This window comes from Musca vetustissima, unplaced genomic scaffold, assembly GCF_032173495.1.
Source record: "Musca vetustissima isolate MV318-11 ecotype Yass unplaced genomic scaffold, APGP_CSIRO_Mvet_v1 utg166809, whole genome shotgun sequence".
NCBI lineage: Eukaryota > Metazoa > Arthropoda > Insecta > Diptera > Muscidae > Musca > Musca vetustissima.
The window spans coordinates 1-63811 of NW_026885241.1; the positions used below are offsets into that span (position 1 = coordinate 1).

General features: G+C 34.3%; 1 protein-coding gene across 1 annotated transcript; it reads left to right on the top strand.

Moving 5' to 3' along the window:
- The first annotated feature begins 24601 nt into the window (after positions 1-24601).
- Positions 24602-57598, top strand: LOC133332381 (corticotropin-releasing factor-binding protein-like). The gene is made up of 8 exons (XM_061540781.1): positions 24602-24685; positions 42838-42916; positions 53714-53997; positions 54131-54237; positions 56784-56902; positions 56964-57124; positions 57197-57299; positions 57452-57598. Exons 1-8 carry the CDS (start codon positions 24602-24604, stop codon positions 57589-57591), a joined length of 1077 nt encoding a protein of 358 aa, XP_061396765.1. The 3' UTR covers positions 57592-57598.
- Positions 57599-63811: the final 6213 nt, after the last annotated feature.

The following is a 63811-nucleotide window of genomic DNA, read 5'->3' on the forward strand; positions in this document are numbered from 1 at the left end:
TTTTAATATAAAATAAGGACAATATATGATAATTTTCTTTTTTCTGAGGTGGATACGCTATTTCTCTTTTTATTTTCAATTATGAACAGGTTGAAACGTCGTTGAGTTCGGCTGGGCCGAATTTTCTACCACCGAAAGGTGGACATACAGAATACTTCTAATCCAATTTTAAACAATCATGCCAGCCAAGGTTGCATGGGACCTATATCAAAAATATACCGATATTGGTAATTTTTGGCAGGGACATTTAGCACTCACGGACAATATTTATAATTTTTGTTGCGAGATTTTCTTCCCAGTCAATTTAGTTGAGGTGCTAGTGGTAGTGAAGGTAATTTTGAGTAAGAACATTTGCTACCCAATAATCCTTACAATACCGATTATTGCAATAAATGCGCAATGTATCAAGGAAATGAAATAGACATCGAATTTTAAGAATATTTCGAGGCGTTGCAAATTAAATGATAAATTTTATATACATTTGTTTTAATTATTAATTTATTCTATAAAATGCTATTTGAAGCCATAAGACCGATGGAAATCTAAATTCTTATTTTCGGTATGAAATTTTTAAATATAACCAAAAATATTTTATTGCAAACCAAATTTAATTTCTGAGATTTAAATTGTTTCTGAGAAAAGTTTGCTTTGCCAATCCCCGCCCTGCGTTCTAATTCTGTTATTAAAATGAACTTCTCCAAAGTTTGGTGCAACTTTAGGTATCTTCAAAAGTGTCATAAACAAAGTTGCAACATTTTTTTACTGAAAGAGAATTTAAAAGGTTGTGGTTTCTTTTATTCAAGTAAAAAATATTTAAGTAAAGATTGATACATTGCAAGGTAAATTTTCTTTTCAAGAAAAATCGTTGGTGTCGATATAATCAAAGTAATGAAGTGATATTTTTCAAACAATTCTATAAAACATACAAAGATATGTGTGAATATGTTCATGATTTTTATAAAAAAAATCTACTAAACAAAAAAATTTCTGAGAAATGTAACATATGAAGCAATGGTTTTTACTATAGCAGTTTGCAGAGGCTACACTGTGTTTCGAATCAATATGCTGGTTTTGATAAATATCGATCAATATTTAGCGGATCAAATGAATGCAGACTTTTCAGTGAAAGAATAATTAAATTTGCAATCTATGACAATCTTTGAGGGACAGGACAGATCGGTGAAGTTGACAGTATATCCAAGAGGCGTGGTTGATTTTTAAATTGATACCAATTGTATTGATGTATGTACTGGGATGTAGGAGTTACAAGTAATATTTATAGGAGTCTTCCTATGCTGACATTGTTTAGTATTACCATTGCCACACTAGAGGGCGTAAATGTAGCGCTTATGGCTAGGACATTTTCCTGGAGGTTTCAGTTATGGTCAAGGACGACGCATGATGATTAGACGATTTTTAAGGAATGAAATGGTCGCTTTCTAGTCCGATCTTTTAATTACAATGAATTATCGGTTATTATTGAGCGGGTATAGGTTGGGTATTATATTGTCGGTTTTATCCGACTAAACTGGGTTTTCGTATGTGTGGCAGCCAATAAGAATCCTTTCTACAAAATTACTAAAGCCTTCAAAATACTGAAAATTGTTCTGTACCGATATATGGGAACTATATAGGAACGTAAACCGTTATTGAAAATTTAAGAAGATTTCAGACCTCATGAGAACTGAAAGAATAAAATTCGGTTTAAAACGTGCAAAACCCCAAAAAAGAACAGTAAGGAAAGACCAAAAGTCGGACGCGGCCGACTATATGATACCCTTCACCACTTTGGGTACACACAAGAGATGTTAATATCTACAATATTATGTAGATAGGGAAGACATAGAGTGTTTGGAGGACCATTGAGATGGAATCGGTCGAAATTAAATATGCTATCTAAATAGATATTGGAACCCCGTACACATACCATTCCGAAATCAATGAAAAATGGCATGTGAAACGGACAGACTTGGATTTTTTTTCGTGTACCATATATATCACTCTATACTCAATTTAATACCCTCTGACAACTTTCGTGTAAATCGAACAAACATAGGCCCTTCGGTGCACGATTTACATAAAATCGAACGAAAATATATATAAGACCTATATAAAAATCTGAACCGATTTCAACAAACCTTATAACACATCATTTTTTCTTCAATTGCATTCGCTACGCAAAATTTGGCAAAATATTGGGAGTTTGGTGTATCATTCACAAAAAATCGGACGAAACTATATATGGGAGCTATATCTAAATCTGAACCGATTTTAACAAAACTTTGCAGAATTCAGTCTGGACCTAATTCAGTACTCTGTGCAAAATTTTGTCCCAATCGGATAAATATTGGGAGTTTGGTGCACCATTCACCTAAAATCGGACGAAACTATATATGGGAGCTATATCTAAATCTGAACCGATTTTCAAGCAATTCTACGCACATCATTCTGCGCCTAATTCAGTACGCTATGCCAAATTTCGTGCCTATATCGGACAAAAATATATATGGGAGCTATATCTAAATCTGAACCGATTTTCACCAATTTCAATAGGGTTCGTCCCTGGGCCAAATAAGTGATGTGTGCCAAATTTCATCCAATTCGGATAATAAATGCGACCTGTACTTTGTTTACAATTTAACACCTACAGACGGACGGACATGCATAAATCGATTTAGAAAGTGATTCTATGCATATTCTCAAAAGGAACCATGTGTCTATCTCGTTTCCTTTTGCATGTTACAAACATATGCACAAAGACATAATACCCTGTACCACAGTGTGGTGAAGGGTATAAAAACGAATGAGGGTTAATTTGGAAGCTAAGCTAAAAGTGGACCATTACATTTCATGAAATGTAATGCAAAATGTCAAAGCGCTATCTTAAATATTATGAGATGTATCATGGTTTCAACATGATGTATCATGTTATTTTGATCAATAATATATATAGTTTAACAACATTCGATATTGTTTAAATTTCTTTTGTTATTGTAAAAACAATAAAACAAACAAATGAAATTGTTGTAAAATAGACAATATCGAATGTTGTTAAACAGTTACAGAATACAGGGGCTGGAAGAGTTGCAAACGACAAATTTTATATACTCTGAGAAACTAGAATCCAAAACTACAACCACGTCCATAAGGTTGGGGTCTTTATTGTCTATGATAACCGTAGATTACCCAAAATTCTAAATTAATAGTTAAACCCTATAAGGGGACTTTGCCAAAACATTGACCTACATTTAACATTTTCTGGCAGGATGTAAATCCCAAAAATTCCGAATACATAAATAGAGGAAATTGTAATTGATAATTGCATTATTTATTTTCTAATTTTTCATACACCTTTACAATTGTCTTTAATTTGTTAAACGACAAAATCGATTCAGCCATAATGAACTTAATTTTGTATGAACTAAATAAATATAGTCGTCTACGTACTTAATAAATTATTATTATACAAAATAAAACTAATTATTTTTTTATTTAGGTAAATTCAATTAAAACTAAATCAACAATTTTTATTATCAATTAAAGATAATAACAAAACAAACAAAAAAACATATACAATATGTATGTACTCGTACCTATATCTTCATTTATTTAATTAACTTGACAGGTTCTGAACACCTAAATCCTAAATAGTGACGATACAATCATCATTACCATTGTTCAAATATTGACAAGTAAGTATGTATTTAACGCACACAAGCACGCATATTTATTTTTATTTGACAGAATCATCTACATATGTTTCAACATGTGTGGATAGACAATTAATGTCAATGCAAAAATTGATTGCGTCTGTTCGGTAGTAAGCCGACAAAGATAATGTCATAGATAAAAACGAACTACAAAGCCATGTGCGTGTGGGTGTGTATACTTTGTAATATCAACTCCTTTTGCACCAAAGCGCAATTTTATAATCAAAGGATTTTGCATAACAACACAACGCACATACACACACCCACATATTCACTGATGTAAATGAATTGACTGTAACTGATGATGGCCTGCTTAAATACTTTAGATAAATATTTGACACTTAAACATTTTCCACATAAAATGACAATCATGAGAGTCCTTTGTTCATTGATTAAAGACGAGTTATTCACCCAAATGGTTTGATGTGTTTCGATTCGATTTGAAATGCTTAATAACGAATGTTGATGTCCCAATAGGAGTGTGATGTAGGCGTTAGACAGTTGAAAGGATTTTCTTTATTGACTTCTTGTTAATCTAATGATAATTTGTGGTTAAGGTAAATGCCATTTTATGTGTCTTCAGGGAAAATGTGTTTTTTAATTGAATTTATCAGAATAATAGATAAGAAGGCTATTATTGTTTCTGTTCATTGAAAATATAAGTGTTTTTTTTTCGGAAAATGTAACAATAACAATGGGAAAATTGATAAAAATAAATCTGATATTATTTATCAGTGAAAGGATTTAAATAGAGTTGTTGATTGACATTTGTATTTATTTAAAGTGATAATTAAAATTCATTCCTTACCGAGCTAGAGATAGTATTTACAGGATAAATACCCATGGGGATTGTAAATACATTTATTTGGGTATTTATTATATTGTATCGATAATAAAACATCTTATAACCTATTCCTGACTTTTTATTATCAAATATTTTCAAATGAATAACGACTTGAAACGGGCCGACAGTACAAGAGTTTGTATCCAATATTTGCGTAAATACTCGGATATTTACCCACGTGTTGAAAGTATTAAAAACCATCCACTTTGAATCGATTTGATAACAGAAACGCAGAAATAGGTTGTAGGATGTTATCAGGATAGTAGGAGTTTATGTGACTAGAATTTATACATGGATCCTAAGCCCATCCTTTATATATAGCCCATTATAATTAAATTTTTTTTATCAAAATCTAGTCGATCTAGCCATGTGTGTTTGTCCATCTGTCCATTATAATTTATATATATGGACCAATCGACAAGCAATTTTGTATGTAAATCCGGTTCTGGCCAAAGATGACACCTATTATTGTTAATAATCGATACATATTTAGGGGATCAAATTTACAAAAATTTTAATTATACCCTTCACCACACTGTGTTACAGGGTATTATGTCTTTGTGCATATGTTTGTAACAGGCAATAGGAATCGAGATAGACCCACGGTTCCTATTGAGAATATGCATAGGATCACTTTCTGAGCCGATTTACGCATGTCCGACTGTCCTTCCATGTATTTTTGTGAAATTTGGCACATGTCACATATTTGGCCCAAGGACGAATATTCGGAATATGTACAAGGAGAAGAGGATCTGAAAATCGGAAATTTTCAGAAAAAAATATTTTTCACTTTTCAAGAAATACCACATTAAAACCACTTCGGTGGGAAATCTGAATAATACCTTTAAAATAACGAAACTAAGGTCGAACCTATGTCCAAACACGTACCTATATTTAATGTATTCTTTAAATATGATTTGGAAAAATTCGGTTAAAATTTATAAAGGTTCCAGTCGCATTTTCTGCATCACAGCTACTTCGGTGAGAAAATATAGGTAAAACCTTAAAAATTCTCAAAATGAGACTGAAACTTTCAAATGGAAGCTATGTACCGAATGCAAAATTATAGCCACATCTTTGGGAAAATTTGGCGAAAATTTTTAAGATGCGGACGAGATATTTATATAAGGTTGAGGACTATATTTAACATGCCTCGGAATGTCCAATTTGGGCCATATTTGCACCGTTTTGTTGTATGATTTGTTGCCATTTTAAAGGTAGCATCATAATGCCTCTCTCATAGAAGTCTCGCTCTCTATTTGCAAAAAAACTCTAGTAGTCGATTTTTTTTTTTTTGATTTTTTGCAATGCAAGAAAAAGATGATAATCGCTTGGTGCCAAGTCCGGACTGTATGGGATATGCATTAAAACTTCCCAACCAAACTCCCGAAGTTTCTGGCGAGTTAGTAGATGTGTGTGGCCTAGCTAATTCTGGCCGTTTCTTGTCAATTGTAAATGATTTAAAATAGTTTTAGCTCCTGGGCGATGTTATGGCTGCACCGGCATGTTTGCAACTTCGATCATTTCTCCGAATTTATCGACATTTGCGACGACCGGCCTACCTGTGCGAGGTACATCTTTAACACCAAAAATTCCTAAACGGAATCTATGAAACCAAAATTGCACATAATTAGCTTTTACAGTATCGGAACCATAAACACCATTCACAATTTTAGCCGCTTGGCTTGTATTTTCGCTTTTGTCAAAGAAAAACTGTAAAATGCCCCCGATTTTCTCTTTTTTCACTTCTATTATTAACACCCTGACTGAATGCAACAAAGAAAAAACAACAAAAACATTTTTAGAATAGATGTAACATAGAGTTTTTTGGAGGTTCGAACTATGGATATACGAAAAGTAATAAAATGTACTAAATTTGTTACAATTTGTTAGCATGTGTGAATGGATAGAGGTAGTCAATTGAAATTTTGGAATGCGAATTAAGGTTCTACATAAGGAAGTGGTTTTGGAAGTGTGTACAAGAAAAGTACTAATCAGTACTAATTTTAGTACAATTTCAATCTGAATCAATGGATGGAATTGGAATCCTGAAATTTAAAATTAATATTATCGTCGGAGTTAAGGATAGCGGAATGTAGGAAGTTTTGGAAATTTGTACGTATGTGTACGATAAGTACTAAATGGTATTATATTTGATACAATTTGGAATTTAGGTGAACAGATAGAACGGGCATCCTGAAGTTAGGAGTTAGGATAATTATTGTGGATTGAGGTATGTAGTAAGTTTTGGAAATTCGTACTAATGTGTACTATATGGTACTAAATTTGGATTTGCGTGAATCGATAGAGTTAAAATCTTGACATTTGAAGTTAGGATCACTGTTGGGGGTTAGAATTGAGCTTTTTAGGAAGTTTTGGAAATTCCTACTAATGTGAACTAAATTTGGTACACTTTCAATTTTCGGTGAAGTTTTGGAAATTTGTACTAATGTGTTCTAAATGGTACCATATGTGGATTTGAGGTTATGGTCACAGTTGGGGTGTAGTATTGGGCTATATAGAAAATTTTGGAAATTCGTATTAAATTTGGTACTATTTAAATTTTGGGTGGACCAATAGAGCTGGAATCTTGAAATTTGGAGTTAGGGTTACTGTTGGGATGTACGATTTGGATATGTAGAAAGTTTTGGAAATTTGCAATAATGTGTAGAAATGGTACCAAATTTGGATTCGCGTGAACCGATAGAGCTGGAACACTGAAATTTGGAAATATGGTTATTCCTGGAGTGTAGGATTAGAATTTAGTTTAATGAAATTCATACTTATGGGTACTACATTTGGTACAATGAAAATTTGTATTTTTGTATTCTATATTTGGTACAATTTGAATTTTGGGTGAAACGATAGAGCTGGAATCCTGAAATTTGTAGTATGGGACACTGATGGGGTGTAGGATTGGGATATGTATAGAGTTTTGGAAAATTACACTAATGTGTTCTAAAATGAACCAAATGTGGATTTGGGTGAACCGATAGAGCTCGAATCATAGTACCAGAATTAGTATAAAGCTAGATTTATGTTGCGGTCAAAATTGATGTGTAGGGTTGGAAATACGTACTATAAGATAACAAATGATACAAAATGGTACTAAAATTTTAATTATGGCCAATATTGGTGTGTATGTTGATTAGCTCTTCTAACACATGTAGTGAAAAACAAAATATTTAGATATGTTTAAACAATTCTCACATCCGCTAACGAAGTAGCGGTCATAAATTTTACATTCAAATTGGCTTTATTACTTTATTAATAATATAAGAGGGCTGCAGGTACTCTTATTCCTGCAGAAGCGCTGCAGGTATTTTTCTTCCTGTGGAAGAGCTGCAGATATTCTCCTTCCTGTGAAAGAGCTGTTGGTATTCTTCTTGCTAAGAAAGACCTGAAGGTATTATTCTTCCTATACGAGAGCTACATGCAATTTTCTTCATAGAGGAAAACTGTAGGTATTCTTGAAAGAGCTACTGGTATTCCTCTTCCTGTGGAAGAGCTGCAGGTATTCTTCCTCCTGTGAAGGAGCTGCAGGTATTCCTCTTCCTGTGGAAGAGCTGCAGCATTTGCGCATGTAATTCTCTAATTCTCGATATGCCTGATGACTAGATATGTTATTTACCGGTTAAATACTCAAGGGGTAGGTTAATACCCATTTGCGGGTATTTATACCCAATTTTTGGGTAAATAATCAAAATAGGGGTACCTTTGTATGGGGGCTATCAGAAAACGTTCACCTATATCGATAAATTTGGCATGGATACCCATAGATAACTCTATGTGCCAAATTACAGCCAATTTGAATGTAAAATATGTTTAATAGACAAAAATATCTTGGACCCAGGGACCCCATTTTCCATACCATATTCGCTTTGACATTAAAAACATGTGAGCCAGATTTTGGCTTTCTATGTTAAGTGGTTCGCCAGTTAATGAGTTTATACCCGTGGGTAAATACTCGGGTATTAACTCATTTACCGGGTATTTAACGATTTTACCGGGAAACTATACTTTGGCTACTTACCCACTGTCCACCTCTACTAATAACAGTTACTTCAGTGAGAAAATGTTGCCAAAAGAAAAAAATCAAAACGTCGGTACCGTTAAATAGGAGCAATATAAACATTATATAGAGGCTACCTCTGATAACGTTCCAATACTTTTTACCCTAATATTTGCTATCCAATGATAACCCAATGTACCAAATATAGATTTTTGCCCAAAATACCTAACTTTTAGGGATATATATCGGGGCTACACAAAAAGTGAACCGAAATATCCAATTTTCCATACCAACATCCTAGCAGCAGTAACAATGAATGTTGAGAATATCAAATTTATATATTTAATATTGTGAGCTCTATCGTGATTTCAACACACGGACAGACATAGGACATGACTAACGACATAGAATTTGATTATAATCAAGACCATATTAAATTTATTGGGTCTCTGGTTAATATTTGTGGTGTTGCAAACGAAAGAACAAATTTAATATGCCCTCCGCCTTATGTTGTATACAAATACGATTGCGGCTGTTCCGAAGACGTTTATAAAATCGTCACAGATATATGTGTATAAAAATTCACCGTGTGGGTCTTCAAAAACGAACCAAATCCATGAAATACTTAGAAGCAAATAGTCGCATGCGTTTATACTGGCTGTGGCGACAATTTCACTTGGGCAACGTAACATCATGATTTCTGTGTGGTACACCAAACTTTTTTTGTCTGAAGTCTTCTGAGAAATTCGGAAAACGAACAATAGAATCATTTTGCACCCATAAACTAAAACTCGCGCCTTCTTAACTCCCATCATGTAGAATTGATAGGTCATTCACCTTACATACATAAATATAATGGGTTGTAGTAAAACGGAGACTGGTGTATATTTAACATGCTATGACGTATGTACAAGATTATAAAACGATATCTTAAATATTGTGTTACTACAAACTTACATAAATAGTATACGTAACCACCTACTTATTACGTTAATGCCTTATGAAGTTTCCTAGAATAATCTCGCTCATAAATTTTCATATTAAACTAAACTGTAATCACGACGTCACAACATTAAAGTGATTAACAATTTTGCAACTGAACAACACAACTTGTTTACACTTTGAATCACATCGGTTGGCGTCTTCGCATCGCCCATTTGTTGTTCTTTCGTAAGTAAGTTCAATGGGATCCTTGAAGCTAGTAAACGGTTATAATTAATTTAAAGGTTTCACGAAGTGCAGCGACTTTCCTCAAACCTACTCCCCACCTACCTATTTCTTAGTTACCTTCAAAGCATAGTGGTTGGTTTTCCTACACTGCATTTTAAAATTATTACCTAAAGTTTAACGAACCACAGAGTCAATGCTAAGTACTTCCATTAATTTATGACAAAACATTTCCGTACATTTAAGTAGGGAATGCGAATGTAGGTAGGTGAGTAGCTTTTGTAGAAGTTTATGCTGTTCGCTTGCAAACTTACAAAAAGTCATTCGTTGAACGTAAAGTGGCAATTGATAAATGACATGCAAAAAAGCACAAGTAGGCGGCGGCTATACCTGCCGGCAGCTGGAAGTTATAGATCAAAGTAAGACAATTCGTTAACAGAAAATGTTACACATTTTGTTCGCCGCAAACAAAAAATAGGTTCTACCAACAGGAGGTCTCTGTGTGACAAAAGAATTCAACTTTTAATTTATTTTGCAATGTTGTGTTGCAAAGTAACTGAAAAAATCCGCTTATTTATAATGAAATGAACTTTTAAATGAGAAATGTTTCCGTTGCTCCGAGTATTTTTTGTAATAATACATTGCAAATGTCGACAAACAAGGAAACAACAATTTTGCTCTACGGAAGAGATTTTACACATGCAGTAGATTATGGACTACATCATTTATGGCATGTAGATTACTATCAGAATTATTGAATTGAGATATATTTGACATATTTTGCCACTTCGAAAATTGTTCATTAGTGGGTGTAAATCATTGTGCTTATTTCGATAGTTTTCTACAAAAATATTTTTCAATATCTAAGAACCAGAAATTTCAAATTACAACATATATCAAATCGTGGACAAATATTAATGGATAATGGAAAAATGCATGACTTTCTGAATATTGGTTGCAAAATAAACTTGCAAAACCTAAAAAAAGACCTATAAAACCCTTAAAGGACAAAACTTTGGCAATTGCAGGCTCGGTTAGCCATTGGTTCGTGATGTTAATGAATTTGTTGGCAATTAAAAGGTAATCTGAAAAATCTTATCTTGAAATATAATTGGTAAAGATGATTTACCACATACATAATTTCAAAGTAATTACAGCTTTTTTTAACGGACTTACCCAGAGTTTTCCGAACCTTCAAGCTCTTAACACCTCGTGGCGTATTGCTGTCTTTCCGTACGCCACTTCAGTAATTATCACAACACCAATCACATGTTTGTTCTTGAAAAATCTGCAATGATCGTACGACGGTTTGGCAAGAATGCCAGGAACCTGCAATTAAAAACAAAAAATAGCCCTGTAAGTAATTTTTCACATTTGACAAAAAATGGCGAAGTAAAGCTGTCTGAATCTTCCGAGCAATACCATATTGATTGTCGTTTAGTTGCGCTAAACATATTAAAATTAATAACGCTAATAATGAAAAACATAAGGAATGAACTTTAAACAACAAAAATTTGGACTAAAACAATATCCCATATATGTTTCCAGTTTATAAAAAGGGTATAGGGCGACTTAAACAAATTTAATCAAAATCAATCTATTGGAGTTAGTCGACTCTTACATATCATATTTTTTACATGTATGCTTCTTCTATTCATACATCCAATTCCAAAATTGGCAGCCTTACATTGGACTATGTTTTCTATTCTTTGAGATGATACTCAATTACCAATATTTATGTTAGAAAATGATTAGGTTTGATATCTAAAATGAGGCGGAACCTCTATACGGAAGCTATGCCAAAACACAGACCCAAATCCAAAGTATTGTTATATTTTTCTATATTTTTTCAGTGGGACTTATTTAAGAATATTTATTGAAAGCCCAATACCGATCATTATAAAAATGTTAAAGCTATTTAGTACCTACCTCAGTATTTCAACCCTACACACCAATTCTGACCGCAACAAACATCTAGCTCTATACTAAATTTGGTTTCATTTATTATCCATTGTACTCTTGTAACATTTATTTCGAAAAAAATCCAAATTTTAAATATAGGTTCACCCAAGTCCAAATTTAGTACCAGTTAGCACACATGAATATAAATTACCATAACTTCCTACTTTAACAATCATATGTACAACTTTCCAAAATTTCCCAATCTTAATTCGAAATTTCAGGATTCTATCGGTTCACCTAAATCGGAATTGTATCAAATTTAGTACCGATAGATTTACTCATTAGTACGAATTTTCAAAACTTACTACATAGTCATATCCTACACCCCAACAGTGATTCCAACTTCAAATTTCAAGATTCCTGCTCTATCGGCTGACCCAAATCCAAATTTGTTACGATTTAAAACCACCTCCTTGTATCGACCCTACTTCTCAACCTTAATTCGCATTCCAGCTCTATACATTCACATGCTACAAAATTGTAACAAATTTATTACATTTCAATACTTTTCGGATACTTATAATTCGAATGTCCAATACTTATAATTCGAATATGTCTCACTGAAAACTCGTTCTTATTTTCATAAATTGTAAACTAAACACCAAAAGAGATTTGTTGACCTAAATATAGTTTCAAAGATAGTTTGCGCGTTACAAATTCTTGGGGCTGCACAAAGCTATAATACCCTGACAACAAGGCTGTGTAGGGTATAAAAATAAATAAGGTTCATAATAAAAACATATTTTGTGCGTATCGTCCTGTAGATGAAATCAAATTTTTTCATTTATGCTCAATTTGTTTACTTTTTATCAAACAACGAATCAACACAGAATTATGTGAGCGAAAAAAAACAAAAGGAACGATGAAAGGAAGAGATTCAAAGAAACTATCTAGGAGTCGAAACTATATAAAAGAACTAGTTCCTTTTTAAACGAGTAACGAGACAGATTGATCCGCTCCGTGAACTTGATTACCCAATTCTAATTCCGGCCTTGCCTTTTCATACTATGAAAGTGTTCCCCCTAAATATTGACCGACTAATATTCGTTATTCGTTGGATATATCGGCTTACCTTCGATAAATCGAGAGGTTTTCAAAATTGAAATTTTAGTTGGGGACCCTGATGTAGCATCAGCTATAGTTTGGTGCTTTACTGGGTGAGATAAAAAAACTGCAACAAAGTCAAGCGCCATAATTTTTACATTTTTGTTAATTTTATTGAATGAAATCAGAAAATATAGGAATTGTCACTAAATTTTAGAATAAGTTTAGATTTGTTTGAATTGGTCACCATTGACACGAATTATGGCCTTCAAACGAATGTTGCTCTGCGGTATTTTTTGGCCAATTCCCGCCGAAGCGCTTGCTTGAGGTGATCGACACTTTTGTATTTTTTAGTGCCAACCTTGCTTTCCAAAATACTTCAGACACAATAGTCCAACGGATTGGTATCCGGGGATTTTGGTGGCCATTGTGCGCTGGAAATGAAGCGAGGAACCTAATTTTGTAACCACATTTTGTAACGCTCCACTGCGCTGAGTCCTGTTGGAATGCCCAAGGTATGCGGCCAACATGTTTGAGTGCCCAAGGTTTTAATACATCCTCCAGAATATTTTCGCGATAATATTCGGCATTTATTCTGATGCAACGGTCGATTAATACGAGCGGAGAGCGACCATCGGCTGTTATGGCGGCCCACACCATCACCATGGCCGGCGCATGAGTTCTGGCGGTCAACCGAAGGTGCACATTTTCAGCTGACCTCTTTGGCAAGTAAAAACGATCATTTTGTTTGTTTACAAACTGGTGGAAAACGAATGTTTTCTCATCGGAGAAAACCATATTCGGCAGTTCACCACTTTCGGCGAAGCAACTCTATAGTTTTTTTTTTTTTTTTTTTTGAGTCTATTTTCTTTCTGTTCTTGCACTTTTTGGAATTTCAATGAATTTCATTTTTCAATATTTGGCAAATTGGATATTGGGATATGTTCAGCTCATGAGCGATTTTTCGGCTACTGCGACGAGGGTTTCGATCAAGTCGCTTCTTTACTTTCCGAACCATTTCTGCTGATGTTGCTGTTTTCTTCCGTCCACTTCCTTAACGGTAACGAACGATGGTACGAGACACAAAATATTTATTCACATTTAAATGCTGGAGTGCTCTAACGATAGCCACTTGTGGGTTTCCAGCCAAATATAAAGAAATCACACAATGACGCTTGAATTCCATCACGAATAACATTTTTCTGGAAAATGCTCACCAAAATGCTTTTGTACGCTTGTAAACAATATAATTATTTACTTATATATATCGCGTTTGTCCACTAGGTTTTAATATAGCCATTTTCTTTAAATTTACACCACGCATAATAGGAATAAAATTCGGCAAGCACAATGGAAAGTGTTAAATGTTGTTTTTTTTAATACATAAACATTTTCTCATAAAAAGCATTAAAAAATTCGACAATGTCTGAAAAGCATTTTTTTTTTGTTTTTTATTGCACGTGTCATCCTGTTTATTACTGTTTTTAGTGATGTTTGTGTAGCATCATCACATATTGTTTATGTGTATATATGATGTTAACAAGGTCCTTTTCATGTAGTACATCAATGCAAATATTGTTACGACCTGTTGTTAAAGAAAAATATAAATAAAAAACTCATATGAAAATGCAACACTATAAATGTTTTAAGCCAACAACCACATCAATCTATGCGGCCAGCCGGTGTTAAGTTAGTTATTCAACTGTGAAAAAATAAAAAAAAAAACACTAAACCAAATCATCGTTAGAATGGCATCATCATCAATCACAGGTGTTGTGCAATGCAAACCAAAATAACTAACCTGTCGGAGTTTTTATTTCCATTTGTTTTTAAATCAATAAGTTATGATGCATCGAAATGAGAATTGCATCTGCTGGATGCTGGTTGCAGTTGACGTGGGAGTTCGTCGTCAACATAACGGTAAAGCCGTTTCTAATCACCTTTTTGGTTTGTTTATTTTTTTTTTTTTGATTTAGTTGTCATAAATTTTCATAACCGATGGGTTTTAATCCGTTATCTGGCTTTTGTTTGCCTGATGTTGCCTTCGTTTTGTAGAAGTTGCCTGTTGCAGGTGGCGTATGAATGTTGTGGGGGAGTTTGTCAAACATACGCAAAACACATAGTGACGTATGAGTGATGCAAGTTGATTGGAATATTTGTGGTGACAATGATATTTTTATATAATTTTCTTGTTATATTTTTATAATTAAAAAATAACCAAAACTGATATAAAGGATTTTTTCTTTATAAACTAAAGATTTAAAAAAGAGAGAGTTCTTAGGTTTTTCACAGTGTATTTTGTTATGGTTATGCCTAAAAATATGCAACACTATGTAGAATTGCAGCTGAAATAATAAAATTATTTATTTATATTATCATTCAGAATACAAAATTATTTTTGGGTTTTACCACAAAATGTGTTCATTCACATTCTTCTTATCTAACAGAGAAATAAACAATAATAATAAAGAAGAAGAACAAATAATGCAATTTTGTGATGGATACATTCAGTTTGATTTAAACCTCGAAGAAGAAAATAAGAAAAAAATGCTTACAAAAATATGCATAATTATTTTAATCGCATGTGCAATGATCGATGCCAATGAACCGCCACAAAATATAATCAGTAATCGTACTGCAGAATTCAAAGCAGCTGTGGATGTGCAATATAGGACGGCATTCAAATTTCAAGAGACAAGTACTACGAGTACAACAACAGATGCTGTGAGTGTTTGTGCTGCCACTAAATGAAATTTAGAAAAAATAAATATTTAATTAAATTCGATTAGCCCTCTTCAAATCGTCAGCAAAAATCCATATTTATGCCTCCACCTAAGAGCGTAGCCAATTGTGGTTATAAACATAATGGTCAGGTGATAACCTGTCGACATACTTGAATGAGACTTGAAATGACTTGAAAATGAATGGTTGTGAAAGGGGTGAGTGAATGGGATCCACCTTTGGGTGTTTGTGGAATAACATTAATATCTTTATTTTGTTTTCAGAATATTGGAAGGATGCCCTATTTTACATATAATATATGACGCTTAGTGATGATGTTTAGTGAAATAAACTTAACTGTTAAATTTATTGGATGAATTTAATGATCAGCATATGTTGTAATTTTTAACATAGTTTTAAAATTAGCGTGTTCTATTACATAAATAGGTGCATTTATTAAAAATGGGTTTTTAATGTATACCACATATAAACAAGCATGGACTTTTTTAAAATACTTTTGAAGTACTTTCCATAGATAGATTATAAAATGAATATATTTGTTTGGGGACAAAGAAATGCATTATTTTTCGGCAGATGGCTGTACTGAAAAATTTCTCGTAAAGTATCGATCAAATAATCTCAGATTTGTGCTAGTTGGAAGGGTGAAAATTTTGCGGCAAAAAAATTATTTTGGTGTTTTTTGTTTAATGACAACATATCATACTACAAAACGGTGCATACTTGTGCCCAAATTGGACATTCCGAAGTATGTTAAATAAAATTCTATAGTTCATATTTGCAAGGAACTTCCAGATGCATGGAATTTTTAATACATATTTTTGTATTTCCGAAGGACAGTTTTAAAAACCTTCATTCTTTAGAGATCAATGTAAAAGTTTTCCTATATACATATAATAATATATACATATAAGAAAAAAGCGAAAAAAAAACTTTTGAATGTGGTCTACTTTCAAAAATCAACGACTCATATACACTTTGCTAAGACAAAAATGTGTCTCATAGTAAAATTGGTTTTAGTCAATATCTTTCTTTTGAACAAATCCGTTACAGACAATTTGGAGTGGATTTACCAAAGTCCTCTAGAAGCTGCTTTGCTGCCGGATGCTTTGCTGCCTAAACCATTTGTCATAGTTTTCATCAGCTTCGTGGTCATATGTCCAAATGCTTCATTTTATTGATGAAACCTTCTCTTTTGATTTGCTCAACTTCTTCGCCATTTTTATTTGCACCAAATTATTCCCTCTTCGGCTCAACGACATCATTGATTGTACTATTTCATTTTATTGTTTGTTTATTACAAGTGACTGCCTGCTCTAACTTCACCACCGCTGCTATCTTCCTAGCTGTAATATCCATAATTAACGGCATCGGTATATCCTGACATATTGAATTTGTTTTCCAGTATCTCCATTCACCGATCAGGAACCACCGGATCTTTCATCTCCTATACAGCGGTATGCGCTCTCTATAACTTGCATATTCACATTCGTATCCAGACTATCGACCATCTCTACGAACCTATCGTTATTTGCTAGTAGAGTTTTTGTGTTTTCTGTCAGTGCCGAGCCATTGCGCGATTCGTCTTCTCCGGAAGAAGTCTCCCTTCTTCGTTCTGTAGCTCCTGCACGTAGAACTGAAGCCTCTTGGCCAAAATGTCTCGCCGCCACCGACTTCTTTCTTGTCACAAGGACTCAGCATTTTATTTTTCTTTATTTCAGTAGAGTTGGCGGTTTATTTGGGATACCATTTGTATTTTGTTTTTGCAAAATAGTCAGGCTGAATCCCAGTTTGTTGTTTTTATAAAAAAACATCTATTTATTAGTGGGGAATGTATGGCATTGTTTGCCGAGGGGTAAGGCAGGGAAGACTATAGTGTCGGATCACGCCACTGATCCTCATCAGTTCCCTTTTTTTTATAAAAACAACAAACTGGGATTCAGCCTGACTATTTTGCAAAAACAAAATTTTTCTTTATTCTTAATTTTTATCTTTCTTTTCCACCCAGCTGATAAAATTTCCTCGACCTCTAAGATAAATTCTTCAGCATTAATTTCCTCCACAATCGATCACTGATCCGGCTGGAAGGACCAATGTTAACGGGGATCGTCGTTTCCTTATGTTGACACGAATATTCTCCCAGGAGCTAAAATGGTCGATTTTTAGCTCCTGTTTTAAACCAGTCACACAAAGTTTCAAAAAGGAGCTCGATATTTGTGTGCAACACTAATTAACATAAAAATAGGATGGATCAATTTCCATTTGCAAAGTCTTGGCCAAACGGAATGAGGTAGACCCATTTCTTAAAGGGATGATGACTGGAGATGAGAAATGGATCACATACGATAACCTTGTGCGAAACCGATCGTGATCAAAGAGCGGTGAAGCACCTCGACCAGGAAGGTTCTGCTATGCATTTGGTGGCACCGGAAGGGGATTATTTATTATAAGTCACTTCCATATGCTCAAACACTAAATTCTGATCTCTACTGTCAACAACTGGACCGTTTGTCCATTAGGACAACGCTAGGCCACATAAACCTGCAGTGACTCTCCAGAAACTTCGGGAACTCGATTGGGAAGATTTAATACAGCCGCCATACAGTCGGGAATCGGCACCAAGCGATTATCATATTTTTCTCGCATTGCAAAATTTCTTTAATGGTAAAAAATTGGTATCTAGGGAGGATTGTGAAAATCGATAGAGTTATTTGCAAATAGAGAGCGTGACTTCTATGAGTGATGCATTATGAAGATACATTGAAAATGGCAACAAATCATACAACAAAACGGTGCATATTTGGACATTCCCAAGCATGTTAAATATAGTCCCATAGTTCATATACAAACTAGGATGCATTTAATCTATGAAGGTCTATTTTTCCAGTTTGTTTTTGTTTCGAAAATAGGCTATTAAAAAAAATAATTTCCTAGCCAGATATATAGTCTTTCCATTTCCGTTGGAATTTTGACCAACCAACATCACTAAAACATGACACGTCGCCCTAGGCCGGAATTTGTATCTATTACAAATATTATTAATTACGACCTATTAGGTTAGGTTGAAAAACGGGATGGATAATACCATTACATGTCCAACATGGGAAGGATATATGTGTATATCCTTCCCATGTCAATTGAGAATTCTCCATTCACACCCCTCAGATCGGGTCCGTGAAAAGTGTCATTTCCCAAGAATTGTTTCCGAAGGCATGTAAATGCTGGGCACTGGCACAGGAAATGTTCCTGCGTTTCACTGTCTTCCTCACACGCGTTAGAATTTGCTTACTTTTGCCTCCATTAGGGTCACCCCATAACATAATTATCGCAAAGATTTTTATGGATCTCATTCCAGTACAGTTTTGGAATTAACTGTTTTAGAAGATATTGTCTTTATAGCTTGTTTGCTATCCGTAGTTATATTTGTTGTATTTTGTCCTAGGTTTGAACTTAACCAGTTAAGACACTCTGTTATGATCTGTAAGACGAAGAGAAAATTCGGTACCCGGTTCTTCGATAAAAAGTCCCAGTCCAGTTTTTCCTCCTAGTCGATAGCCATCTTTGTAGCAACAGTTACCAGCTGGAATCTGAACTAGTGTTCCACTATTCCATTGTTCTCTCCGTGTTACTACTCTCGTTTCAGATATGCGGTCTGAATCAAAGGTATTGATTGTTGGCTCAGTAGTTGCCTGTAATAAGTTTTTGTGTGATATGTTGTGTCCGGTGTCTATCCACTATCCATTTGCTTTGAGTCTTAAAGCTGCAACCGCCGCTTCATAATTTTTTTGGATGTCTATTGGATTACGACCTATAGTTTCATTCAATTTTCTAGTGTAGGGTATGTCAATTGTCTTCACATTATTGCTAGAGGAGAATCTTTGAGCAATGCATTCATTTAATATTCTTATCAACATAGTTCAAAGCTTTTATTTAAGATCAATCGATTAACAAATGATTAATTAAAAGTAGTTTTATTTTATTGACTACTATTCAGTTTCTTAGAAGCTGTTATGCCAACAATATGGGCGTAACATTTATATTTTTAATGTTATTCGCTATAGGAATTATAACATTTGTGTGGTGTCAAGAAATGGCTATTTCGGTAAATTCAACCGATAATGTATGTATTCTAGTTTTTGTTTATATATTAACTGAATTTAATAATTATATGATAATTTTATTAGATGCAAAGCTTTTTATTGCTACAAGCTCCCGTAAGATATTCTCCGTGTGGATATAGACACAATGGTCAGCCAATACCATGCCGCGGAAGATGAGGTGTTATCTTCGAATTTCTACTAAGTGATATTAAATAAGTGAATAAAATGGGGAAATTAAAAATTAGTTTTTGTTTGAATTACATTTAGACGATATTTAATTTCCAATTGAAATGATCACAAAGATTAGCAAGAGTCCCCGATTTGATAAAGACATCGATCTTAATATGTTATCATAAAATTTTTAAACCTATTTGGGTAATGGATTTATTGATATTCATTTAGATATAATTATGACAAATAAATCAGAATTTATTGCAGAAGTGTGTTGAATGTTATAAATAAATTTTACAAATTCTTAGTAAACAGGTTCTGTACATGACTGCATATAGTATGTAATTTTTTTGAAACCAATACTCGTATAGCTGTTATCAATTAGAAAGTACGAATCATTTGACTTTTGTGCTGCTTATTCATTAAATGCCGACCAGCCGCATCAGTTCAACAAAATTATACAAACGAATAAGATATGCAGTTATCAAGGTTCCGACACATTCTTCAATTTCTAATTGCTGTCTTTGTATTCATAATTGCAAATAAGGAATATAAAGTACTGGCTCAATCACAAACTGGAGATGAACCACCAAGTCCACAATTAATTTAATTTTAATTTAATTTATCTTTATTTACTTTGTAATTGAAGCCAAATTACAATTTAATGGCCAATTTATGTATAATTACAAAGAATCCACCTTATATCATAGCTACTCTAAAACAAATTCTTATAAATATAATATAATAAATATTTTAAACATGTTTAAATCTGCATTACATCATGACTACTCAAATATATCCACTTTTAAACAAGTTATTATAAATAAATGATGTTAACACTAATAAAACATTATGAATGTAATTATGCAGATGCATTTTAAAAAACTTCGTGACATCATGGCTACTCAAATTACCATTAAGAGAAGATGCAAGTATTGAAATTTTTAGTTTAGAAAAAATACGAAAATACATAGTTGTTATAACATTAAAATTAAAAAATATTAATTTGTATCTTTATTTAATTTTTTTGTTTTTAGCGCAAATTATATTCAACAATTTTCAAAATTCCGGAACAAAATATTTGCGGGTATAAACATAATGGAAAACCTATTAAGTGTTAATGTCTCTCACAATGGACGTGTCGTGAAATTGCCTACGCGTTTTATTATTGTTTCATTGATTTTTATGATTTGTAAAATTTTTAACCCTTTCAGTGTTTTTGTCGAATATATTCGACATTTAAAAATACTCTCTTTCTTTGCCATTTTCCGGTTATCCTATGTACCGTTACTATTGTTGTTTTTGTTTTTGCTGAAAGACAGACGAAACTGTCTGATGATTAAAATGACAATTGCTATTTTTTCTAAACTATGCCCCTTTATATGATTTTAAATACAAAATTTTAGATTTTTATTCCGACAAAAAATTTTATTGACACTGAAAGGGTTAAATTAAGTGGAAATGCCTTAGACCACCTAGTGTTAATGTTAAATTCTGGACCATTTAAAAATATTTTGTACATTTTATTCTTTAAAAATATATTGAAGATCCAGTTAATGCTACTGAAAGTGTAACCAAAAAATATTTATAATTCAAGTTTCTTGTTTTTAAATTAGGTTGGGGAAAAATAAACCCATTTTTTTCGTCGAAAATGTCGATAAAATCGGAGAAATGATCGAAGTTGACCGGCATATAAAACACCGTTTTAAATTATTTACACAAAGCTGGATTCAAAAAGAAGCTCGATGTTTGGGAGCTACACCAATTAACAGAAAAACATAGGATGAATCGAATTTCAATCTGCGAAACCTTGGCCAAACGGAATAAGATAGACCCATTTCTTAAACGGATGTTGGCTGGAGAAATGGATCACATACGATAACCCTGTGCGAAAACGATCGTGGTCAAAGAGCGGTGAAGCAGCTTAAACGCTGCTATGCATTTGATGGGACTGGAAGGGGATTATTTATTATAAGTTGGTTCCATACTGGACCGTTTAAAAATAGAAATTGACCAGAATTGGCCAACAGGAGAGGGTGTCGTGTTCCGCAAGGACAACGCTAGACCACACACATCTACGGTGACTCACCAGAAACTTTGGAGCTTGGTTGGGAAGATTTAATACATCCGCCATACAGTTGGGACATGGCACCAAGCGATTATCATCTTTTTCTTGCATTTCAAAATTTCTTTAATGAGCAGGACTTCTATGAGAGAGGCATTATGAAGTTACCTTTAAAACGGCAACAAATCACTCTCAGTCCGAAGGTTTTGTAAAATTCGTGCTAGAACCGCACGAAAAATACTAAATATGGTACCATTTGTATTTGGCGAACCGGTAGATACTCGAATTGAGGGTCATTGATGGATTGTACAATATATGTACCAAAGGGTTTTGGAAATTCGAATTATAAATATGCGAAAAAGTGCTACATTTGTTAAAATGTTTAAGCACGTGAACGGATAGAGTTAAAAACACCAAAATCCAAATTGGTACAATTTGGATTTGGGCGAACCGATAGAGCTGGAACACTGACATTTTGAAATTCGATTACTGTTGGAGTGTAGGGTTGGTGTATGGATGTAGTTTTGGAAATTCATAATTATAAGTACGAAATGATACTAAATTTGAATTTTGGCTAAATCGATAGAGCTGGAAGCTTATAATTTGAAATTAAGATTACCGTTGGCGTGTAGGGTGAAGCTATTGGCTGGAATCCTGATATTGGGAAATATGACTTCTATTGAATTGGATATATTAATGGTAAGAATTTTTGTCAAATTAAAATATAGAGTTCGAATCCGGAAATGTTGAATTAGCTTTGTGATAAATGCTACAAGAGTATGAGAGGAAACAAATGGTACTAAAATTAGCATTGAGCTAGATTTCTGTTGTGGTCAAAATTGGCGTGTGGTGTTGAGCTATAGAGGTAGTTTTGGAAATACGTACTATAAAGGGGCAAAGGAACTAAATGGTACTAAAATTGTACTTATGGTCAATATTGATGTGTAGGATGATTATCTCTGACATATGCAGTTATTTATTTAGATTTTGTATTTAATGTACGTTAAAATCGATTTGAATTTTTTGAAAATTTGCAAACGACCGACAAATGTACGTACATTATTTTAATGACTTCTAACGTTGCATATAGGGGCCGTTAAAGTATTAAGAAAGCAAATTTATTGCAATCGAAGATATGGAGTGATCAGTTTTGCTGGCGACCTTAATATACATGAATAGATCGCTTCATATCTTGATTTGTAGCTATTAGACAAATTTCGTGATTTCAAAAGTAAACTTACATTAAATACATTTTTCATGATATATGTATATTTAGGGTATAGAACTATGTTCTAAGGGTACTATAGCATTGTGTGGCCAAAGAGTTTGTAATGCCGCGAAATATTGGTTCTAGGCCCACTTTTTGGTATATCGATCGTCATACCTCGACTAGCTGAGTCGATCTAGACATGTGTCGCTGCCCGTCTGTCCATTATAATAACACAATACAGACCAAAGTTATGGACCAATCGTCACGAAATCTTGCATGTAGGACGGGTCCTGGTCAAAGATGATCCATATTGTTTTTGATAATGAACGGGTAATATTTAGGGTATGAAATGCACCAAAAATTTTATTTTTGTCTGGTCGCTCTAGAGAAACACCAGAGAATTCAACGTGGGGAAGGGGATTTAACCAATGAATAAGCAAACTAACTTAGGCGTGGATTTGATAAAGATCAGTTTCTATTTAGGATGTCAAATGGACCCATACTTTGTGTGAAATAATGACAAAATTTGTATTCTGCGAAGTTGATAATATATTAAAGAGGAGTGGTTGAACTTTAAATTGAGACCACGTTTTTGTTGTATGTACTTGGATGTTTGAGTTATAGGTAAATAGTATATGATATTGTTTAGTATTACTATTACCCCACTAGAGGGCGATAATGTCGCACTGATTGATTCAGAATTATATTAGGTTGGGAAAAAATAAATCCATTATTTTTATATGAATTATAGGTCTTTACTCATACATACTTCGGAATGTCCAATTTGGGCCAAATATGTACCGGTTTTTTTATTATTTAAGGTATTTTAAAGATAACTTCATAATACCTCTCTCATAGAAGTCCTGCTCTCTACTTGCAACTACCTCGATTGAGGTGCTTCACCGCTCTTTGACCACGATCGTTTTTGCACAGGGTTATCGTATGTGATCCATTTCTCATCTCCAGTCCCAATCCCTTTAAGAAATGGGTGGTTAATTGGTGTGGCACCCAAACATTGAGCTTGTTTTTGAATCCAGCTTTGTGTAAATGGTCTAAAACAGTCTTATGGTCAATTTTTAGCTCCTAAGCGATGTTACAACTGCTAACATGCCGGTCAACTTCGATAATTTCTCCGATTTTATCGACATTTTCGACGATCGGCCTACCTGTACGAGGTGCACCTTTAACATCAAAAATTCCTGATCGGAAACCAAGATTGCACATAATTGGCTGTTATAGTATCGGAACCATGAACACCATTCACAATATTCAAAGAAAAGAATTTTTCAAAGAAAAATTATAAAATGTACCGAATTTTTTCTTTGTTCACTTCCATTTTAACACCCTGTAACTCACAACTGAATGTACCAAACAAAAAACAGGAAAATAATTTTGATTACTGCAAAATGTCAACCTTCCAACGAGCAAAAATATGAAATTGTTTGATCGATACTTTACAAGAAATCTATTAGTACGAAAAAATAATGGCTTTGTTTTTCCCCAACCTAATAAAACGATGTAGGGTATAACGATGTTCGTCATCTCCCAAACATACAAAATTACTAGACATTACAATAATGACCTATAACAATACAATAAATAATCAGTCATTTACCCCGAAAATGCGTCGTGCTCTCATTCAGACATGGTACGGCCCTGAAGTAAGTATAAGAGAACGGAAATAGACATATCAATATTGAAAAAATAAACAACAAAACAAAAAACAATCTTTACTTTTATACAAATGGAAAAATATATAACAATTTTATTTTATTTTACAACTCAATTTGAGTATATAATCGTTTTTTAAATAGACCACACAGAAATGGTACATAGAAATTACTTATAAGTTACACTTAATCTATTTTTTCAATACTATTATCGATTCTAAAAAACTAATCATGCTTAGCATCTAAATTTCAAATTATAAACGCTGCGATATAAACACACACACACACACTCGTCGTTTGTGATAACGATGATAATTGTGATTTGGAATAATCACATCCAGCCTTTGTTGTCATCGTCGTCGACGTGATCTTCGATTTGCGTTTCAATTCGCTGCTTGATTTCGAAAACAACGTCGGGGTTTGCCTTTGTGTGTTAAGCCGCAATAGACATAACGACTTCGCACGGTCAAAATCATGGGACTCAATTTGCGCGATTTATGATTGGCCTACAGAGACAAGAAAAAGAAAAATGACAATGGACCCTCAACAACAATAACACGAATATGTATAGAATTCCATTACAAAAGAATAATATTGTTTTTGTTGTTATTGTGATTTTGAAATCACCATTCATCACACTCTCACCTTGGACAAGACTCGATGCCGCGATTTAATAAATTCTGTATTGACAGATTTTGTTTGGCCGCAGATCATCAGGGATGTCACCAAGATCAGCATTAATAAGATGGCCCCGAAATGCATTTTTGAAGATTTCTATTTTCGATTTTTGTTTTTGTTTATATTTAGGATAAATATATATTTCGGTGTATGTTTTTTGGTTTTGTAATTGTAACACTACTTAAATACGAATTTTAGCGAGTAAATAAATGAACCATAAAGTTTTACAGTCAGCCCACAACTGATAAGAATTTTTGCCCGAATAATGTTGACTACTGTGGAACGAATGGAGTGGATAGATGGGTGGATGGATGGATGTTTGAGTGGCTGGCTGCCGGACTGACTGGATGGATGAATACATTGGCTTGTTGTTAATGATGATGAGATGGTTGGTGATATGGGAATCATTTTTACATTGAGATGTTTACAAAACAAAAAATAAAAATAATAAAAATAACAACAAAAAATATTTCCATCCATTTAAATAAAAATATGATCTTCTAGAATATACATATATATTTACATACAAACAACAACATCCATTATAATGTATTTTCTTTATCACAACAAAAATTTATGAATGAATGGATATATGAATTGTGATATGGTATGGTGGACAGTTGTTGTTGTTCTGGCTGATAAATCTCTCACTCTCCATCAAATGTGAATTGAACTCACTTAGAGCCTAGATTAAACTAATTGTATGTAAAGTTTACATTCGATCATATCAGGAATAAAACTGCATATATTGCCGATATTCTTAACATCTCTTTCGACGTTTGCCATTGTGTGTATAGCCGCAGGGTGCTGGTCGTTGGGGTGCGTGAAATATTGACATTTGTCGCACATGTCGTATAGACGGTGAATTCTGAAAGGAAATTAGGAATATGATTTTTTTTTTTTTGTTTCCTGGAATATTTATCATACTATAGAACGTAAACTGACCAAAGCTCTATACTATATTCAAACGGGGTCGACCAAATAATTAAGCAGCATATTTTACTTGTCCAGTAGATATTTTTTTATAATCTGGTTCAAAAATTTAGTAAACTGGATCTGACTGTCGCGAATAAATGTTATATGTATGTTTGGCTTAATGAGACCTTTAAAATAGTATCTGAAAGTTTTTATGATCTAACAATTTTACCAATTTTTTTAGTGTACATCGATGCAAGGTTTTCTGACCAAGGATCGGGAAAGAGGGAATAAGAACGATAAAAACATAGGAATAGCGATTTGTTGTCTCCAAAGAAAACCCTATGAATAAAAATTGTGAACCACAGTTTTTAGAATAATTGGATGTACAAATGTGATGAGGTCCATTCTGGGTTAATGTGCAAGCAAGTAAAATTGTGGCATTTGTCATGAGGCGCTACGTAAAGAGATTTATACACAAAAAAAACTTAGTGTATGATTTGTTGGTATATTGAATCATCGGTCCACATTTCTGAAAAAAATCATGAAGTTAAGAACCTAACAGTTAGTGGCAACGATTTAGAGTGTGAATTTGGCCTGACGGGAGGTCGCCTTGTTTCTAAACTGCTTACTTAGACCATAGTAGAGTAGCATATGTTGGCCAACAACACTATCCTTCTACGAATTTCAAAACTGATGTCATTAGTTTTATTTATGGCGGTACCAAGGTATATAAAATCTTTCACTACCTCGAAGCTGTAGTTCTCAAGTTCCACAGTTTGTCAGAGCCTTCAAGATGTCTTGCGCGTTGATACCATCGGCTTAGTCTTCTCGCCATTTACTGCCAGACCCACTTTGACAGATACCATCGGCTTAGTCTTCTCGCCATTTACTGCCAGACCCACTTTGGCAGACTCCTTCTCAATTTGTCCAAATGTGGCTTTTAACGCCCGCAGTGCTCGGCCCATTATGTCGATGTCATCGGCGTATGCGAATAACATGTGTTGTTTGGTGTACAGAGTGTCATTTCTGTTCACATTTTCAGCAGAATGTTAAAAAGGTAACACGACAAACTGTCACCTTATTCGAATCTTCATTCGGCATTGAAGGGCTCCGAGAGGTCCCTTCCGGTTTTAAAGTTAAACACCTCTGATCGCATTGTGCAGTCGAATGCGGTTTTGTAGTCGTCGAATAGGTGTTTTTCGTGGGTCTTTTCCAGGATTTGACGCCGAGTGAAAATCTGGTTAATTGTGGATTTTCCAGGCCTGAAGCCCCCGGTCCAATAATGTCATTGACCATTTGCTTCAGTCATACCCACAGCACACTGGATAGCACATTATATGCGATGCGTCTTATCTCCTTCTTTTGTGTACAGGACACATAACGCTGAGGTTGATTGGGCATGTATTCCTCTAGCCAAATTGTACTAATCCGCTGGTGTATGCTCCTGACCAGCATCTGACACCGGGTTTGAATAGATCGGTAGTTAACCCATCGGCACCTGCTGCTTTATTATTCTTTAGCCGATTGATTGCTATTCTGACCTCATTTTGGCTTGGTGATATACTCTCTATATCGTCATCTCCTATTGGTTCTGATGCATCTTCTTCGCAGCCACTATTTGATACTAGAAGCTTTGCAAATGGCTCATTCCAGATCCTCAACACACTATATGTATCTGACACCAGGTTTCAATCTTCATCTCTACAGGAGGATGTGCCTGGACCAAAGCCTTCGGTTTGGTGTTTTACTCGTTGGTAAAATTTGCGGACTTCGTTCTGACTCCTGCACATCTCGAGTTGCTCTCGCTAATGTTTTTCTTGTTCATTCCTCTTTTTTTCTGAAAAAACGTTTCTCGTCTCTCCTTTCCTCCCGATTATTCCCTTTCACATTACGTGCCCTATAAATTGGAAACTACCCCACATATATTCTCTGAAGGATCACTCTATGCAAATTTTAGTAAATAATATTAAACTGGGTAAAATTTTTTTGATCGATCGAATGGAGCTACAGATATAAAGTTAGTCTGTAAAATTGAGGTAAGTGGATCGATATTGAAATGGAAAATTTGGCTTGAGGTCAACGCAAGGGTGTGTAACCCATCCAAAAATATTCAGAACACGTTATACCAACAGAAAAATAGGTATAACAGGTCTTGATTTTTTAAGATTTTTTTAGAAGTATTATTGGCGCGAATTTTTATACCCTCAGCCTCATGACTAATGCATTGACTTACACATGTCAGTTTTTGTGTCGGTTTGGAAGATGGGAAATATCCACTCCCACAAAAGTTGTCGATAATGCGAACGGAGTATCCAATTTGAACAAACCATATATTTGAATCAAGCCTGTAAAATGATTGAATGTAATACCAAACGGTCCACCCATTCCAGTACCTACTTCCAAAGTGTCAACATTTTCAGAATTTTTAAATCTCCTATAAATCGAACAGATTATAAAATTTCATGATTATGTCGAAGATTGTGTGGTGCGCTCCTTGGTCCGAAGTTGTGATGGAACTTTACTTCTTCGAAAATGTGACCGTCAATCGTATCCAGCTACTAAAGAATAAGACTTAGAGAATATGTGGTTTCAACAAGGCGGTGTCACATAACTCTAGCGAAAATAGCTTCACTGCAGAATACTTTCAACATTTATCACTAATAGAATTCTTCCCGAAAATAAGTAAACCAGCCCACTAATTTTTAACATTTCCGCGTTTGGGCTCGTAGACGTATACTGTATTTTTATATGTAATATTATTAGCACTTTACAATTTTCATATCTGATCGCTAATTATTTCAATTTCACGTAACGCCTTTTTCGATTCCTCCTATATATTATTTTCTATATCTTTGGAAAATATACCTACGCTTTAGATCGACCCATTTGGTACGACGCCAGGCTTTGATTAATTTGAATTACGTTCTATTAATTCGAATCGATGTATTTCCTTACATCGACACTTTGATCTTACCGGCACTATATCGAATTGCTGTGTTAGTATGTCTTGACCAAAACACGCGATTAGCATTGTAAAAAATAATGCAATTATGATTTGTATTGAAAGACTTGTAAAACGCATGCTGTCTGATTAAGAATATGCACGAGACTGATGCGGATTTTAAAATTTCTGTAACATTATTCATCATGGAATATAAAAATAAATATTCATTTTTTTTATTAAATAGTGTATAGAGGTTAATGGATTTTAACCCCTTCGATTTTAAAAAGAGATAAGGCATCGTTGGCGGCATTTTGGTTTTTATTAATTGTTTTCATGTTAAAAAAAGTGTGTATGTGTGTTGACTAATCATCAGAGGTTTTTTCTGTTATGAGATGGAAATAAATACATTTATAATATATATATATATATAAGAGTAAAGACAAAGCATTCCATATAATACGCTGCTCGTTCAATTTAAAGCAACTCAATATTTGTTATTTAATTTTAAATGGTCTATATTGAAACATATTTTAAAAAACTTAGCATTTTTCGACAACTTATATAAACACTTGCTGTATTACATAAAACAAATATGTTTTCTTCTTTTTTGAGGACAAAAAAGATTAATTTTCGGTCCTTTTCAAACACTTGACCCAAAGGAAAGAAAAAAAATATGTCAACCATATCCTAAATGATAATTTACAAAACTGTAAATATTGACAACATCTTTTGATTTTATTGTTAGTCAACTACAGACATTTGTGGGTATGGGCGGTGATGGCGAGTGTAATGCCCCCAAAGAAACATGAATTAATTGATGCATCAACCCTTTTTCGTTTAGAATTTTAAGATTCCCTCTAAAAACACCAAAACAAAGTTCTTTGTAGAACATGGTATACAATGAAATGACATAGAAATTATCATAATAATGAATAAACGTCAATTCTATGTCGCGCACGTAATGGCGCGATTGGGGCGTAAAATTGAAGAGGGTCAAGTGTAAACAAATAAAGTTATTCTCAATTATTTTTAAATATAAAATAAATTGTCTTTAACAGAACTAACATGAACTTCACATTATTTTGGTGTTGGTTCTTTAAAAAGTCCTTGACAAAATATTCTTTAAAAAATCCACGCCTTGTAATGGTCAGTCCTTGAAAAATATTGTTTAAAAAATCCAGGTCTTGGTCGGTCCTTGAAAAAATATTGTTTAAAAAATCCAGGTCTTGGTCGGTCCTTGAAAAAATATTCTTTAAAAAATCCACGCCTTGGTCGGTCCTTGAAAAAATATTCTTTAAAAAATCCACGCCTTGGTCGGTCCTTGAAAAAATATTCTTTAAAAAATCCACGCCTTGGTCGGTCCTTGAAAAAATATTCTTTAAAAAATCCACGCCTTGGTCGGTCCTTGAAAAAATATTCTTTAAAAAATCCACGCCTTGGTCGGTCCTTGAAAAAATATTCTTTAAAAAATCCACGCCTTGGTCGGTCCTTGAAAAAATATTCTTTAAAAAATCCACGCCTTGGTCGGTCCTTGAAAAAATATTCTTTAAAAAATCCACGCCTTGGTCGGTCCTTGAAAAAATATTCTTTAAAAAATCCACGCCTTGGTCGGTCCTTGAAAAAATATTCTTTAAAAAATCCACGCCTTGGTCGGTCCTTGAAAAAATATTCTTTAAAAAATCCACGCCTTGGCCGGTCCTTGAAAAAATATTCTTTAAAAAATCCACGCCTTGGTCGGTCCTTGAAAAAATATTCTTTAAAAAATCCACGCCTTGGTCGGTCCTTGAAAAAATATTCTTTAAAAAATCCACGCCTTGGTCGGTCCTTGAAAAAATATTCTTTAAAAAATCCACGCCTTGGTCGGTCCTTGAAAAAATATTCTTTAAAAAATCCACGCCTTGGTCGGTCCTTGAAAAAATATTCTTTAAAAAATCCACGCCTTGGTCGGTCCTTGAAAAAATATTCTTTAAAAAATCCACGCCTTGGTCGGTCCTTGAAAAAATATTCTTTAAAAAATCCACGCCTTGGTCGGTCCTTGAAAAAATATTCTTTAAAAAATCCACGCCTTGGTCGGTCCTTGAAAAAATATTCTTTAAAAAATCCACGCCTTGGTCGGTCCTTGAAAAAATATTCTTTAAAAAATCCACGCCTTGGTCGGTCCTTGAAAAAATATTCTTTAAAAAATCCACGCCTTGGTCGGTCCTTGAAAAAATATTCTTTAAAAAATCCACGCCTTGGTCGGTCCTTGAAAAAATATTCTTTAAAAAATCCACGCCTTGGTCGGTCCTTGAAAAAATATTCTTTAAAAAATCCACGCCTTGGTCGGTCCTTGAAAAAATATTCTTTAAAAAATCCACGCCTTGGTCGGTCCTTGAAAAAATATTCTTTAAAAAATCCACGCCTTGGTCGGTCCTTGAAAAAATATTCTTTAAAAAATCCACGCCTTGGTCGGTCCTTGAAAAAATATTCTTTAAAAAATCCACGCCTTGGTCGGTCCTTGAAAAAATATTCTTTAAAAAATCCACGCCTTGGTCGGTCCTTGAAAAAATATTCTTTAAAAAATCCACGCCTTGGTCGGTCCTTGAAAAAATATTCTTTAAAAAATCCACGCCTTGGTCGGTCCTTGAAAAAATATTCTTTAAAAAATCCACGCCTTGGTCGGTCCTTGAAAAAAATTCTTTAAAAAATCCACGCCTTGGTCGGTCCTTGAAAAAATATTCTTTAAAAAATCCACGCCTTGGTCGGTCCTTGAAAAAATATTCTTTAAAAAATCCACGCCTTGGTCGGTCCTTGAAAAAATATTCTTTAAAAAATCCACGCCTTGGTCGGTCCTTGAAAAAATATTCTTTAAAAAATCCACGCCTTGGTCGGTCCTTGAAAAAATATTCTTTAAAAAATCCACGCCTTGGTCGGTCCTTGAAAAAATATTCTTTAAAAAATCCACGCCTTGGTCGGTCCTTGAAAAAATATTCTTTAAAAAATCCACGCCTTGGTCGGTCCTTGAAAAAATATTCTTTAAAAAATCCACGCCTTGGTCGGTCCTTGAAAAAATATTCTTTAAAAAATCCACGCCTTGGTCGGTCCTTGAAAAAATATTCTTTAAAAAATCCACGCCTTGGTCGGTCCTTGAAAAAATATTCTTTAAAAAATCCACGCCTTGGTCGGTCCTTGAAAAAATATTCTTTAAAAAATCCACGCCTTGGTCGGTCCTTGAAAAAATATTCTTTAAAAAATCCACGCCTTGGTCGGTCCTTGAAAAAATATTCTTTAAAAAATCCACGCCTTGGTCGGTCCTTGAAAAAATATTCTTTAAAAAATCCACGCCTTGGTCGGTCCTTGAAAAAATATTCTTTAAAAAATCCACGCCTTGGTCGGTCCTTGAAAAAATATTCTTTAAAAAATCCACGCCTTGGTCGGTCCTTGAAAAAATATTCTTTAAAAAATCCACGCCTTGGTCGGTCCTTGAAAAAATATTCTTTAAAAAATCCACGCCTTGGTCGGTCCTTGAAAAAATATTCTTTAAAAAATCCACGCCTTGGTCGGTCCTTGAAAAAATATTCTTTAAAAAATCCACGCCTTGGTCGGTCCTTGAAAAAATATTCTTTAAAAAATCCACGCCTTGGTCGGTCCTTGAAAAAATATTCTTTAAAAAATCCACGCCTTGGTCGGTCCTTGAAAAAATATTCTTTAAAAAATCCACGCCTTGGTCGGTCCTTGAAAAAATATTCTTTAAAAAATCCACGCCTTGGTCGGTCCTTGAAAAAATATTCTTTAAAAAATCCACGCCTTGGTCGGTCCTTGAAAAAATATTCTTTAAAAAATCCACGCCTTGGTCGGTCCTTGAAAAAATATTCTTTAAAAAATCCACGCCTTGTAATGGTCGGTCCTTGAAAAATTTCTCTTAATAAAATATATGCTTATGAAATGTTCTCGTAAATTTGCAGAATATTCCGCTTGCTGATAAGGTGTTTGTATTGTGTGGGGTGACTCATAGTCGGCATCTTCGAACAAATCATTTTTTATATATCCACGGCATTAAAAAAAATCTTACGTATTAAAACCGTATATGACTGCCATGAAGACGTACACTAATTGTCAAATAGATAATTGAAATATAATTTATCATCTCTGCACAAATAAATCCTTAGAAATAATTAATTTACTTACAGGACAATAACATTACTGAGGTTTCATTTCAAAATCTCATAACTTCTCATTATAACGTCGAAATATCACAAAGCAAAATAGTTACAACAAAAAGATTTTATCAACGCTTTTGCCTACTACTACCCACCACTAGCTACAACCACAGCCAACATCAATACAATGTTGTTGTTAATGTCAAGCAGGAATCTCTTCCAAATGCATTTAACTATTTATGGGACTATCATCATCGTCCTCATCGTCGTTGTCTATGTCGTCGTCTCCTTTGCCGCCATCGCCATCAACTCGGTGATTTTCGAAAGATTTAGCTGTGGCTTTTACCATAAAAACGTCTTCAGGATCTATAAATAAAAACGATTCGAGACTCACCGACTTCTACGGTGATGTCGTTGTCAGTTCCAGCTGAAGTGTTTGGTTGTTAACAGTACCGGACATTGGGAGAACCAACTACAGCAACAGCGATTAAAAACAATGCTCGATGGTGGCAAAGATAACAACAATTGAAATATCCTTTACACAGAATTGCCATCTGTACAAACATTTGCAAGACACATACCTTTGTTCCGAACAACCGAACAACAATCCTTGCTTCCTTCCACTGTCCGCCCGCATAAAGTTGACTTTAGACCGACCAACAACAGAGGGACTTAAGAAAATACAAAAACACTGCAATTCACTTAAGTGAAAGAGATGATGACGATGAAGACAATAAGTACCGTGAAACAAAAGCGTCACTTGCTATTATATTGTGAGTTATTTTATTCCACACTTCTTTACTACCTCCCATATTCATTCGACTGGACTGGACGCAGGGTCCAGTTGCATTTTATTACTCAGTGACGACGATGGCGACCATCATCATTGTCATTGTTGTTTCCTGCTGATGTTTCCTTCGGTACATTTTAACAACTTAACATAGACAACAACAACAACAACAAAGTGTTCTTTAGCCTTTCCTTGCCGTTACTCTCTGTATCCTTATGCCGCGTATCCTTTGTTGACCATCATATCCTATCTCCACAACTATCTTCCTTTGTGGCAGACGAGTGAGGTAGTTTGCATTAAGTGTTTACATTGTTAATGTTTTACGATGCTTTGTCCGGGAATTTATTGTATTAACAAATTGTTTTTGAATTAGTTTGCTATTGTTTCTGCTTCTCTCTATCTCTATCAAGTGAAGGAGTTATTATAAATTCATATTAGAGGAGAGAGGGAGCGAGTGATTTCTATTTGTATTTGATGGGAGATGGGTAAAAAAACATTGGTAATACTGTAACACAAAGGAAGTACATAATTGGTGATATTATAATAAGAATTATGATTTAATGCGATCTAAAAATATTTAAGCCTATTTCAAAGGGAAATATTATAATAAGTATGTAGATCACAAGGAAAAAAATAAAAAGGAATGTTTCGCTAATACATACAAAATTCGTAAAGATTTTTATTTATTAGAATGGAGCGAATATTTTTTAAGGGAATATTCGAAGTACTACCCTATTGGAGTGTAGAATTGATATAGATACATAGCGAAGGGTTTTTGAACATTCGAACTAGAAGAATGCGAAAAGTACTAAAATGTTCTAAATTTGGTACAATTTCGTAGCATGTGAATGGATAGATCTAAAAACTTTGGAATGCAAATTAAGGTTGAGAAGTAAGATCGATATAAGGAGATGGGTTTGAAAGCGTGTACTTATGTTTACGAAAAGTACTATATGACACTATATTAGGTACAAAATGGAGCTGGAATCCTGAGATCTGAAATTAACATTACCATCGGAGTGTAGGATTGGGGTACGTAGTAAGATTTGGAAATGTGTACTAAATTGTTTTGTTGTATTTTTTTATGTGTGGTATAATTTAATAAGCAGCTATGTGGAGTATGTGTATATCCTATGCTCGAACGCATTTTTATATATATCAATTAGTAGATTTGGAGCTGTAATAGTATACATTTGAAATTGAGATTACTGTTAGAGTGTAGAATTTAGATATGTAGTAGTTTTGTGAATTCGTACTTATGTGTACTAAATGGTACTAAATTTGGTACAATTGGAATTTCGGTAGAATCGATGGAGCTAAAATTTTAAAATTTAGAGTTAGTGTCTCTGTTGGGGTGTAAAATTGGGATGTGTAGGTAGCAATGGAAATGTGTACTAAATGGTACTGGAATCCTGAAATTTGATATTAAAATTACTGTTGAAGTGTACGATTGGGGTATGGGTGTAGTTCTAGAAGTTTGTACTTATGTAGTACCCATAAGTACTATGGTACTAAATTTTTGGGTGAAATTTTGGGTGTCACTGTTGGGGTCTGGGATTGGAGGAAGTTTTGGAAATGTCAACTAATGTATACTAAATAGAATTAAATTTGGTACAATTTGAATTTAGAGTGATTTAGCTGGAATCCTGACATTTGGCATTAAGATTTGGGTATGTGGGAGATTTTGGAAATTCGTACTTATGATTGTTAAGGTAACTGGTACTATATTCGGATTTGTGTTTTTGGCAATAAGTATGTATTACAAAAGTACAAATTTTATGTTGCGGTCAGAATTGGTGTGTAGTGGCCGACCATACGATACCCTACACAACTACCACGGAACTCAAATTTTCTGCGGATGTTTATTCCGAGACTGGGCAATATTTCGTGATATTTGCACCCTCTTGCCCGATTAGAGGTAAACAGCACCTCTCCCTCACAGGGGTGCTGTTTACCTTGTCCTTCAGGGGTAAATATATACGCTATAGAATACAAATTTTGTAATTTTTCACACAAAAGTCAGGGTCCATTTGACCCGATAAATATTGACCGATCTTTATCAAAACAGGCATGTTTATTCTTTGGTCCGATCCCCTTCTCCATGCAAAATTTCACGATGTTCGGGCCATTATTGCGGCCTCTGGAGCGACTAGAAAAACCGATAAAAATTTAGTATTTGGTCCATTTCATCCCCTAAATATTAACCGATCTTTCCCAAAAACATTGGCCAGAACCCAACCTGCATGCAAAATTTCGTGAAGATTGGTCCATTATTGTGTTTACAAATAATAATGGACAGATAATGGACAAATAATAATGGAGCGACCAAAAAAAACGATAAAAATTTAGTATTTGGTCCATTTCATCCCCTAAATATTAACCGATCTTTCCCAAAAACATTGGCCAGAACCCAACCTACATGCAAAATTTCGTGAACATTGGTCCATTATTGTGTTTACACAGAATAATGGACAGACGGACGGACACACATGTCTAGATCGACTCAGCTAGTCGAGATATGACGATCTGTATACTTAAAGGTGGGTCTAGGACCAATATTTCGCGGCGTTACAAACATTTGGGGCTGCACAAAGCTATAATACCCTGACAACATAGTGTAGGGTATAAAAAATGTAGTTAGGTTCAACTTGATCATTTTTGTAAATGTTAGAGATTTTGAAACTGAAATTTTAATATTTTAAAATAGTGTAAGATTTTTTAAAGAAATATCAGAGAAATTGTACGACTTCATGCAAATTATATACTATATTCAGTACTGTGTGTCAAATTTGCTTTATACATACCGTTGACCGATTGCAGAATGACATATGTATGGATTGATTAAGGTCGGTTTCAGGTTATTGTACGTAAAAGACCAAAATCCTTAGAAAAGGACGATTGTTTGGTTTAAATCGGTATATATATTATTGTCCCTTACAATAAAAATCTTAGTTGCATCTCTAGTAGGGCACGTCCGAGTACTTTCATTACTGGTTACATATGTTATTAATATTAGGTTGGGGAAAAATAAATCCATTATTTATATATGAACCATAGGACTTTATTTAACATGTTTCGGAATGTCCGATTTGGGCCAATTATGCACCGTTTTGTTAGATGATTTGTTGCAATTTTAAAGGTAACTTCATAATGCTTCTCTCATAGAAATCCTGCACTCTATTTGCAAAAAACTCTAGTAGTTCATTTTCACAATCCTCCCTAGATACAAATATATATTTCAATATTTCATAAAACAAATTTTGCCAAACAAAAAAAAGATAATCGCTTGGTGCCAAGCCCGGACTGCGTGCGGATGCATTAAAACTTCCCAATCAAGCTCCCGAAGTTTCTGGCGAGCCACTGTAGATGTGTGTGCGTTGTCCTGGTGGAACGCAATACCTCTCCTATTGGCCAATTTTAGATCCTGTGCGATGTTACGACTGCTAACATGCCGGTCAACTTCCATAATTTCTCCGATTTTATCGACATTTTCGACGACCGGCCTACCTGTGCGAAATTTCTCTTTGTTCACTTTTATTTTTAACACCCCTTCACTCAGAACTGAATGCACCAAACAAACAACAGCAAAATAATCGTGTTTTTTTTTTTTTTTTTTTTTTTGCTGCGAAATGTCACCCTTTCAACGAGCATAAATCTGAAATTGTTTGTTCTATGCATATTCTCAAAAGAAACCATGTGTTTCCTTTTACCTGTTGCACAAAGACATAATACCCAGTACCACAGTGTGGTGAAGGGTATACAAAGAAATAAAAATAATATCCATTCAATTTAATATTATTTTAAGACCTGGTATTCCAATAAGATGTGCTATTTTGCCCTTCAAAGAAAAATCAATTTAAATTCAATGAATACACAGTGAATACAACACATAAGAAATGGAGTTGTATTCACTTGTTCAATGTCAAAGCTTCAAAAATTACACCTGCTGAAATACCCGGTGCTTCAAAACATCACCTCTTGTCAGAAACCTACACATGTATATGTCTTGATCAAATCGAATTATGTCTCAAAATTCTCAAGAATCCTACTAATATAACGAATACTGACGAAAAGTTTATAAAGGTTTTTTTTCAAAATAAATTGTCCACAAAAATATATTCATTCACAAACAATTAGGAATGGATTTCGTTGTAATGATTATAAAAAAAATGGGCTGCTTTAGTTACAAAAACATTTTTAAATATATGCCCAAAACGTGACAATAATTTAGTTTGGTAACGATTATTATGCGATAGATCTATTTATAAATTCGTTGTGTAGGAAGTGGCCTGGTAGAATGAGTGGGTTAACTTTTATTTACAGATGTCAAAAACAACCGATAGCCTTACAAATTGTAAACATCCTGGATGAATTGTTATTTAAATTTATTTTTTAGCATTTTTTTTAAACATTCAATGAAATATATACTTGCCTCTATAACGATGTCATAGAATTATTTTGCAATTACATCGTGTCCCACCTTTGACAATGATGCCCATGGGAGCAACAAACAAGAAATACCTCCTTTCAAAGTAATATTTATTGGCCAAAATTTCAGCATAACTTTTAAATAGAAAACCAAACAATAAAGGTATTTCTCACCATAGAAACAGTGTCGCATTGTTTTTTTATTCTGGGCCAACGCCTTTAACAATAAGTCATTTAAACTCTTTCTTTCTAACATTGTTTTCTTTTCTTGTAACCTCACAAGGCAATTCCTTTTCATTTCTTATTTTCCTTTCGTCTTGATTTTCTGTTACTTAATGAAGTTCTTAATTATTCATAAGTTGATGTTGTTTTGTTTTCATTAAGGGTTGGCTGGACGGACGAACGAATGGATGGATGGATACTACAAGACAACAGAAAAAACAATTTTTAAATTCATCTTGACCATTTGTCTTTAGGTGGTAGTTAAGAGGGAAACTTCTAACGTTTGTTTAGATTTAAATCAGAGGTTAAAAATGAAATATTTCCTTTGTGAAAATGTCAAGACGACATTGCGTAAAGGCAATGACAATACATAGATGTGAGTGTGATAAGAAAGTAGGCTGTGTGATACAATCTTTAAGATAAATCGAAAAATCTTACCATGAAAATAAATTATCGAATTTCATATGCTTCTAGGTGATGGCATAAAAAAGCACTTACTTATGTATCTGGTTTGTGACAGAACATTCGTTTCATAAGTCGAGCCTAAAAAAATTCTAGGCCCATTGGTCTTGTGCACAGCTTTTCCAATTTGAAATACCATGTTGTGATCTTTCTATCGAATTCGTGGCACCATCGGCGCATAGATCTTTCGGAGAAATTTTCTCTCAAACACTCCAAGAACTGCCTCATTTGCCTGCGTAAGTACCCATGCTTCTTATCCATACACCAGCACGGGTAGTATCAGCGTCTTGTAGAGTGTGAAATTGGTCTGTAGGGAGATGGTCTGGTTTCTTAATTTTTTACTTAGACCATAGTAGCATCTGTTCGACAACACTATTCTTCTCCGAATTTCAAATTTTGTTATTACTTTTATTTATGGCGGTACCAAGGTATATGAAATCTTTGACTAACTCGAAGCTGTAGTTCTCAAGTTCCACAGTTGGTCCGAGTCTACTGGACGTCTTGCGCGTTGATACCATCAGCATTGTCTTCTCTTCACTTAGTGCCACACCCACTTTGGCATAATCCTTCTCAAATATTTCAATGGTGGCTCTTACCGCTCGCAATGTTTAACCCATTATATTATCGGCGTAGGCGAGTAATATGTGTTGTTTGGCGTACAGTGTGTCATTTCCGTTCACATTTGTCTCTGAATGACCGTTTCCAGCCGGATCTTAAAGGTCACACAACAAACTGTCACCTTGTCTGAATCCTCATTCGATATTAAAGGGCTTCTTGAGTACGAATTTCCAAAAACATAACCTTGCCACAATGTCCTAATTTTAGCGTAATTGCAGATTTTCGTACACTTAAATTGCACATTTTCAAAAGCACCTATCTGTAGCTTATCTCAACTATATACAACACAAATGCCAATTGTACTATATTTAGTACCAAATTTTCTAAATTACTTCCATTTATTAAAAGTCATATAAATCCTGACGTTTTTCATCAATCTCAGGAAAGATCGCAATATACTTTGATATATTTGGGTAGAATTCCCTTAATGCGCCGTTATGGTAACTACTTCTTTCCATCCAAAACCAATTTTTATTGGTGTGAGTGTTTGCTATTGGCTTAAGTCGTATTTATATCGAAATAATTTGGAAAATACATATGCGAATTGTAGAATAGCAATGTAGTTTCTAAAATAAACAAACAATGGCATGCCAAACTATCCACAATCGAATAAGTGGAGAGACGGAGTTTGTTAGCAAGAGGAACAATTGCCAAACACGCACAGTATGAATGGAATGAATTATGAAAATATTTATTAAAATTTGTTTTCGTGTATAACAAGTTCCAAAGCCGCAAAAACTATTTTTTAAGTGAATTATAACATTTCAAGAGCGCTTCTATCCTAAAGAAGGCGGGTGTAGAGATAAGATGCAATTTCTTTTTAACCTCTCTGGTACCTTAAACCCGGAAAAGGTTTCGTAAAATCTGTTCGTTCATTTCTTACTTTATTGTTTAAATAAATTGCCTAAATAAATCCAAACCGGAAAGGATTGTTGGTTTGAAACTTGGTTTGGTATTTTCCAAATCTTGTTTTCCCGATGTGAATATTTACACACAAAAAAATAAATACAAATTTGGGCACTTTAGGTTTTGGTTTATTTTCCCTTGGAATATTGTCCGATCATCATCTAAACAGCCGTTCTAAGTATATGGCCAGAATACAAATTTTGTCATTTGTCACACAAAAGTCTGGGTCCATTTGACCCGCTAAATATTGGCCAATCTTCATCAAAACTAACATGCTTATCCTATGGCCAGACACTTCTCTCTGTATAAAATTTCGTGGTGTTCGGTTTATAATTGTGGCCTCTAGAACGACCAAAAAACCAACAAAAAAGTATTTGGCCCATTTCATCCCCAAAATATTAACGGATCATTACCAAAACAATAGGGGTCTTCATTGCTAAATATTGACCAATCTTCATCAAAACTGACATGCTTATTCTATGGCCAGACACTTCTCTCTGTATAAAAATTAGTGGCGTTCGGTTCATAATTGTGGCCTCTAGAGCGACCAAAAAACCAACAAAAAAGTATTTGGCCCATTTCATCCCCAAAATATTAACGGATCATTACCAAAACCATAGGGGTCTTCATTAACCAGAATCCATTCTACATGCAAAATTTCGTAGCGATTTGTCTATAACAATGGACAGACGGACGGACACACATATATATATCGACTCAGCTAGTCGAGATATGACGATCGGTATACTTGAAGGCTCTTTGGGCTGCACAAAGCTATAATACCCTGACAGTTATGTAGGGTATAAAATGCTGAAATCTTTATTTGAATCGATGGCACGGTCCATAAAATTTAGTGTTTGCCTCACAAACATAGTATACAAGCTTTAAATGTCACGATCTGGGTCCCGAACATGAAATAAAACGATCACCGAACTCGGTTCTCAATAAGTCCATTTTGTTGCAACCACAACCTCCTGAAATTTGGAGAAAAAAGCTGTGGATATATTCACCATTATTTAGCCAAAAATGAGTTTTATCACTGGACACAATTTTTCTATAGACTTTCCAAGAGTCTATTCACCAAAAATTCTGCATTTTGGTAGGATGTTCGGCTACAATTCATGTAACTTCTGTATTTTGAAAGCATCAGCCCTATATCCTTTCAAAAAAAAAAAAAAAAAATGACCACGTTGTTGAGTAACAGAGGGCAAAAAATGTGAAGTTTGTAAAATTAATATAAAGCTAACTGAGTATTCAATTTGAAACAACCTTATCACATTGAAATAGTTCTACCAAGTCCAGATCAATTCGGAAGATAGAAAAATTAATTTACATTAAATATTCTGAAAATTAAATCCAGATTCCATATTGTATTCACTGAATTTTGATATATTATTCTATAACCATTGTGAACAATTTTTATCAAATCGCAATTTTTTTCTATAAAGGTTGTACTTCCTGCTATGTAACACATCTCGTAAGGATATCTAATAATAAACCAAATAACAAACAATGACATACCGAACAATAACCATATTTACATACATATATGTAATATCCAATAATATAATGAAAAACGATAGCCTCCCTCAATTTCCAGCACTATTCGTCAATGGGAGTGATATCCTTAATCTGTTTTCATGGTAATCAAGTGCGAGTGTGTTTCTATGCCACATACATACATTATGGATTTAATGATATTCAAATAATAGAAAAAAAATATATATTTTTGGCAAATATTTGATAATAAATTGAGTGATTCGTAGAGATATTGACAAAAGATTAAATCTTTATTCTATGGTCATTATGATGAGGACAGCAGGAGTGGAATGTAAATATGTTGGTATTCAGATATTTGCCTAACAATTGAAATATGTATGTCATTTCTATGAATCTTTAACACTTGAACACAATGTCAATATGTGGTGCTTATATATGAATGATATGTATTATAAAAATATATTATTTTATTATTAGGAAACATTTCTTCCATGAATTTTTAATAAAAAAAACTATATTATTTTATTTTCATTTGCAGGCATGGCCCAGTGTTATTAAGCGAACATTCGATCTATATCCACCAAATCCCAGTCCATATGAACTTCATACGATTACAGGTAATGTTTTAGTGTTAACATTGTTCGCACAAAATTCATCGTCTTTATTACGATGTAAATTATTTACACATCTAACAAAAAATTTTTTATATCCATCATTATGAAAGTATGTTTTTTTTCATAATCTTCTAAAGTTGTAAAGAATAATGAACGAGTCTTTGTTGAGATTAAAAGTTTTCAATGTCCATATTTTGCATTCAATTAAATATTAATGAGCAATAGTCTATGCAATGTAAATTTTAACTTAATTTTGCCTAATTTACATCCGCCGTTAATATTGTGTACATAGCCCAAGAAGGTTAAAGCGATTAATTTTAATTACCCAGAGCAACAGCTTTTTAGGTGATGAACAAATTTCTCCTTTTTGGAAAGAATTGTCCTTGGCGAGTGTATTGAGAAATATTAAGGACAAATTCGTCACATCATCTATGCACATCGTGCTAAAATATTTTAGAAGTTGACAATTCCTTTTGGTTCTGAAAGAATCCAGAAACACAAATTTGGCAAAGGACTAGTTTTTGGGGTGATGGTGTTTTTTTTTTTTTTTGTCTACTATTTATGAAGAAACATATTTAGAACATTGCTATTGCAGGTTATTTTTATACCCCCCACCATAGGGTAGAGTGTAAATTAAATTTGTCATTCCGTTTACAACATCTCGAAATAAGAAACAACTCTAGTTTAGTAAAAACAATCAGATTTTTCTAAAATTTTTCTCAGAGGTATTTGACCCGAAAGTTAATGTAACGGTACCCTTTCCATGTAGTGGTGATATGAAGGGGTTATCTCGACTCGTTTTGAAGATACAGTAAAAAAACTGAGTTTTGGACCCCGATTTTCTGAAAAATTCCCTAAAAGTCGAATCCTATACCTGTGGCTATACCTGTTGTGGATCAAATGATATGGGCCTTAGAATCCTATAAAGCATTCTATTTAAAAACCTTTTAAATAGAATGCTTTATTGGTGTGGCGGGCCTTCGGCCAGGGTGTTACTGTAAATGTATATGGCCAGCTTTATCCTGGTGGAACACGATAAATTCTGTCCGTTTCTGGTCAATTGTGAATGGGTTAAAACATATTTATGGCAGATTTTTAGCTACTGGGTGATGTTACGACTGCTAACATCCCGGTCAACTTTGATCATTTCTCCGATTTTACCGAGGTTTTCGACGGCCGGCCTACCTGTGCGAGGTGCATCTTTAATACCAAACATTCCTGAACAGAATCTACGAAACCAAAATTGCACATAATTGGCTGTTACAGTATTGGAACCATAAACACCATTCACAATTTTAACCGCTTGGCTTGCATTTTCGCCTTTGTCAAAGAAAAACTGTAAAATGTACCGAATTTGCTCTTTGTTAATTTCCCTTTTTAACACCCTGTAACTCACAACTGAATGCACCAAACAAAAAAACAGCAAAATAAAGAGCATAAATCAGAAATTGTTTGATCGATAGTTTACGAGAAATCTATCAGTACATCCATCTGCCGAAAAAATAATAGATTTATTTTTCCCCAACCTAATATAACGTTCGCTCTGGCCGAACTTAACTTAAGATTGCCCTCAGTCAAATCGAATGAGGATTTGTTGACATTTAAATATTATAGAAAAAATTCGCTAATAAAATTTCAGATTGGGCCCACAATGGCAAGAAATCTATATTACCCCAATCTTGCTCAGCAATAAAATTCGCATATATTATGAAGGACTGCCGTATTGTTAGGGAAGTAATTGTATGTCTTGAATCTATCTGTTCGCACGGGACACAGCATTGTCGAGTAATTTGGTTGGAGATTTTTTGTAGAGGTTATTCAAGCATTTGAAAGGTTTTGGTTATTCGGTCGGAGCTACTTGACCAATCATCTGCTCATGAGGGAGAAATTTACGAACACATTTTACCCAACCAGTTCCGAGATTCAGCGGGCATTAAAGATGTTTGGTATGTGTTTGAAAGCAACTCAAATCTCACGAGTGAGGTTGGGTAGAAACTTATTGTTATCACAGTGCCCGGTGCCTGTTTCCCATATCAGAGTTTTGAAGGCTGCTTTCGATTGACAACTGTTTGCATGTAGAATGGGTTCTGCCCAATGAAGACCATATTGTTTTTAGTAAAAATCGGTAAATATTAAGGGAATGAAATGGAACAAATACTCAATTTTTGTCGGTTTTTCTGGTCGCTCCAGAGACCTCAATTATAGCCCAAATATCGCGATTTTTACATGCCAAAGAATGCTTGTTTTGATAAGGATCGGTTAATATATAATCTATAGCGTATATATTTACCCATGAAGGACATAGTTACCCAATAAGTTGATAACATATCCCAGAGGAGTGATTGACCTTTATATTGACACCAATTATATTATCGTATATACTCGGATGTGAGAGATGCACTTAAAATTTACAGGTGCTTACGTATTCAGATATTATTTAGTAACCTATTACCACATATAGCGCTGATCGCTTTAAAATTTTCCATGAGGATCCAGGTATGATCACGGACAACGCCTATAATTTTCGGTGATGATCAGATAATAATATTGGGATGAAGTGTATCGAAAACTTAATTTTTCGTGTTTTTTCGGTGAAGAGAATCTGGACAAGTAATTAAAAGAGCTGTACTGAATATTAGTAATATTTGTTGACTTCTAATCGGTCAAAAGGGTGCAAATATCGGAAATATTGTCCAAGCTCAGAATATAGTACCACAGAAAGCTAGATTTTCGTTGCGTAGGGTATCATATGGTCGGCCCAGTCCGACTATACTGCTCTGCTCACTGGTTGCTTTAATGGATTGGTCCGATATATGTGAGAAGTTCAATATTTTACTCAACAGTGGCTGTATACCGTACAAGTTTGCTTCATACTTTTATAAATTAGCGGTCATAAAAACAGTTTATGAGCATGGATCGGGTAAAAGTAAAAAACGGACGTTTGAAGAGTACAAATTTCGATTATGGCCTTTGAGGACCAAATCTGATATCTTATGAACTACCTTTTAGTAGAATATTTTAATGTCAAAGAATCTCGATTGTATCTTTTAGTGTTAGGTTCAAGAAAATAAGGATGAAAATGATGGAGCCTGTGGGGGGCTCCAGATGGGGAAGGATTCCTCATTCGATTTGACATACATGTCAGCTCGAAAATAACCTGCAATAGACGCAAACAACGCCTTTTTATACACTCAGCAGTCTTATGGCTAATGAGGCTAATGAGTATATACACATTGATACGTTGAAAAAGTGCTTCATCAAAATATTGGTTTTATTTCGATGAAGGCGAATATCGGTCCACTCCTTCTGGAACAAACCCTCACAAAATGGTCAAAATTGTGCTAAAATTAATTTTATAATAACATGCAAAGGGACTATCAGATTTTAACGAAACTCTGTATAATATATTACGTTTACCAAGCCCAGACCAAGTAGGAAGATGGAACCCATTGGTCCACTCCTTCTGGTACCTCCCCCACAAAGGGTCAACATTTTGCAATATTTATAAATCCAATATCAGGCGAATGAAATGCCCGATTCGAACCATACTTTGCACAATCTATTATCCTTACCAAGGCTAGATCAGGTCTGATGATGGGAACAATTGGTCCACTCCTTCTGGTACCACCCACAAAATTGGTCAATATTTTCAATATTTATAAATCCAATATTATGGGAATGGAATGTCCAATATTAACCAAATGTCGCCCAACCTCTTATCGTTACTAAGCCTAGATCAAGTCCGAACGTGGGACACGTCTGCCCTCTCCTCTAGTACCTCCTACAAAAAAAGGCCAATTTTATATATTTCATCAACATTAAATCCGAAACATCTTTAATTAAACCTATACCTTATATAAAACGAATAATAAAACCTGTGTATAACTCCGAAGACCTCCTCCGCAAACCATAGGGTGAGGGTATATATCGGTCAGCAACACCGACTGACACTTTTGTACTTATTGAAGTTACATTTATTCCCCATGAATTGTAGAGTTGGCCGAAAAAATCATCACGCAATAACTTAAAAATTTGACGTATGCCCAATTTGTCCCTATACTCGCCAAAGCCATTCATCCCGAATAGAAATCTTCCAATCCACAACAATTTTGTTTCGTTTCGAAACTATCATAGCCAGTTTTCAGAAATAGTCAAAACATAAGATCTTCGACAAGTTTACATTTCTATAAATTCCAATAATTAATACATACATCATTCAAAAAATATAGTCTGCCAACTGAAAGAAAACAATAAAATCAGTTATAAAAATAATTCGGCTACCAATTAGTTTGTCACTGATGGTTGGTAGCCAACAACATATGAACCCCCATACAAATTTCAATATTTTACGACCACTTTATAAATATTTCCTTGTTCATAGTAAACATTTATTGGCATTTTTATGACTTCAATGGCACAATTAATCATCGTTGTACTTGGGGGCTATGTTATACTTAAGTGCGTAACAACTATAACAATATTTCATAAAATATAAAATAAGCCAATAGATTTTGTTGGTAATTAGTATACATTTTGTTTGGCAAATTGTTGCAAAAATAATATAGTTTTCTTTCATATTAATGTTGACTTTAAGACACCTCTCCCACCACTAAAAATATTTCGTCCTAACGTATGGTCATCATATAAAACCAACATGATTTTTTTCTATTAACATTCATAATGTCATGTGTTTGGCTTCTCGGTGTTCCATAAATAGACAAATGTATAAAAATAGATTTTATGATTAAATTTTTCACTTACCCCAAATCGACGACATACGGAGACAGCATTGCCGTTCAGATCTGAAAATAAATAAATGAAATATTTTTGCAATTTAATATTAAGCAGCATTGGACAAATGTCGACTGGTATTTACCAATCGTTGACGATTAATAATGAAATTGGATAGCCATAAACAAAATATTCCGAATTATTTAATAAGCGAGCAAAAGGAAATCAAAATCGTCTCTCTTCCTTCGACTGTGTGTGTGTGCGCGCGAAATAAACAAATAGACAATGTGGGAAGATAATTGCGTATCTTCACGTTAATAATGAAATATTATTTCTTTCTTGGGAAAATTAATATGACCAGTTCGTTATGAGTTTATTGTTGAACTCATAAATGATTTTTTCAGTTATGAATTAAGTTTATTAATAACATGATACGAACAAATAAGGAAATTAAAAAAAAATAATAATTTAATTTAAAAACCAGTGAGCGGAGCAGTATAGTCGGAGGGGGCCGACCATATGATACCCTACACAACTTCCATGAAAATCTAACTTTCTGTGGTTCTATATTCTGAGATTGGGCAATATTTCGCGATATTTGCACACTTTTGACTGGCTAGAGGTCAGCAAATGTTACTAATAATCAGTACAGCCCCTCTAATTACTTGTCCACATTCCCTTCACCGTGGATCGTTTTGTGATGTTCGACTTTCGATTCGAAAAGTACAAATAATTAAGTTTTCGGTCCACTTCATCCGAAAAAATATTATCTGATCATCACCTTACATTTTAGGCATTGTCCTTGACCATAACTGGAACCTCATGGAGCATTTCAAAGCGATCAGCGCTATATTTCCGGCCTCCAGTGTGGTAATAGGTTACTAAATAATATATGAATACGTAAGCACCTGTAAATATTTACGTGTAACATCCGCATCCGAATACCCACGACAATATAATTGGTATCAATTTAAATGTATACCACTCCTCTTGGATATACTATCAACATCTCGGGTCTATGTTCTTCACGAATAAATGTATACGCCATAGAATATAAATTTTGGAATTTTTCATACAAAAGTCAGGGTCCATTTGACCCGCTAAATATTGACCGATCTTTATCAAAACAAGTATGATTATTCTTTGGTCCGATCCCCTTCTCCATGTAAAAATTCGAGACGTTTGGGCCATAATTGCAGCATCTGGAGCGATCAGAAAAACCGATAAAAATTAAGTATTTGGTCCATTTTATCCCCTAGATATTAACCGATCTTTACCAAAAACAATAGGGGTCTTCATTGGCCAGAACCCATCCTACATACAAAATTTCGTGAAGATTGGTCCATAACTGTGTATATAACTGTATCGTGTTTACAAATTATAATTATAATGATCGGTATACTTAAAGGTGGGTCTAGGACTAATATTTCGCGGCGTTACAAACTCTTGGGGCTGCACAAAGCTATAATACCCTGACAACATAGTTGTGTCGTTCGGACTCTAATATTGCTATCACCGATATGTTGTGAGAACACATTTAACCACAGATACATTCAATATTTTGATACCCTCAGCCTTATGGCTAATGAGGGACACACACTTTGATAGTGCAAAATAGTGCCTCAAAGAAATATTGACTTTAGGACCCATTTTTCTTTGAACCAAATCCGTTTCAGAAAATTTGGTGTTGATTAACAACTGTCCGTCTTTCTGTCTGTCTAGCTGGTGAGCACGATAACTCTCGAAGTGAGTAACGGATTTCATCCAAACTTTGCACATCGCAATATTTCTACCAAACTTAGTTTAAGTTCTAAGATATGGAATATCGGTTCACTCCTTCTGGTACCTCCCACACAAAATGGTCAAAATTTTGCTTATAATATCATTTCAACGACAAATAGCGGGAACACTCAATATTAAAAAAACCTGTAAAATATTTAATATAAGAAACGAAAAATGGTTGCTCCAACAAATAGCCGATAATCCAAGGCTAAGTGCTCCTAAACTTGCTGAAATCTCAGAGAAATATCTGGAAAATAAATGTAAAAACAATTTTACACTTTGGAAATCTATTACATTTGCTGATGAAAGCAAATTTAAATTGGTCGGTTCGGATGGACCAAGTAAGGTATGGCTCAGGGCGAATAATGCCATGGACCCTACTCACACAATTTTGACAGTAAAGCACGGAGGAGGCTCTGTAATAATACGGTACTGTATAAGCCCTGCCCCTACTCTCGTTTTTATTTAATGATTTATGGATAAGATTTATTATTTAACACTAGATTGCCGAGAGCAGTCATTTTGACGGTTTTTCAATTTCAAGTACAAAAACAATTGTGTATATTATGACCCAGCTTTTTAAAATTTGGTGACTTTTTCTACCACATCGAACTACGTTTATTAATCATAGTAGCTGCTTCCTCCCCTCTTTCATTCCCCGTATTCACATGTGCTATACCTATATAGCCTAAAAGCGGTCATTTTGACCTTTTTGAAATATTAAATAATCAAACTACTTTTATTACTGTATAAAGTAAATTTCTTATATGACCAGATCGGTACAACAACATCGAAACCCGTTTGCTACTCTAGAAACACATACGAACACACAAATCGGGAAAAATTAATTTTATATTTCCAGTCGATTTCACTCTTAGAGTAAAGTCTTCCTCTTTTTTCGAACGTTTTGTCCGCGCTCTTATTTTTCAAAAGGGGAAACCCGAGAGCCCTACCACCGAAAACAAATAATAACAACGTTTTGTATGATTGTAAATAATGTAACAAATATTAAAAAAATATTTTAAAAAAATTTCTTTACACAATAAAAAATTTTTCAGAATGAAGTCATTTTGACCGATTTTAGGCAATATAGGTATATACAAAATTCCCGTCTTTCTAGTGTTAAACATTCTAAAAGATAATTTCAAAAGTAATGCTGAAAAGTTGAGATTGGGGTCAACATAGAATGTATGCTTTGGATGGACCATATTAGAAGCCATAACAAGTCTAAAAAATGCTTTACAAGTACAATGGGGGAAAATACAGGCATCTTAAATGGAAAACTTGTTCAAATCTATGTCGGTAAGGATGAAAGCTGTAAAAGATAAAAAGGGATATCATACTACGTATTAACAACCCAAAAAATCCGTTTGTTAAAAAAAAACTTGTATCTCGGACACCTTGCACTGGGAGCTTGCATTGGCTTTTGTTAAACAATCATTATTTTTTAAATTTAATTCACATTAATATTTTTTATTTTATTGCATATGTTTGTAACAGGCAAAAGGAAACGAGATAGACCCTTGGTTCTTTTTGGGCATATGCACAGATTCACTTTCTGGGTCGATTTATGCATATCCGTCCGTCTGTTGATGTTAAATTGTAAACAAAGTACGGGTCACATTTATGATCCGATTAGGATGAAATTTGGCCCAAGAACCAATCCTATTGAAATTGGAGAAAATCGTTTTACATTTAGATATAGCTCCCAAATATATATGTTGTCCGATTTTATGTAAATGGTGCGCACCAAAGTCCCAATATTTTTTGATTTAAAGCGTACAGCATACTGAATTAAATCCAGTTTGATGTCTGTGATTTTTTGTTGAAATCGGTTCAGATTTAGATATAGGTCCCATACATAATTTTGCAGGATTTCATACAAATTTTACACCAAAAAAATCCAAGTCTGCCCGATTGACATTCAATTTTTCATAGAGTTCAGAATGATATGTGTATGGTTTTTTATTGGTTCAAATATCTGTGCAGATCACAGATTTTTGTCTCCCGATTCCATTACAATGGTCTTCTAGAGATGATATGTCTCTTTTATCTACATGATATTGCACATATTATCATCTCTTGTATGTACCCAAAGTGGTGAAGGGTATTATATATCCGTCCAACCTTTGATTATTCCTTACTGGTTTTATTATATAAACAATTGTATACTTTTGTCACTGTATTCCTGATGGTGTGTGTGGCCTTGAGAGGTCAACGTCCACCGCTAGAAAATATAGCCTTAGTCCGCTAGAAAATATAACCTTAAACGTCACATTAAAACAGAACAGAATATTTATTGGATATGAATTCTAACCAGACTGATAACAATGATAAGCACCAGTCGATGCCTATGGGGTGACGAATGTGCCCCATCAAATGTAACCGGGTAGGGATACATTCGGCGAATTTAACTTTGCAATTTTTCAATTTTTCTAGAAATGGCGATTTTGATACATCTTAACATCATGTTAAGGCTCTAAGTCCACTTTTTATATTGGGGATTTTGGACATAATTTTCAGCCGAGTTGTCTGTAGTTTGGTATTTTTGGTACTTATGTGGTGGCACATTTTCCAACAAAAAACTATCAATATTGGTCTACTTTTTAGGGTTATCACCAATATTCGAAATTTTGGTAGGTTTAGGCACGTTTTTGAAACTAATAGGCCGTAATTTTATAATTGGCACTCTAATTGGGTACAAAATCTCCCTACCAAAAAATTATCAATATTGATCCAAGTTTTGGACACCCATTTTTCGGTATTTTTGGTAAGTTTTTCAATCGAATATGTTCTAATTTGATATTTTGGGTTTTCATTGGTTGTCCAATCTTCCTACAAAAATGATCGATATCTGTCCGCGATTTGGTATAGACCCCACAAAACCGTAGAGACAACATTTGAGGATTTCGGTACGTACAAGGTCCTAGCCAGAATATCCAATACCCTGTATTTTTGATAATTCATTATCTCTTGGTAGTTATATACCATGGCATAACACCCATATGGAAGTCCCGATCAATTTTAATTAAAATTTGACTGTGCATAAAAAGTTCGGCCCTGTCGAACTTAACAACGTTTTACTTGTTTTTATTCATATTTATTGAATAAATTATGATTCCAAAACAATATTTTTCTTCTAAATAATGTTAGCATGTAAAAAATCAACAAAAGTACACATTTATTGCAGAAATATAAATGTAATGAGAGACAAGTCGTAAGAAAAATACCTAAGTCATTGAGAACACGAACAAGCAACAGAAAAAGCTCTAAGTGCCAAAAAACGTGTGTGTATCTCCGCAAATACTTTTTTTTATATTTTGCCTTTACGAAAATAAAATGCACATACAATACAAAAACAAATTGCATTTAAAGATATAAAAAATGTTTATTCAAAGGAAAGTTTGATGGTTTTTTTGTCTCTTCTGAAAAGTTGTGACTTATTGCCTTTACAAGTTATGCCAAGGACCTAATTTGCTTGGTACCTACATGTCCGCTACAACAGTACTTGACTCTACTAATTTATCAGCATAATGCCATGTTTAGGGACATTGGAATCGTCATTACTACTTTTATACTCAGTGATTTACCCATAACATTTCTAAATCTCTCAAATTAATTATTTCTATTGTCTTTAATCCTTTGATATTTAAATACTTTGCCACATTGTGCCGTCTACAGCAATCAAATTCACTGGTTCATACCCTAAAGACATTTCAATTGAAGTTACATGTGTCGAATGTCAAAGCCACAACGAAGACACAATACCCCTAGTTTATGATCTGGACAAAGCAGTACGTACTTCGTGTCTTAGACCGAACACTCGACCACACACACACTCATACATCCAAAATTATTCGCCCAAAGCTATTTTTTACGTTTTAATTGGATGTTGTGACATTAAGGAGTGCATTCAAAATATTCGTGTCAGTGTGTGTGTGTATGTGTGTTGGACCAGTCACTGCCAGAGACAATTGGATATTTTGACATGTCAGTGGGAGTCATAATCTTCTTCTCATTGTTATTATTATCCACAAAGATTTCATATGGTAAAATAATAGCCATCTTTAATTATAATAAAAACCAAAATCTCTTATTAGAACAAAGATGGATGTCACAGGTCATTAAATGGAAATGAAATATTCTTAAAATAAATAAAGAGAATAAAAATGTTTTTTTTAACAATTGTGGATTAAAAATTGCTTTCTTTTCATTACTTTAATTATTATTCTTTTTTAAAAATTTATGTTTTCTTTTGTGAATTATTACAACTTTAATAAATTAAAATTTTCGTATCGAATTCTCTTCCCAATCAAACACAACACACTCACACAGATTGTATGCACGTTGCCTCGGAACCCGGGGATTATGCATTCAAAAAGCTACCGCCCCGCCCGTCGACTGCAGCAACGGCAGCATTATTTGGCAACACCGATGATACGGCAGCCATACTCCAATTGGAGGAATCCCTGCAGGTTTGCGGTCTTTATGTGATTGGAGAACCTGATACAATCGTCGAGATAACGATGAAGTATTACGATGTCAATTGTGAAACGGGAGCACTGATGGCGGTAAGTATGAAGCTGCTGCTGTTGATTCAAGGTGGCCAAAAAGGGTTAAAGGTTAAAAGGTCAAAATTCAATTAAAAATTTAATCTTTATTTGTTTTCTCATTTGAACACGCATACACACAAACGAACTGCAGTTTGTCGATGGCTGGGAATTAAATGGCGAATATTTTCCCTCGCTAAGAGATCATCATCGTTCGTTGGAGGATAGAGTTCAGGAATTTTGTAATAACTACAAACAATGGTAAGTCAATTTTAAGTTTGTTAATGGAAATTATAAAATACCCCGCAGAGTAAATTAATTTAAGTTTGGGTGCGAGAAAGTTGCGAGTTTATATGGGAGATATATCTAAATCTGAACTGATTTCCACAAAACTTTGCATACATCAATGTGGACCTATTTCAGTACTCTGTGCAAACTTTTGTTTGAATCGGACAAACCGTGGGTGTTTGGTGCATCATTTTGATTAAATCGGGCAAAAATATATATATGGGAGCTATATCCAAATCTCAGCCGATTTCAACAAAACTTCACAGACATCAAACTGGACCTAATTCAGTACACTATGCTAAATTTTGTATCGATGGGACACATATTGGGAGTTTGGTGCACTATTTACCAAAAATCGGACGAAGCTATATATGGGAACTATATGTAAATCTGAACCGATTTCTAAAAAAACTTCGTATACATCAATATGGACATATTTCAATACGCTTTGCAATGGGACACTCCTTGGGAATGTGGTGCACAATTTATATAAAATCGGACGAACTATATATAGTAGATATGTCTAAAACTGAACCGAGTTCAACAAAACTTCACGGACATCAAACGGGACTTAAGTAGTACGCTGTCCAAAATTTTGTTTCAATCGAACAAATATTGGCAACATTTAGATAAAATCGGACGAAAATATATATGGGAGCTATAACTAAATCTGAACCGATGTTCTTCAATTTCAATATGGTTCGTTCTTGGGTCGAATCATCGGATCATAAATGTGATCTGTACTTTGTTCACAAGAATACATGGACAGAAGGACAGATGGGTTACAAGCTGAACTATTCAAGACTGGTGGTCAGATGCTGGTAAGGAGCATGCACCAGCTGATTAGCAGAATTTGCCTAGGGGAAAGCATGTCCAATGATTGGAACATCAGCATCCTCTGTCCCGTGCACAAAAAAGGAGACAAGATGATATATGCCAACTATGGAGGAACTAGTATCCTACGTTGGGTCCAAGAGCCAATTATAATATTGGACCATACCAATGCGGCTTCAGACTTCAGATTTTAACACTTCGCCAAATACTGGAATAGACCCACGAAAAATACATCGACACTGTCCAACTTTTCGTCGACTACAACCCCGCATTCGACAGCTCAATTCACTCAGAGGATTTCAAAGGCATGTCTGCGTTTGGCATTTCTGCAAAATTAATACGGCTATGCAAAATAACTTTAACTGGCACAAGGTCAGCAGTTAAAGTCGAAAAGGGCCTTTTAAAGCCCTTCAATACCGAAGGAGGGTCCGGACAAGGTGATAGTTTGTCATGTGACCTGTTTAACAACATCCTGCTGGAAAAGGTCATACGAGATGTAAATGTGAACAGAAATGGCGCTCTGTACACCAAACAACACATGCTACTCGCCTACGCAGACGACATCGACATAATGGGTCGAACAATGCGAGCGGTAACAGCCACCTTTGAACGAATTGGGAAGGAATCTGCCAAAGTGGGACTGGCAGTAAATGGCGAGAAGACCAAGCTGATGGTATCAACGAGCAAGACGTCCAGTAGACTATGGAGCTTGAAAACCACAGCTTCGAGGTAGTGAACGATTTTATATACCTCGGCACCGCCATAAACAAAACTAATAACATCAGTTTTGAAATTCGGATAAAAACAGTGTTGGCCAACAGATGCTATTATGGTCTAAGTAAGCAATTCAGAAACAAGGCCACCTCTCGCTAGACCGAACTCACACTCTACAAGACGCTGATATTACCCGTGCTGTTGTATGGATCTGAAGCATAGGTACTTGCGCAAGCAGATGACACATATCTTGGAGTATGAGAGAAAAATTCTCCGGAAGGTCTATGGGCCGACCTACGTCGACAGTGAACATCGCCGTCGAATAAACTATCTATTTTCGGACATCGACATAGTCAGACGTATCGAGCTGCAGCGACTACGTTGGCTAAGTCATGTTGTGAGAATGAATGAGGATGCCCCAGCTCAACAGGCATATAAAAGCGAACCAGCTGATGGTTCACGCAGAAGGGGAAGACCACGAATCCGATAGAAAGATCAAATGGAGGAGCTGCGCGTAAGAACGACTTGCCTGAATTTTTTTAAGCCCGGCTTATGGAACAAATGTTCTGTCACAAGTCAGCTAAGTAAGTACATGAGTTTTGTCTAGCATAGAGCACTTCAAAACCTTTCCATCTCCAAATAATTCCAAATAAGATGAATCCAAGGTTAAAACTAGTTAATGGTTATGACATAAACCAAAGCATAGTCCTCTAAATCGAATGAGCCAAAACTGAAAAAACATAACCCAATCCTTTGCACAATTGGATCTTTTTAATTCGCCACAACAATGATTCATGTCTGCAAAAAAATCACCTACAAATCCAATACGAATACCGAAGGGGCCCAAAGAGAAATTTACGAATATAAATACACTATTTATGAAGCACAAAATACGCAATAGTTTTTAAACAACATTAAAAGAAACCTCTCCACTAATTCCGTAATTATAATACTTTTGTCTATTATTTTAGGCCACGTTTGTCGGGTAAAAAATTCTTCCGTTCCAGTCAAAATGCTGCACTTCTTCAATATCGTATACCGGTAAAGGGTAGCTTCATTGCCAATGTTCGCTTTCATAAAATTACGCAACGTAAGTAAATCAACAGAGTACCCTAGTGTTCGAAGAAAATTGTTTATCCCTTCTTCTGTAGCATGCAACATTTTGGTCCAGGACATTGATGCCTTATATACAATTGCAAATTATGGCCACAATCGTAATTGTACCATATCAGCCCTATTTCCCGCTGTGGTGTCTGTGGCCAATCTTAAAATTGGTGGCAAAGCTGTCAGACAGGATAAACCGAATTATGATGTGGGTATACAGCCGAAAGGACAATATTAAATTGTAACATTATTTTCATTTCGTTACATTAATTCTTTGCAGTGTGGCATGTTTGCTGACCGTTTAGAAGTTGGTGGCTCATCTGGTTTAGATTCAACGACCATGGAAAAATCAAGTGAAATTTGTGGTTTGGCCACGGAGCCAGGTAAATATGAGAAATAAACTTTGAATGTTTATTTAAACTTGATCAATAGAACTTTAGTATAATAAAGCATTTATTTTAAATTTTTTAAAAAACCAATTATTCCTATTAGATAGATGATTTCTAAATCTATAATTTTTGTATTCATTTTCCAGGACCAGAACAAGCCATATTTTGCGGGGTAACCACATTACGTTTGGTGTCCACTGGACGTTTTCAAAATCAAGCAGCTGTAATGATACGCAAAGCTGACGAGCATGATCTAGACAAAGCCACATTAATTTGTGCCCTATAAATGATTGACCGTTAAACTATCATAACAGCAAAAAAAAAACAATTAGAAAATATTAAAATAATACCCAACCTAAATGATAAATATTCCAGTATTATGTAGTTGTAGACTTTATGACCCATGACACAACAAAGAGATGTCAAATTTTAACCATTCTCTCCCCCATTAGCACGCTATCATAAATATTTTTAAAATGTTTTAATTTAAATTTAATGTACAATTTAAAAATCATAATGTATATAGAACACTAAACATTTAGCTTTTTTTATTTTTAATTTTTATTTACACGACGTACAGTGGTTAAAAATCGAAAACAGTAGGGTAATAATTCCAACAAAATTAGATTGCTTATAAACTTGAAATAAATATATTCCAGCAATCAGTCTCTTAGTTAAAATATGAACAGACATGGAACCTATTAGGAAACTCATTCCTGCAAATAATGCATATTTCATTTTTCCGAATTATTTCCCAACAGTTTTTTGCTTTGCAAACCACTGTCTTCTGCTACATGTCTCGAAAAGAGTAGCACATTACCAAAATTATCAATTAAATCAAACAACAAAGTATTGTCCAATAAAAACAATTAAAAATCCCATAACCATATATAATAAACAAAATAATAAATATATATACAAACAATACGATTATATCTGTAAGTATGATTGCAACATTTGAAAAAAATGATCAATAAAAATTATCTGAATGTATTAAACAATGTGACAATGTTTCATTTTGCAGAAAGGGGGGGGTATATAAATGCTATAATATAGATGATAGAACATTCATTTTGATTATAAATAATCGCAATGTTATTAAAATCTATAAAATATAAACTGATTTTATTTTACCAGCCAATAAGAAAGAAGGACCCAAAACACCCAACATTCCGATAGTATCGTTACATTGGAGATATATATTCTACACTAAATACTTTAGAACACCTAAATCCGATCGACATCCTTTATAAATTGCTGTATGAAAAATAAACGTACATAGAACATTTTTGATCTCGGAACAAACCCGTTATGTTGGAGCTTATGAAACATATCTGCTAGGGAGAAATGCGTTTAAAAATTTAAAAAAAAGTGTATAGATACATGACATTTTCCACATTAAACATTCTAGTCATCTTAGAAAGCTATGTTCAACATTACAATTCGCTTGCGAATGAATTAAAATACATTCTTTTCGTTTTGTGCTCATTTTACGAATGCATTTATGGCGATAAATTCTTTACCAAACGAGCATTCGCCAAAGAATGTTCGCACAACCATAACAAACGAGTGAGAGCACACAAAAACGATAGTTCGTTTCGTTTGGTGGTTGAAATTCTTTCTGACATTCTCTCACGAATGAAAACAAACATTTCCGAATTCTCGCGAATGCTAAAAACGGCAACAACAACAAATGCTCGTGAAAGAATGAATCGACGACGCTTGCAGCGAAATTTCATCGTTCGTGAATTGTTCGTACAATGCGAACATTTGCGAAAGACTGCAAATGCTTATTCATTCATTGTAACTTTATCATTTGCGATAAATTGAAAACCTTAAAATTCTCGGCCGTGAGCATTCGTGAGAAAGAGCGTATTTTAAGCATACTTCGCACCCTGCCCTTCATCACTTTGGGTACATACACAAAAGATGCTCATATATACAAAATTGTGCAGGTAGAATAGACATAGCTTCTTTGGATGACCATTGAAATAGAATCGGATGAAATTAACTGTGTGAAGTACAAAGATATTTGAACTAAATTAAAACAACCCATCTGCATATGAACCAATTCGAACAAAACTTCGCATACATCAATGAGGACCTAATTCAGTACTCTGTGAAAAATTTTGTTTCAATCGGACAAACATTGGCAGTATGGGTATCCATTTACATAAAATCGGACGAGAGACTATATATAGGGGATATATCTAAATCTGAACCGATTCCAACAAAACTTCGCATACATCAATCGGATAATTATTGGGAGTTTGGCGCACCATTTACATAAAATCGAACGATACTATACATGGTTTCTATATCTAAATTTGAACCGATTTTCATAAAACTTCACAGACATCAAACCGTATCTAATTTGGTACGCTGTGTAAAATTTTGACCTAATCGGACAATTATTGGAAGTTTGGTGCACTATTTACATAAAATCGGACGAAACTATATATGGGAGCTATATCTAAATCTGAACCGATTTTAGCCAAATTGTGCAAAATTGCATCCAATTCGGCTCATAAATGCGACCTGTACTTTGTTTACAATTTAACATGGACGGACAGAAAAATGGACGAACGGGTGGGCAGACATACATACATCGACTCAGGATGTGATTCTAAGCATATTCTATAAAAGAACAATGGGTCTATCCCAATACTAATTTACCAGATTATTAATCACTCTCATTGCTAATCATAAACTGTCTAAAATCGATAGACAATGGAATATTATACATCCGATGATAACCAAAAAATACAAACTATACCCCTAAATATAAAATAATGGGGATACCGCTATATGGGGCCTAACTCGAAATGAGAATTCAAAATATTAAATCACAGACAATTTGATTGAAAAAGATGTGCAATCCTCGCAATATTTATTTTCACACACATTTGCTTATAAAATATTATATGTGGCCCTCAAAGACGATAAATTGATATTTGAAATATTTAATGTTCTATTCTCAATTTTAGTATGGAGGGTATATTAATTTCGTTTTTCCGTTTGTAACTCATCGAAATAATCATTTCCGAACCTATAAAGAAGGCCAAAATTTTGCACAGGCAAAGTTCGAAGATGGCAGGTCAAGTTCGAAGATGGGCTATATCGGTCCACGTTTATTCATAGTTCTTATATAAGGGTACCCCCCAATTTTCGGTATTTTGGGGTTCTATAGCGCGGGTTTTTACTGAATTCGATTAAATTTGGTACAATCGGTTCTTATTGGATACCAAATATCTCCATTAAAAATTATAAATATCCGTCCACTTTTTCTGGTAGCCCCTATATAACAGTTCCCCCTAATTTTCAGTTTTTGGGTTTTGACCGGATTTTTGTAATTTAATACTTTGAGTTCTTATTGGGTAGCAAAACTCTACATAAAAAATTATAAGTATAGGTAGCCCCCATATAAGTGTACCCCATTTTTCGATATTTTGAGGTTCTTGAGCGAGTTTTTCAACCGAATTCGCTGTAATTTGGTATTTTGTAGTCGTATATGGTAACAAATCTCTCCAACAAAAATTATTAATATTCACCCCATTTTAAGGGTATTCTCCAAATAACCCCCTTTTTTTAATTAAAATATTTATCTGATTTGTTCCGTGTGTTGAGGTTGTCGCCTCATTCTATGATATGGGGGTAGTCGTTACTGCGATTTAGCCATCTGTTGTAATCATTACGGCTTCTAAAGATATCGTGATAAAAAAACTCAAACTTGACATTAATGAAATATATCGGCAGGCATTTAGGCATCTCCTCCATATAATGATACCTCCTGAAGGAAAGAATTGAGATAAAAAATTAAAATATTGGGTTCAAAATTGGCATATACCGCTCATTAATTAGGCATAGGCCTCATCTAATGATATCCCCAAATATTCGCTACTACCTATACTACGTAATCAATATTGGTACCCCTTTAAGCATAGCCTCATATAACTTTGTAATCTAAATTACAGTAGTTTTAGGATTTTATACTCTATCATGCGAAAGCTCCACGTTTTGGAGCTTTCAGATTTTAGGCAAAAATTCCCATTAAAAATTGCTGAGATTTGAATTTGGTGTACATAATGCTTTACATAAGTCGGTTTGTATAATTATCGGAATATGCCCACTTTTTGGTATGTTCCCTATATTTTCATTGCAAGTATCTGTCAGTATACCTATGGTGAACTTAACGTTTTTTCAATTGTTTTTACTGCCACTTTATACCTTCCTTATTATGTAGAACTGTCGAATTCGTATGAACTATATAATAAAACTTATATAGTTACGCTAACAACGTAAAAAAATAATATCTAGGAAATAGAAGAGGTTTTCTTATTTTTGAACCGGATATTCAGATAATATAGAGGGTATATCATATAAAAAGAATATGTCTTTTATTTACATATACTTCTGAAACCATGAAATTGATAACCCTATATATAATATCGACATTGTCATAATATTTCAGAGGACTTCAATATTTTTTTTTCTATTACCGTTTCCGGGAATTCTTATCATGGAATCACAGAAAACAAATTTTTAGTCATTATTTTCTATATATTTTCAATAAGAGACTCTAATGACATATATTACTTATGTACTGATTTGCATTATTCGACTACATTCAACGGTATCTATAAATTTTACATGGGTGAACTTGAACTACTGTTCAATTTCATATCAATTTGATTTTCTTTTACTGATCGTCACCTGAGGCAAAACAGTAACAAAACTTTATTATTATTGTGTTTGTTCACGTGAAACTGTAAAATATTTTAAAGCAACAACAAAGAAACATCAAACTACATTTAAAATAATCTTACCGTGGTCACACAGGTGCTATTCAGATAATATAAGTTGTTTATACTATTAATTATTTTGTATTTCCAAAAATTTATAAGACTTCTACTGTTTCTATTATATGTATTACCAGTTATGTTATTTCTATAATTACTTCAAGAGCGAACCCTCCCAACAACAACAACAACACCAATAACAAAACTATGAAGATTATCGATATCTTTATATACCATGACAAGAGCGAAGAAACCACCAACAAACACAGCTGAACTTTCCCATAGCGATTACCGTTTTTATGAATTTCAGATAGCGAAATTAATCGTTACTGCTAATCAGCGATACAATAATGATTAGGGATTTTTTAGAAAAAGGAAAAAGTAGCAAAAATAATAATTCCGAATTATTACCAAGCGAATCTATAAATTATAGTAGTTACTTTCAGTTCTCGTTTAGTTCGCTTTAACACGGTTTATTCGTTTAATCGATCTGCTTTCGAATATAATCATGCGGATTGTATTTTTACTTTCAACATTGTTGGCCACAACATTGGCCTTCAATTTGCCCGGAGTGCCAACGGAATTTACTGCAAATGATGCGGTCCTATCTGCTGTATCAGGTAAGTGTGGGCGTGTGTTTGTAGTGAAATGTGAAAAAGTGCGAAATTTTGGAAAATTAAATTCGATAGCTGACGGAGACCTCTGTGATATAATCAACTAAAAGACCTTCAACAAATTTCTTACGGAAGTATTTAAATCAGAAAAAATTTAAGAAATCTTGTCATACGTCATTCTAGACTCCATTCAGTTTAGCTATGCAAAGTTTCATGTTAATCGGACAAAAATCGATTTCAATTGAGAGCTGCACTTTGCTTATACTATATGAAAAGTGTTCAGAAAGTTTTGTCTTTGTCTGCCGACACAGTCTTTCTCGACTTCTCATACGATTTTCAACTGGCTTCTCCTCATGTTTACCCTCTCGATTCATCTTCAAGGCTGGGCCATGGGCAATTTCTTTCCTCATCGTCGCACCAGACACATTATCCATTAACTGCTCGGTACGTTTGGCCCTCATCTTAATTTCCCAGGGCGACACATCCAAAATACTCTTCATTGCGGCAAAATAGTCGGCCCTTCTTGGCGGCTCGGCATATTTTTGACCGGTGCCTTCCTCTTTAAGGCTGAATCATCGGCAATCTTCGTCATAATCACTACTTCTTATGATGAACGTCACCTTTGTCCACGGTCTTCATTTTCTTGGTCGCAGTTTCAGGATTTATAAGCGCAATCTTCCTGGCCAAATCATCAGGCATCTGCTTACCACCCCCATCATATTTTGTTGGCAATTCACCGCCATTGTCTGTCGACTTCACATCGGCAACATAATTATCCAGTGGCGGCTCACACTTCTCAGGCATTATTTTCTTATTGACTTGTTCTTGCAATATCTTCGGTATCTTTTGAAATAGTTCTCACTTCGTTATTTCATATTAATCATTTACTTCTTTAATTTTATCGGGAATATCTGTATTCTCCGAATATTATATAATATATGACGCGCAGTCGTTCACCAAACACTCCAACAAATCCACATTATTTTCGAAACTCAATTCATTGAAACTTCTTTCAAATTTCTGGATCTTAAATCATACATTCTTACTAAATTTCGGTATGTGCCGAGTCTCTGTCAGGTTCATCTTCTAGGTT

Coding starts and splice junctions, on each gene's coding strand:
- LOC133332381 (XM_061540781.1), top strand. CDS start 24,602: ATGACCTATAACAATACAATAAATAATCAGTCATTTACCCCGAAAATG. Junction 42,917..53,713: donor TGAACTTCATACGATTACAG/GTAATGTTTTAG, acceptor AATAAATTAAAA/TTTTCGTATCGAATTCTCTT. Junction 57,125..57,196: donor AGGATAAACCGAATTATGAT/GTGGGTATACAG, acceptor AATTCTTTGCAG/TGTGGCATGTTTGCTGACCG.